This window comes from Podarcis filfolensis (genome assembly GCF_964270895.1).
Source record: "Podarcis filfolensis genome assembly, chromosome: 7".
In the NCBI taxonomy this organism is placed as follows: Eukaryota; Metazoa; Chordata; class Lepidosauria; order Squamata; family Lacertidae; genus Podarcis; species Podarcis filfolensis.
The window spans coordinates 85,701,059-85,773,147 of NC_139603.1; positions in this window are offsets into that span (position 1 = coordinate 85,701,059).

Sequence of the window (72,089 nt, forward strand, 5' to 3'; positions counted from 1 at the left end):
CGCCACCTGCAGAGTTACAGAAGGATCTGTATCCTGCAAAAGCAGTGCGGCGTGTGACTCAACAGGCCTGCCAACCAAGCGCAGTAAAGCAGGACCCAGGAATTTAGCCCTGGCTATGCTATGTAGGGGACAGTTGAACATTATATGTGAAAGAGATTCAACAGTTTCCCCGTCACACACGCATAGCGGAGACACCAAACCCTTGGAAAATCTGTGGTTCAGCAGGTTCGATGGAAAGACATTGAACCTTGCACGAATAAATGCAAGTCGGTGTGGTACTGATGAAAGAGATACATGTATGATGGAAGGCCAAGTGGTGGGGTTATTCCGTGATACCTGGGGGAGCAGACACCCCCACCCCTGGCGAGGTTGTGTTGATTTTCAATGTCCGCTAATCTTTGCTCAATAAGGCTTTTGGCTGAGCGTAAGTTCATCTTTAATATGGACATTTAATATGGACAATATGGAAAGAGGCAGTCCTGGAGGTATTGACCTGGCTCAACACCTTGAAGTCTTTGTCTCACATCTCCAAGTTACTAAGGGGGGGGTCAGTTTCTCGGATTGCACATCCCTTTTCATTTATAAGAAAAAGTGAGGGCACCCCACCCCCAGGGGTGGTTTTCCTGTGAATAAAGTGAGACTTACTTCTAAGTAAACATGCACAGAATCATCTCTAGATCTGGTTAACCAGTCTCAGTTTTGAAGCACAGCATGTTCAGTATTTATAATGAGGCTTTTCCATTCAATTTCCCCACCCCCACCCCACTCTCGGAGACTTCTGTAATGCTAGACGCCCTATAAAATTTAATATTGGGAATGTTTATCAGTTATACTGTAATAAAAAGGAAGCAATAGAATAGAGAGCGATATGGCCTTTCATAAGTACAGTTTTTTCCACTGTTCATTTATATGAACCGAGCCGAGTTTTCATTTAGATGCCATCATGACTACATCTCATGACTGCCTCAAGTTCAGGGTCGCGAAAAGTTACTCTTCCCAGAACTAATTGCGGCTTGAATAGCCGGTCACATTAATGATTGTCCCTCGCTACCTTTAATGGTTTGTATGCTTTAATCGTGTTGTACATTATCCTGATACTTTATGAGTGTGTGGTATATAAATACTTTTATACAGTGCTAGTTTTCTAGGGGAAAAAAGGGGTGCTGGAACTCACCATGTACACCTCCTTCGTTCTCTTACAATGGCAATGGTGCCCATCTGAGAGGTGCCAGAACTGAGTTCCTCTGAGTTTTCCCTGAAAAAAAGCCCTGCTTTTATAAATAAATAAATTAAAGAGTGCCAATAAAAGATGGGCTGGCAGCTGGCAGAAAGAAGGAATTAGACATATTCATAGAGGAGGAGATCTCTAGTAGATATTAGCTGCGATAGGTAAACAGAGTTAAAGCTATGGTTTTCCCAGTAGTGATGTATGGAAGTGAGAGCTGGACCATAAAGAAGGCTGATTGCCGAAGAATGGATGTTTTTTAATTCTGGTGCTGGAGGAGACTCTTGAGAGTCCCATGGACTGCAAGAAGATCAAAACTATCCATTCTGAAGGAAATCAGCCCTGAGTGCTCACTGGAAGGACAGATCCTGAAGCTGAGGCTCCAATACTTTGGCCACCTCATGAGAAGAGAAGATTCCCTGGAAAAGACCTTGATGTTGGGAAAGATTGAGGGCACAAGGAGAAGGGGACGGCAGAAGACGAGATGGTTGGACAGTGTCCTTGAAGCTACCAACATGAGTTTGACCAAACTGTGGGAGGCAGTGGAAGACAAGAGTGCCTGGCGTGCTCTGATCCATTTGGTCACAAAGAGTCGCACATGACTAAACGACTAAACAACAAGGTAAACAGAACCTACATGTTCAAGAGCACTGTCTCCTCCCCCGTCCCCTCTGAACCACATGTTTCTTATCCCCAATCACTTCTCTTTGACAGCTCCAGATTGTTCTTGATGGGCTGGTTCAGGACTGTCTTAACCAGGCTTCCTCAACCTCGGCCCTCCAGACGTTTTTGGCCTACAACTCCCATGATCCCTAGCTAGCAAGACCAGTGGTCAGGGATGCTGGGAATTGTAGTCTCAAAACATCTGGAGGGCCGAGGTTGAGGAAGCCTGGTCTTAACCCACCCTGCACCAATCCTAGATTGGCCCTGATCGACCAGACTCAGTTGCAGACCTGAAATTTGTCCAGATCTGTTGACCAGCCATGGGCTTTATGGCAAGTCTCAGAATGTATATGTTAGGACTATGGGGGCCTTTGTCAACCTCGTGCCCTATCATAAAATCACAGAATTGTAGACTTGACTCCGAATGACATCTAGTTCAAAACTCCCTGCAATGCAGACATCCATGGCAGGTGGCCATCCAAACCTTGCTTGAAAAACTTCAAGAGGGAGTCTGTTCCACTTACTGTCACAAAGTTCTTCCTGATATTTAGCTAGAATCCCCTTTCTTGTAACTTGAAGCCATTGGTTCAATTCCTACCCTCCAGAGCAAGAGAAAACAAGCTTGCTCCATCTTCCATATGACAGCCCTTGAGATAATTAAGGATGACTATTATATCTCCTCTCAGTCTTCTCTTTTCCAAGCTAAACATCCCAAGCTCCTCCAACCACTCCTCATAAGGCTTGGTTTCCTTTGTTTTTTTAATAAATGTTTATTAGGATTTTACAACACATAAAAATCAAACAAATACATATCAACACAAAAAACAAAAAATACACACTTAGTAAAAAAAGAAAAAGAAAAAAACATCCACTTTTAAATTTCAAGGTTCTATATCCCTCTTTCCTGACCTCCTCACATCTCCCTTTTTTGTGTTCCTCTTTATTCCGTCAAATTCAGCAAATTCTAACCCTCTTTCATATCTCATTTATAATTGTGTACTCCCACTTGTTATATCTCTAATTTCCCCTCTTTTTTAGATCCTTTTTTTCATACCTCTTTTAACCATATCCCAAATGCCGTGTTACCTTTACATCCCACATCATTTTAACATTCAAACAATTTACTATATTTCTGTAGATAATCCTTGAACTTTTTCCAGTCCTCGTCCATCAACTCTTCTCCCAAGTCTCGAATTCTGCCGGTCATTTCTGCCATCTCCATATAGTCTATCACTTGCATCTGGCATTCTTCCACGGTGGGCAAATCTTGTGTCTTCCAATATTTAGCGAGAAGTATTCTTGCTGCTGTTGTTGCGTACATAAAAAATGTTCTGTCTTTCTTTGGCACCAATTGGCCGACTATGCCCAAAAGGAAGGCCTCTGGTTTCTTAGGAAAGGTAAATTTAAATACCTTCTTCAGTTCATTATAGATCATTTCCCAGTAAGCCTTAACCTTTGGGCACGTCCACCAAAGATGAAAGAATGTTCCCTCAGCTTCTTTACATTTCCAACACTTGTTATCAGGCAGGTGATAAATTTTTGCAAGCTTAACTGGGGTCATGTACCACCTGTAAATCATTTTCATAATATTCTCCTTTAAGGCATTACATGCCGTAAACTTCATACCGGTGGTCCACAACTGTTCCCAGTCAGCAAACATAATATTATGACCTACGTCTTGCGCCCATTTGATCATAGCTGATTTGACCGTTTCATCCTGTGTATTCCATTTTAACAGCAAGTTATACATTCTTGACAAAATCTTAGTTTTCGGTTCTAGCAATTCTATTTCCAACTTTGATTTTTCCACCTGGAAACCAATTTTTCTATCCAAATTATAGGCCTCTCTTATTTGATAGTAATGAAGCCAATCTCGCACTTTATCTTTTAGTTTCTCAAAACTCTGCAACTTCAATTTGTCACATAAGGCTTGGTTTCCAGACCTTTGATCATCCTGGTTGCCCTCTTCTGCACACGTTCCAGCTTGTCAACATCCTTCTTAAATCGTGGTGCCCAGAACTGGACACAGTCCAACCCTCTGCAATGCAGGAGGCTCCACTAATGCATCCGTGGCAGATGGCCATCCAACCTATGCTTAAAAACCTCCAAGGAAGGAGAGTCCACAACTTCTTGAAGGAGTCCACTCCACTGTCCAACAACTCTCACAGTCAGAGCTGCAGATGTTTTTGATTACCACTGCCAATGACTGAGGCTGATGGGAGTTGTAGTCTAAAACATATGCAGGATACCTGGTTGGCAAAGGATGCTCTATAGTCTCCCTAGGTGTGCAATAGAACTGACACTCAATTCTGTGCTCAGTGTCTAAAGCCTCCAGGCAAACACTTTAAAAAAAATATATATCCTAAGTTTATTTTTTTTAAGTGAAACTGTTTTTGCCTGTTATTGTGATTCTGTGTGTTTCTTTGTATTTTTTGTTTTGTTCTTTGGCACGGTAATTTTTCTTTTTAATATTATGCTGTGTTTGTTTAAATGGAAGGTTGGTGTATATATAGCACATTTTTAAAAAATAAAAGGGCATTCGTCACTGGAGCATAATTAAAATACATGCCACGCTGCGTGTCTGGCTATAAATACAGGCGAGGCAGCCAGGAGCTTCAGAAGAAGGAAGTTAAAGGAGATGGGAGAGAAACCTCCAATTTTTCAAAATGGACAAGCCTCTTTTTTGCAGAGCAGGGGAGGGGAAAGTGGGCACATTTTGCAAGTTTGTACCAGGCTCAGAGAAATGGTATTTCTTCAGAAGCCTTGTAGGGAACATGAACTGGTGATTTAGATTTCACAGCCAATTTGGTTGCAGATGTTTATAGGAGTACAGTTGTACCTTGGTTCTCGAACAGAATCCGTTCCGGAAGTCCGTTTGACTTCCGAAAATGTTCAAAAACCAAGGCGTGGCTTCTGATAGGCTGCAGGAGCTTCTTGCACTCAATCGGAAGCTGCGGGAGCTGTGTCGGACGTTCGGCTTCCAAAAAACGTTTGCAAACAGGAACACTCATTTCTGGGTTTGTGGCATTCGGAAGCCAAATCGTTTGAGTCACAAAACATTCAAGAACCAAGGTACGACTGTAAATATATATATATTAGTTTTTTTAACATATCATTTTCAACAATTATTAAACATACTTTTATATCTCATACAATTTTTTTTACTTCCATCAATCACATCTGGAAATTTTCCAATCTTTTCACTTAATTTACATTTCTTAATTTCACTATTACATTTAAATATCATAACTAATGTCTCTCTTCTTTCTCTTCTTTGCAATATTTTATATATTCCTCCTTACAAAACTTCCTGTAATCCTACTAGCATAATTTGTTGATTATAGTTGCTCTTCAAATAGTTCGTATATTTCTTCCCATCTTCTGTGCATCTCTGGTCCCGCAGGTTTTGAATCCTTCCTGTCATTTTATCCAATTCTGCGTAGTCCATTAATTTTGTTTGCCATTCTTCTTGCTTCCATTTCTTCTTGCTTCCATTTCTGGGCCAACAATACTCTTGCCGCACTACCAGAAGTTTTTTACCTTCTTACATTCCCACCACATATGATAAAATGATCCTTCTTTTTCTTTACATTTCCAACATTTATTATTTGTCTTATACAGAGGTACCTTGGGTTACATACGCTTCAGGTTACAGACTCCGCTAACACAGAAATAGTGCTTCAGGTTAAGAACTTTGCTTCAGGATGAGAACAGAAATCGTGCTCTGGCGGCGCGGCAGCAGCAGCAGGAGGCCCCATTAGCTAAAGTGGTGCTTCAGGTTAAGAACAGTTTCAGGTTGAGAACGGACCTCCGGAACGAATTAAGTACTTAACCCGAGGTACCACTGTACATTTTAGCTAATTTCACAGGTGTGATAAAGGTATGACTGTACTTGAGCCATGTCCATTGCACCAATACATGGAACAGAGAGGCGAGTTGCTTGTCACTAAACTAACTCGGGACAGAACTTTCTGACTAAACATTAGGAAGAACTTTTGGGTGGTAAGAGCTGTTGTGACGGTGGAACGGACTCCCTTGAAAGGCGGTGGAGGTTTTGAAACATAGGTTGGAAGGCCACCTGTCATTAATTCTATAGCTGTGATTATTGCATTGCAGGGGGCTGGACTAGGTGCTAGTTTCTTTCACTCTGCTTGGGTGATTTGCACTTGGTGCCAATTGTAATAAACAAAATCTGCCCTTATTCCCTTATGGGGGACACAAGAGCCCTTAGAGAGTCCTTTGAAGGTTCTCCATTGGTAGAAGAAAATAACAGAGGCCAACCAGAGAATATTGAGAAGCAAAGCAGCTAGTAAGCCAGATCTTTATTGAACTGTGCTCCCCTCACACGCAGGAAAGGAGGAGAAGCCAGAACCCAGGTGTGCCTGCCCTTATATAGACAATTTAAATTCCCTGCCCTGGAGCTCCAGACCACCCCTCCATACATCATACATACATCTCAGAAGGGGTGTAACCCAAGACCACCCCCCACAAACATCATACCTACATCACAGAAAAGGTGGTCTACAACAGAAATTTGAATGTTGTTGTTTTCACTGTTTGCCAGGTTATCTGATAATGCCTTATCTGATTGCCTTTCCTGGTAGTCTGGCTATTTCTTTGAGATGGTGATTACCCAATTCCTGAGACAATGGGAAGGTTCCCTCACCCCTTCCCTCCTTGCAGAGAAAACATTTGGTCAGTTGGGGAGTCAAAATGGTTTCAGGGCGGTCTTCCTGTGCTGCTCCAGACATGTGGCCCACATATCTATGTACAGGCTTGGTTGGTACATTTTATGAACATTTATTATATATATAAGACTTTAATTTTTTTATTTCACAATCCACTACTGGGCTGAGTTTAAGGTGTTGGTACTAACACATAGGTTCCGAAACAACACAGGTTCCTCGAGAGACTGCTTTCTCCCTTACTTACCAAGCAGATTGCTATGGTCCACAGCAGAGCTTTTCCTGCAAGTTCTAAAAATCTCAGAAGCCTGCTCAGCATGTAAATTTTGTTAAGTATAATTGGTTTAATTGACACTGAAATGGGGATTGTCTCTGTACTGTTGAAAAGGTTTAACATGGGAAGATTCTACTGATGCTTTAGAAAAGCAAGAAGAGCACTCTGAGCCTTAGCTGAGTTGATAATTAACTAACAGTTGTTTTCTGCTACTCTAGCTAACATGTGAGTGCTGTAACCTCAGATCAGGTATTTGGTTGCAAATCTCCATTTTGAAGGGTGCTGCCTTTGAATCTTTTGTCTCACAAAACTCTGTGGAGTGAAGACATAAATGGAAACTACAGCAGCAAGACTGCTATTAGCTAAAAACTGGAAATCTCAAGAAATACCAACAGTAGAAGAATGGCAGATGAAGATGTTGGACTTTTTGGAGCTGGCATACCTGACTAGAAGAATCTGCGACCAGAAGGAAGAGGAGCATCAAGAAGACTGGAAGAAATTTAAAGAATATTTAGCCAAATATTGTGCTATAAGATGTTAGAAGTTACTTGAAAGTACCAAACAGGCCTAGGACTAGAATAAGAATGAATTGTAAAAGATCATGGACTAGATTATTAAGAAAAGAGAAGAGGATAGTAAATGGAAGGAGTTAATTTTATGAGAAATATGACTTTGGAGAGCTGTTACAAAGTGATTCAATGAAATTCAGTTAGCGGGGATTTGAGGAAGTCAGTTAACAACGAAAGTTAAATTGGGTTTTAGAAGTAATTTTTGTTTTATTTTTCTTTAGTATTGTAATGTATGGGGTTTTGTGTGTGTGTTATATATGTTATGTTTGTGATAAATCTTGAAAATTAATTTAAAAAAAATTGGGGGGGGGGAGAAGAAGATGTAAATGAAGCTCTCAAGGAAAAGAGCTCCAGGTGTTATGGATGCTGTTAAAGAGAGAGAGAGATACCTTTGCTTATAGGTCTGCTTGGATCATCTCATATTTTGTGAGATGCTGAGCCTGTGCCCAAGGTCCATACAAAATATTGTATGGATATTTTTGATGTACCTTTGATGTTTTAATTCAGTTATGAAGAAAAGAATAATATTTTTATGGGTCTGGATAATGTTTTATTTCCAAAAGGAGTCAGTTCTTATGCTTCCAGTCACTTCACACTGTGAAATATTAACATCTACCTCTGTTCTCTGGGATCACATTCCTGTTAAGGTATTTACATTTTCTAGGGGGGAAATTGAAGGTGTTTGTTGTTGTTCCAGCAGGTTTTCCCAGCTTGATGAATGGGTCTTCACCATGAGTGTGTAGAGTTTTGGTCTTGTTTTAAATGTCTTAGCTGTTTTGGTGGTTTTAATTGTTTTTAATTATGTTTAGTGTAAGGTAAAGGTAAAGGACCCCTGGACAGCTAAGTCCAGTCAAATTTGACTATGGGGTTGCAGCGTTTATTTTGCTTTCAGGCCGAGGGAGCTGGCGTTTGTCCACAGACAGGTTTCCGGGTCATGTGGCCAGCATGATTAAACCACTTCTGGTGCAGCGGTACACTGTGACGGAAACCAGAGTGCACGGAAATGCTGTTTACCTTCCCTCCACAGTGGTACCTATTTACCTACTCGCGCTGGTATGCTTTCAAAGTGATAGGTTGGCAGGAGCTAGGACAGAACAACGGGAGCTCACCCCGCCATGCGGATTCGAACTGCTGACTTTACGATTGGCATACCCAAGAGACTTGGTGTTTTAGACCACAGTGCCACCCACGTCCCATTCTGTTTAGTCTAAATCACCCTGAGATAGTTCCTTGGAAGACGATAAATAAATCAGTAATGATGATAATAGTATAAACATATAATATAATATGTGTACTTCCTTACACAACCTGCTTGTTATGTAAACAAACTGTGTATGCTGTCTATTTTTGTCCCAATCTCTCCCAAGATAAACAATGGAGAGTATAGTGAACCACCCACATCTCAAATACCTTGAAATCCACCAAGGAACGTGTCAAGAAACAGAGACCTCCTTACCTGTAAGGCAAACAAGATTTCGCCATCAGACTGTCAACCTTCTGAGATAAGCCTCCATCTTTTCTTTTCCTGATGTCATCTAGCAGACAAGTGTACAGCAATGAAAAGATTAGAGCTATTAGTTTAATTTAGCTTTGTCTTAATTGTCTAGAGGAGGTTTTTTTGAGCTGACAGATTAATGTACTGTCATTCAGGGCCAGTTATGATAATTCCCGTAAGCTCTCGTATTAAAACATGGCAGCTTTGAATAAGCTAATCAAATCTATTCGGAGCAGGGGAGGAAGGCACAACAATGCAAGGATGAAAACAATGAAAGGGAAATGAATACCTGTCCTCTACATTCTCTAAGGTTTCCTTCTTCCATGAAAGAGGCTCCAATTTCCCTGCATCATTCATAGAATCATAGAATCATCTTGGGCCACTTGGTAGGTGCAGGGCTTCTGGCTGACCTTATCACTGTGAGATGACTCTAGGTTGTGTGTTTCCTTCCCAGTAAACATTCCAAAAGGACCCAAACCAATGGATTGCCGTACTTTTCTGTCTATAAGACGCCCCCACGTATAAGATGCCCCCTATTTTGGGGGACTCAAAACTCAAATTGAAGAAAATGGGGGGAAATGGCACGGAGTTGTTGAGCTTTTTTTTGGGGGGGATTGTCCAGGATTGCAACCAGTAACATGCACAATAGCCGTTGACAGCCATGGCAGAAACCAATCGAACGTCCACCCTATGCACTACCCATGTATCAGACAACCCCCACTTTTTAGCATGATTTCTAAAGGGAAAAACATAGTCTTATACACAGAAAAGTACAGTAAATTTACAGGAAAGAAGATTCAGCCTACATATTTGGAAGAACATTCTGATGTTGGGTGGTGGAACAGCTGTTTGATGGTGGAACAGGCTACTTCAGAAGGCAGAATCGTAGAACTGTGAGTTGGCAGGTACTACCAAGGTTCCTCTAGTCCAGGCATAGGCAAACTCGGCCCTCCAGATGTTTTGGGACTTCAGACTGTAGAGTCACCCAGCCTAGTGTTCGAAATTAGCCAGGCGGGTTTTGCGACTGGCACGGATCCAATTGCAACCACGTGGAGATCTCTGGATGCCAGGTTCGCAGCTGACCTCTCCATCTGGCCGGCCCTTCCAGCTTTCTTAAGCAGGTCAGCAAAAGAGCTTATTTACTGCATATCCCACCTTTTCCCCCAAGGAGTCCATGATTCTACACCTGCCCCCCCAAGTTAATCCCTACAGTGACCCTGCGAGGTAGCTTAAGGAGTTGCAATTGGCCTAAGGTCACCTAGTGAGCCTCAGAATTGAGTGGGGATTTCAACCCTGATCTCCCAGGTCCTGGTCCGACACTCTAACCCAGGCATAGGCAACCTCAGCCCTCCAGATGTTTTGGGACTACAATTCCCATCATCCCTGACCACTGGTCCTTTTAGCTAGGGATGATGGGAGTTGTAGTCCCAAAACATAGGGAGGGCCGAGTTTGCCTAGGCCTGCTCTAGTCCATACCCTTGCAATGCAAGAGTCTCAACAAAAGCACCCATGACAGATGGCCACCCAACCTCAGCTTACAAACCTCCAAGGAAGGAAAGTCCACCATCTCCTGAGGGACACCATTCTATTGTCGGAACTGGTCCCACCATCAGAAAGTTATTCCTGATGTTTAGTCAAAATCTCTTTTATTGTACAGTGGTACCTCAGGTTAAGTACTTAATTTGTTTCGGAGGTCCGTTCTTAACCTGAAACTGTTCTTAACCTGAAGCACCACTTTAGCTAATGGGGCCTCCCGCTGCCGCCGCACCGCCGGAGCACGATTTCTGTTCTCATCCTGAAGCAAAGTTCTTAACCCGAGGTACTATTTCTGGGTTAACGGAGTCTGTAACCTGAAGCGTATGTAACCTGAAGCATATGTAACCCGAGGTACCACTGTAATTTGAATCATTGGTTTGGATCCTAGGCTATAGCAGGAGAAAACAAGCTTGCTCCATTACGCATATGACAGCTCTTTATATATTTGAAGATGGCTCTCATATCTTCCATCAGTCTCCTCTTTTCCAGGAGGAAAACATACCCAACTCCCTCAACCGTTCCTGAAATATAATTTTATTTACTTATTCATTAAGTTTCCAATACCGCCTTTCATGTGAAGATCGCAGGGTGGTTTACAATATAAAAGCACAAAAATAAATAGGCATTTGGTGTGTGGATGGGATTGTTGAAGGTCGACCATTGCTTCATGCATAAATAAGTGGAAACAATAAAAAATGGGGGATAAAACACCACTTACAAACAATAAAGATTCCACAGAAACAAACAATTGAAGGGAAAAGATGGCATTTTAATTAGGAAGAAAAATCAGTTGGTTATGAAGACCTTCTGAAACAGGATGGCTTCCAGTGCATATCAGAATGAACTGCAGCAGAGGCATCTTGGAAAATAGCCCTTGTAGAAGAAATTGTACAGGCAAGGTTGTTTTTATTTTTACACGCTGACACATCCAGAAGATGTGCTTGTGAACAAAGTCTTGTTCCTGTGCCTCCACCTGACGACGCTTCTCATGTAACGGAAAAGGCGCTGATTCACCAGCAGGCTGCCGTTCGGAGAAAAGGTGTCTTGGACGGAGTTGACAAAAGTCTTGCTAACACAAAGTTGTTTATTAATCCATCACCCTTTTGCACCCCCTTTCCAATTCCCTTTCATCTTTATCAGCTGAGGCCACAGCAGCCGCTGCCGTCTCTAAGCCTGGCTGCCTCCGAAGAGTTAAGCGCCTCCGAGGAAACAAGATGTTCAATTCAACACAGTGGGAGGCGATAACTGGTACCAGCTCCAGCTCATTAGGGATTGTAACAAAGCTGCTCAGCTGCCAATCAATTGGGAGTCGGGCCTGACTGAGGGTTGGAGGCAGCCAACCGTCCTCTTAGCCTGCCAGGGATGAAGGAATTGTTGCTGATGCTATAGCTGCATTCCTTGGCCCACTCCTGAGCTCCTTGGAATCACGGCTCCAGAACAGGATTTCCTGGAGGCAGATGCCTTTGGCGACTGAAGCGGGGATTTCTGTGGCAGTGGTGCTCAGCGGTGCTCAGAGAGTTGACTCCCCGCTCACCACAACCCCACCAGCAGAGTGGATCAGAGGTCTGACTTGTTCTGCTGCATACTGCTAGGATTGATCAAGCATTGACTCCACTGGGAGCTGCAAACAGAACTGTTTTCTACACGATACGATACAATACAATAATCTTTATTGCCATTGTCCCATACAGAACAACAAAATTGAAAAATCTACGTAAGACATTCAAATACCAACAAGCCTGCTATCCCAGCTATCCCAACCTGGTTAGCTCCCTAAAAACTCTGATACCCCATAATTAAATACAATATACAGGTACAGGTACCCCTGCCCGTACGGGCCAGTCGTGTCCGACTCTGGGGTTGCGCGCTCATCTCGCTTAAGAGGCCGTGAGCCGGCGCCGTCCGAAGACACTTCCGGGTCACGTGGCCAGCGTGACGAAGCTGCTCTGGCGAGCCAGCACCAGCGCCGCACACGGAAACGCCGTTTACCTTCCCGCTAGAAAGCGGTACCTATTTATCTACTTGCACTTAGTTAGGGGTGCTTTCGAACTGCTAGGTGGGCAGGAGCTGGGACCAAACGGCGGGAGCTCACCCTGCCATGGGGATTCGAACCGCCGACCTTACGATCAGCAAGTCCTAGGCCCTGAGGTTTTACCCACAGCGCCACCCGCGTCCAATGGCTCTAAATACAATATACTCCCATATAATATAATATACTCCCATAAGGACTCCTTACAATGCGTTTAAAACCAAAATCGCATTTGGGTAGAAACTGTTTCTCAGGCGGCGAGTCCTGGTCTTTATAACCCTGTACCTTCTTCCAGAAGGCAGAAGCTGAAAGAGATCATTTCTGGGGTGCGCACTATCCTGCGCTATCTCTGCAGCTTTCTTATGGCACCTGGAAGCATAGATTTGATCCCAGGTGAGAAGAGTGCACCTAATTATTCTCTCCACAGTCTTTACAACTCTGGACAGCATTGTTTTTTCCCTGACCGATCAGCTCCCAAACCACACGCAGACCATAAGTTAATACACTCTCCACAGTACAATGGTAAAATGCCATCAAGCCTGCAGGATTAGGCCAATGGCCCATCTAGTTCAGCAACCTGTTTTCACAGTGACCAATCAGATCACAGAACTGTAGAGTTGGAAGGAACCCCAAGCCTCATCTAGTCCAACCCCTTTCAATGCATCTATGAGAGGTGGCCGTCCAACCTCTGCTTAAAATCTCCATGGAAGGAGAGTCCACCACATCCCGAGGGAGACCGTTCCACCATCGAACAGCTCTTACTGTCAGAAAGTTCTTCCTGACGTTCTGCCGGAATCTCCACCAGTGTGGTGTAGTGGTTAAGAGCAGTGGACTCGTAATCTGGTGAACCGGGTTTGATTCCCCGCTCCTCCACATGCAGCTGCTGGGTGACCTGGGCTAGTCACACTTCTTTGAAGTCTCTCAGCCCCACTCACCTCACAGAGTGTTTGTTGTGGGAGAGGAAGGGAAAGGAGATTGTTGGCTGCTTTGAGACACCTTCGGGTAGTGATAAAGCAGGATATCAAATCCAAACTACTACTACTACTACTACTACTACTACTACTCCTCTCTTCTTCTTCTTCTTCTTCTTCTTCTTCTTCTTCTTCTTCTTCTTCCACCTTGAAGCCATTGGTTTGAGTCCATTGGAGAAAACAAGCTTTTGTAGGGAACAAGATGACAGACCTTGGGGTCTCAAATTTCAGGGGCACCCTGTGCAACAGCAAAATTTGGCAACCCTTCCTCTCAGGCTCCATTCCAAATCATAGTTGTGGTGCCCCTTGAAGTGCCCCTGAGGCTCGATGCCCAGTATGACTGAACCAGTCAACCAGCCCAGTGTGACGGAACCAGTCAAGCAGCCCAAGGCAGCTAACAACCAATAATAAAAATAAGTTGAATGAATACAACTTAAAAACAAGATTAAAATACAACATTAAAACATTAAAACAATTAAAATGCAGCCTCATCACAGGAGGAGAAAGGAAAAAGAAAGGGGGAGGGAATCAAACTGACTCCAGGCCAAAGGCCAGGTGGAACAACTCTGTCTTACAGACCCTGTGGAAAGAAATCAGATCCTGCAGGGCCCTGGTCTCATGAGACATCATGTTCCACCAGGCCAGAGCCAGTGTTGAAAAAGCCCTGGCTCTGGTTGAGGCTAATCTGACTTCCTTAGGGCCCGGGACCTCTAGGGTGTTGCTATTTATGGACCTTAAGGTCCTCCGTGGGGCATACCGGGAGAGGCGGTCCCGTAGGTACGAGGGTCCTAGGCCATGAAGGGCTTTAAAGGTCAAAAGCAGCACCTTAAATCTGACCCTGTACTCCACTGGGAGCCAGTGCAGCTGGAAAAGCTGGGTGAATATGCTCCCATGGCAGAGACCCCGTGAGGAGCCTCGCTGCAGCATTCTGCACCCCCTGGAGTTTCTGGGACAGCTTCAAGGGCAGCCCCGTGTAAAGCGAATTACAGTAGTCAAGCCTGGAGGTGACCGTCGCATGGATCACTGTGGCCAAGTAGGGGCGGGAAAGGTAAGGTAACTCTGAATAAGCTCTCATGGAAACCTACGATTACCCGGGGAAAGCTGTGACTGCTGAAGTGGTATAAGAGTGTTTCACATGCAGGTGTCACCCCAGTTTAGTGATCAAGTGTTGGGTTCAGTTTTCTCACACATTCACTGACAAAACAAGCCTAGCCCATCTGCATCCCACCAGCTGCTAATGCTAAACTGTAGTGTTTTTGAACACTGTCACATTTTATGCTGTGTTAGCAGGTGTTCCTTGGCTTGTGATCACAGCTGTTCTTTGAAGCTGGGCTCTTGCCTAGGTGTCCCCCGCCTTCTCTGGCAGCTATGATAAATGAGCCCAAGAATGGAGGGATGTCCAAGGAGCATCCAAAACAGCACAGAAGATGTTCCCCGAATTACGTCCACTGGCCTCGTGCCTCCAGGCTTGTGTTTGCATGCCTGGATGTCTCCCATGGAGAACACGGTGGCTTATCGAAACACCTGATGGGGAAGCACATTCATTCTGGTTTCCCACAGAGAAGGCTTGGAGTTGGTCTCTGTCCAGCCTCAGGCCTAATTGCCTCAGCAGGTGGAGACGTCAAGATGCCGACTGTTCCTCCAGCTGCAGGATTTGATGAAAGATGGAGGAGAGAAAGAAGACTAGGCTACAATCCCAATGCACCTGGTTGCTTGGAAGTAAGCGCATACCCAAGCTAATGGGCCTTAAAAATAAATAAATGTAAAGGATCCCTGACAGTTAAGTCCAGTCACAGACAACTCTGGGGTTGCAGCACTCATCTCGCTTTCAGGCCGAGGGAGCTGACGTTTGTCTGCAGACAATGTTTCCAGGTGATGTGGCCAGCATGACTAAGCCACTTCTGGCGCAATGCAACACTGAAACCAGAGCAGCACACGGAAATGCCGTTTACCTTCCTGCCGGAGCAGTACCTATTTATCCACTTGCTAGGTTGGCAGGAGCTGGGACCGAGCAACGGGAGCTCATCCCGTCGTGGAGGTTCGAACCGCCGACCTTCTGATTGGCAAACCCAAGAGGCTCAGTGGTTTAGACCACAGCACCACCATCGTCCCTAATGGGCCTTAAAGGTAAAGGTAAAGGACCCTGACCATTGGGTCCAGTCATGGTCGACTCTGGGGTTGCGGCACTCATCTCGCTTTATTGGCCGAGAGAGCCGGAGTGCAGCTTCTGGGTCATGTGGCCAGCATGACTAAGCCATTTCTTGCGAACCAGAGCAGTGCATGGAAACGCCGTTTACCTTCCCGCCGGAGTGGTACCTATTTATCTATTTGCACTTTGACGTGCTTCCGAACTGCTAGGTTGGCAGGAGCAGGGACCTTACACTGAGGTAAATGAGAATAGGATTGGGTTTCTTTTCTTTTCTTTGTAGACTGCAGCACCTATGTTTCCCATTAACTGGACCACATAGGAATCTTGCTGTGTGTGTTTGTCTTTGGCTACAAGGACCGTAAGCTTGTTGGAAGACACATGCTTGACATGCAGAAGGTTCCAGGCTCCGTCCCTGTCAGGTGGCAGGTGGAGGGAAATGCCACTCTCTGCTTGTGACTTTGGCACAGGCATAGCCAAGGTGTTGTATTCCAGGATGTAGCAACTAGGAACGAAACAGAAACGCCAGTAGCACTACAGAATACCCGTTAGCTAGAAAACTTCCTGCTGCATATAGATCATGGAGATATTTGGGGGAGTTTCTGGTAGTGGCACCACATTAAGGACATACGAAGAACAGGTCAAAAGACCATCTAGTTCAGCGTTCTGTTCTCACAGTGGCCAATGAGGTGCCCACAGGAAGCCTACAAGCCGAATCTGCAAGCAGCAGCGGTCTCCCTTCTTGCAAAGGCAAGGAACTGGTATTGTGCTGCCCCTGACAGCAGAAAGAGAATATAGCCATTCTAGCTAGTAGCCACTGATACTTTTTTAAAAAAATAAAAAATAAAAAATATTAGCAATAAAAATAAATTCAATATATGCAACAGATAGTGATGTATGGAAGTGAGAGCTGGACCATAAAGAAGACTGATAGCCAAAGAATTGATGCTTTTGAATTATGGTGCTGGAGGAGACTCTTGGGACCATGGACTGCAAGAAGATCAAACCTATCCATTCTGAAGGAAATCAGCCCTGAGTGCTCACTGGAAGGACAGATCCTGACACTGAGGCTCCAATACTTTGGCCACCTCATGAGAAGAGAAGACTCCCTGGAAAAGACCCTGATGTTGGGAAAGATGGAGGGCGCAAGGAGAAGGGGACGACAGAGGACGAGATGGTTGGACAGTGTTCTCGGAGCTACCAGCATGAGTTTGATCAAACTGCGGGAGGCAGTGGAAGACAGGAGTGCCTGGCGTGCTCTGGTCCAGGGGGTCACGAAGAGTCGGACACGACTAAACGACTAAACAACAACAACATATGCAACAGAAAGAATATAAGACCAATCCTGTTGGATCAGGCCAGAGGACCATCTAATCCATCATCTTGTTCTCACAGTGGCCAAACAGATGTCTGTGGGAAGCTTGCAAGCAGGATTTATGCTCAAGAGCCCTCTCCTGTCAGGCTTCAGGGAATCGGATCCTTCCCCCGGTGGCAGGAATAAGCAGATCAAACGAAAGGAGCGTTCTTACCATTTGTTTCTTTAATAATCACAGTGAAAGACAAAAACATGCGTATCTTTCTAGAAATGGCGTTGCTCCCAGTAAAGGTTATCCCCTTCTGTCCCCACTAATCTACACCACTCCTACGTCGGGTAATCTGAACAGGTTGCCACTGTGCTCTTTGCTCCATCACTCAAAGCCCATCTAGTCTCGGGACTGCTGTCCAAGGACACTGAATCTGCCAGCTGTCTCTCTCCTGGTCTTTCCTCTTCTAGCTGTTCCTCAGCCAGTATTTCCCAGCTTTTCCCCTCCGGACTATGCCCCTCTACAAACCACTATTCTAAATCAATACTATCCTCCTGCCCTTGGGAAGGTTCAGGAAAGGGGTGTGTGTGGCTCCCACTATTCCTCCTCAGTCCAGCCCCTGACATCTCCCCTCCTGGCGTTTCCAGAAACTGGTTTCCAGAAGCTGCCTCCAACTGTGGATGAGAAACACAGCCATCATATATAACCCCAACATGGGATTGGAATGAGGTCAAGAGCTACTGTGGGGTTGGACCCCCCAGAAGAAAATTATTGGGGGCCCAATGGACCCCAGAACCCTAGAGTTGCCACCAATGGTAGACAGCCCTTCCCCAAACATCCTGCGAAATATATTGATATGCATAGCTAAGATTTATGTTCGGAGACACCCCATTCTTACCCCAGAAAGCTCACGGCACCATGGGAGAAGGATATCCTTGTTCAAACCCTGTGAGGTAGGTTAGCTGGGGGTGGGAGGATAGCGATTTGCACAAGGTTGGCCAATGAGAATTGTGACTAACTGGGGATTTGAACCAGGCTCCTTACTCCAAGTTCAACCCCCTAGCCTTGTTCAGATAACATGGGGTGGGGAGCAAGGCATGGCAAGGGATGGGTGAGTTGGCCCTCTTCACTCTGGTCCCTTAAGCTACATGTTCACTCTCAACTCTGAGCAAATCTAAAGCATGTACAGTGGTACCTCGGGTTACATACCTGAAGGAGCATCTCCACCCCCATTGTTCAGCCTGGACACTGAGATCCAGCTCCGAGGGCCTTCTGGCGGTTCCCTCATTGCGAGAAGTAAGGTTACAGGGAACCAGACAGAGGGCCTTCTCGGTAGTGGCGCCCACCCTGTGGAACACCCTCCCTTCAGATGTGAAGGCAATAAGTAGCTATCCTATCTTAAAAGACATCTGAAGGCAGCCCTGTTCAGAGAAGTTTTTAATATTTAACGCTGTATTGTTTTTAATGCTTGATTGGGAGCCACCCAGAGTGGCTGGGGAAACTCAGCCAGATGGGCGGGGTATAAATAATAAATTATTATTACTATTATTACAGACGCTTCAGGTTACAGACGCTTCAGGTTACAGACTCCGCTAACCCAGAAATAGTACCTCAGGTTAAGAACTTTGCTTCAGGATGAGAACAGAAATTTTGCTCTGGCAGCGCAGCAGCAGCGGGAGGCCCCATTAGCTAAAGTGGTGCTTCAGGTTAAGAACAGTTTCAGGTTAAGAATGGACCTCCGGAACGAATAAAGTATTTAACCCGAGGTACCACTGTATTTCCCTTCCTGGCCTCACATTGGACCCAAGATCAGGAAACCCAACTGCCTCTGTGCCTTCAAATTATTCTGTTACTCTATGCTTTGTAATGAAGCATCTGCACTCAGTATGATAAGGCAAGGCCCATTAAGCCAAACGTACGGGGGAAACAGGTGCGGGGAAATATGCATTGATAAATAAGAGGGACGTCTTCAGCATTGCTCTTTCCATATTCCGAGCCTATCAAATCCCTCCACAATTATCAGCTCCCATATCCATTTCTTCCCGCGGTTTTGCTTGTCGAGGTAAGTGCCACGGAGCTCAGCGTTCAGCAGCAGCCCCCATCGAAAGGAGAGAGTGTAACCTTACCAGTTTCTGGGATGAACAGCAACCCCAGGAATCAGAGGATCGGGGATGTTTGGCTGCTTCTCCTTCCACCAGTCCCTTCAAATATCTGAAGGGCTGCCACATGGAAGATGGAGAAAGCTTGTTTTCTGCTGTTCTGGAGGGCAGGTCCTGAACCAATGAATTCAAGTTAAGAGAAAGGGGGTCACGAAGAGTCGGACACGACTAAACGACGAAACAACAACAGGTATTTGGGAGCTCGGAGCAGCAGCTTATGAACGTGCCGCCATCCTGGAACAAGGTTTTCAACCTATATAGCAGAGGTTTTCAACCTTTTTGAGTCCACAGCTCCCTTGGCCAACTACATTCTTTCTGTGGCACCCCTTTGGGGTTCAGGAGCCCAGTTATGTCACCCCTTTGCCTGCAGAGCTGGCAGCCTCTCACCCTGTTCAAACATGCCCCCTTGTGAAATGTTCCCTCAGCCTCCTTTCGCCTCTCCTCTCCTTGGGAGTCCTCTGGGCAGCCGCAGTCCCTCCCTGCCCCAAAGAGACATGCCTCCTCACACTGCCCCACGGTGGCTTGCGAAGCACCCCCTGGCCAGCCCCAGAGGCACAACTTTCCTGGGGTCCTTGTAGCCAGGGCTGCTGCAACAAACAGCTGTGCAAGCCTTTGGGAGGTGGAGATGCAAGAGGGCATCAGAAGAGGGAAGGAAGGAAAGAGGGACAGAGGGCAGTGCTGACTATCATTCAAGGTACCCCAGGGTGCCACGGCACACTGGATGAAAACCACTGCCATATATAATTGCTGAACTGTCAAGTTGGAAGGGTCCCCAAGTGAGAGCCATCCTTGGGTAGGCTCAAACCACCAATCTTCTGGTTAACAGCCAGCTTCAATGACCAATTGTGCCACTGAATTAAACAAGGAGTGGCCTGGCGGGTGAGGTCCTTGTTGTTGTTCCTCATTCCCCTTGGCCCAAAATCGACCAGCGGGTAGGACTGCCCACAGGTGAATCACCTGATGTCACTATGACAGGCAGGTTGCCCCATCAAAGCCCAGCACTTCCCAACAACATGACCGTGATGGTGCTGGTTCACATACAATTTAACACAGGAACTTCCCAAGCTCTTTTTACTTCTGTAGGAGAAAGAATTTCCTGGTCCTCACCTGGTCACCCTTACTAAATCACACACCCCTTCACTACAGAGGCCCCTTCAGCACCAGCACCTCTATAAACTCTACCTATTAACCATGCATCTTTTCTTACGCCAGTCTTCCTTTATCTGGTAAGATCAGGGGAGCGAGGAACGCACTGCTAAATCAAATACAACTGAAAAGGCGAATTGGTTCTTATTGTCAAGTAATCGCCTTCCTATGCCCTTTCTGTCCTCTTGGTGGCACTGTTAGCACAGCAAACATCTCCAACCCTGTTCTGGTTCCCTCTAACCAGAGGGCATCCATCATTTGCCTTCTCCAGCAAAGCTAAGGTTGGTGTGTGTGTGTTTGTTTTGTTTTTAAATTAGATACTAAATAGATACAAAGTTTATGGGCACCAAAGAAAGATGTTTAAAGCTTCTGTCACAACTCCAGAGGGGAGGTTTGCCACCATGGCAATTCGCAGGCTGACCTATTTGGGTTCTTGTTTCCTCCTGATGGTATAAGCTGTTTCTTCCTTCGATATTTCTCCCTGTCCAAGGTTTGAATTCCAAGTCGGGGTGGGGGGGGTGAGAATATGCGATCACAGGAAAAAGAAACTGGGCACTGTACTTATTTTTGCTTTCTCGGTTATACTTTCTTGGTGGGAAGGAAAACGGAGCGAGCCGTCTGCACCGAAAACGGTGCTGACATTGTCCATTTACAGTTTATGAGTAGCATAATGCACATTCCAATAATCATTCAAAGGTCTCCAAGCCGCGAGCAATTGTTCCCCTGGGGCTGGCCTGCCTCAAGCAAACTGAATATGTTAGCTCAGTCCTGCACAGCTCGCCAAGCCACACGCAAGCTGCTAGTCATGGATTGTGACCATCTCAACGATCCTTCTTTTTCCCGCAGACCCCAGCAGGTGCTGTAAAGAGGAGGTTTCTCAAGTGCCTAGCCATGTGTCCTACTTCACAGTCCTCTCTTCGAAGTCCAAGGCTGCTTTAAAGGGAAAGAGCAGTAACAATTCACTGTCGCAAACAGTATAGCTCTGAATACCAGCCAGTGCTGGATTTATGTATAAGATAAACAAGCTATAGCTTAAAGCCCCACTCTCTTCTCCCCCACCCAAAAAAATTTAAAGAAAAAACAAACTGGATGTACATTTCCAAAATATAAGATAAAAAGCAAATAAAATAAAACCTACATGCAGCAAGTGTTTTGTGTTGTGTAAGCTCCTATTTGTTCTGTGCAAATGGCTTTAGATACCTATTAGGTCCATAAATTGTTGTTGTTGTTTAGTCGTTTAGTTGTGTCCGACTCTTCGTGACCCCATGGACCAGAGCACGCCAGACACTCCTGTCTTCCAATGCCTCCTGAAGTTTGGTCAAACTCATGCTGGTAGCTTCGAGAACACTGTCCAACCATCTCGTCCTCTGTCGTCCTCTTCTCCTTGTGTCCTCCATCTTTCCCAACATCAGGGTTTTTTCCAGGGAGTCTTCTCTTCTCATGAGGTGGCCAAAGTACTGGAGCCTCAGCTTCATGATCTGTCCTTTCAGTGAGCACTCAGGGCTGATTTCCTTCAGAATGGAGAGGTTTGATCTTCTTGCAGTCCATGGGACTCTCAAGAGTCTCCTCCAGCACCATAATTCAAAAGCATCAATTCTTCGGCGCTCAGCTCATATAGCATATATTCAACACAAAAAACAGTGATAATTTGTTGTTGACAAAGGACAGCTGGACATATAAGGGGCCCCATTACCTTCAGTAGCTTAGGGCTTCATCCAACCTTAATCCAGCCCTGAAACCAGCTGCTGCGCTTCACAAATAAGGAAATCACTATTGAACTCATAACCTGCTGGACCACCGATGGAAGAGGATTCTGGATTAAGGTGGGTCTCTGGCCTGATCTAGCACCAAGGCTCATCTTAAAAGGATTTGATTTTTTTTTTAAGGAAGCCCCTCTTTTCTGTCTAAAGGCTTAAAGACTGCTTGTGAACCAAAATGCCTCTTTAAATTTTTTCCCAGCTCTACTTACAGAGCTCACACTTGGGAAGAGTTTGCCCTCTTCTTGCTTGTACTTCCAGAAAGAGAAAAACAAAAGGCGGAAGACGAGGCAGATCGCCAAGTGGAAACAGAAGAACCTTGCCACAGTTCACATCAGGCAAAATTCTTGGCTGGCACAGATTAAAAAATAAAATATAAAAATCCCCAAAGGATTTCCTTGGCAGATGGGTAAGTGAGTATCTGGAAGGAAGGGGGAAGAAGCAAAGGAATGAAAAGGATGGTATGTCTGTGAAGGGAGTCACATGTTCAGGGCCATCTCTCACCCATGGAGTGCATATTAGAACCGGGCTGCAGATTAGGGATATTTCATATCCATATATATTTAGTTCCTGCTTTTGTTGGATACTACCCATCCTTCAGGGACGCGGGTGGCGCTGTGGGTTAAACCACAGAGCCCAGGACTTGCCGATCCGAAGGTCAGCGGTTTGAATCCCCACAACGGGGTGAGCGCCCATTGCTCGGTCCCTGCTCCTGCCAACCTAGCAGTTCAAAAGCTCCTCAAAGTGCAAGTAGATAAATAGGTACCACTCCGGTGGGAAGGTAAACGGTGTTTCCGTGCGCTCCTCTGGTTCACCAGAAGCAGCTTAGTCATGCTGGCCACATAACCCGGAAGCTGTATGCTGGTTCCCTCCGCCAATAAAGCGAGATGAGCGCTGCAACCCCAGAGTCAGTCACGACTGGACCTAATGGTCAGGGGTCCCTTTACCTTTACCTTACCCATCCTTCAAGGATCTCAAGGTGGTCAACATGCCCCTCTCCCATTTTATGCTTGCAACAACATTGTGGGGTAGGATAGGTTCAGAGAAAGAGCTTGAGGAAATTCATTGCCGCTCTCTGGAGACTCCTGGTTTCTCTCCCTGCCCCCTTTGCTGTCACTGCAGGTGTTCACCTGCTGTCTTGGAGCACCTAAGCCAGTAGCTCTTTTCAACTTGAGGGCCACATTCCATCACAGGGAGCAGTTCAGGGGCCACATGGTGAGCTGGGCCAGGGACAAAAGCAATGGATGTTCCCCAGTCCCCATTCCAAGGGTTTCTTTTGATGCACGGATACATCTTTCCATCTAGGCAAGCAATGCATCACCACCATCACATTCCAAGGACATGTTCCAGCTAGGCAAACACACCTGAGGAGGATGAGGAGCACAAGGCACAAGGGTTGTATGCAAACCCAAGAGCTGCATAGAGAGACCTGGTGGCCACATTTGGCCCACGGGCGTGAAGTTCCTCACCCCTGATGTGAGTAATGCCAAGAGTGAGTCTCTTTCTCTTTGGCAATCCCTCATAGCCGAGGTAGATTGTCTTCCATAAACACGGTTTTAACAATGAGTCCGTAAGTGACTGTGGAGACCTATCCTGGATCCACAAGTCCTTCCACAGTGGGGACATTGGTTTTTGGGCTGGAGTTGATCACGGTGTGGATTTGCCCAGCATGCCTTCCTCCTAGCACATTTCTCCCTTGCGTCCCGAGTTCAAGTGTTTTCAAAGCCCATGACGCCTTTGGTAAAGGCTGTTCTCCAACTGGAGCGCTCGCAGGCCAGTGTTTCCCAATTGTTGGTGTTTATACTACATTTTTAAAGATTTGCCTTGAGACAGTCTTTAAACCTCTTTTGTTGACACCAGCATTACACTTTCCATTTTTAAGTTCGGAATAGAGTAGTTGCTTTGGAAGACGATCATCAGGCATCCGCAGAACATGACCAATCCAATGAAGTTGATGTTGAAGAATCATCACTCTTCAATGAGACCTCTTTGATTTAGCCAGTTTTGGCTATGCCTTGACACTTGCAGCTGTTTGGCCAAGCTGGGGGTGCAACTCAACTCTTCAAACAAAAGGAGGGATGGAAGAGTCTAACAAGTGAAAGGGCCATAGCCCAGAGGTACAACATCTGCCTCACATGCAGAAGGCCCAGGGTTCAATCCCAAGCATCTCTGAGTAGAGCTGGGAGAGAATCTGGTCTGAAACCCCCAGAGAGCTGCTACCAGCCAATATAGTTGAGACTGAGATGGATGGACCAGTGGTAGAAGTATAAGGCATGTTTCTAGGTCTTATGAAGGTCTGTAGTACAACATCTGCCTCACATGTAGAAGGCCTCAGGTTCAACCCCTGCCATCTCCAAGTAGGGCTGGGAAAAATCCTTGCCTGAAGTCTTGGCAAGCCTTTGACAGTTAATGCAAGGAAAGGTAAAAGTAAAGGACCCCTGGATGGTTAAGTCTGGTCAAAGGTGACTATGGGGGCTGTGGCGCATATCTCCCTTAGAGGCTGAGGTAGTCGGTGTTTGTCCACAGACAGCTTTCCGGGTCTTTTGGCCAGCAGGACTAGACCGCTTCTGGAGCAATGGGACACCGTGAAGGAAACCGGAGAGCACGGAAATGCCGTTTACATTCCTGCCGCAGTGGTACCTATTTATCTACTTGCAGGACATGGGTGGCGCTGTGGTCTAAACCACAGAGCCTAGGGCTTGCCAATCAGAAGGTTGGCAGTTCGAATCCCTACGTCGGGGTGAGCTCCCATTGCTCGGTCCCAGCTCCTGCCAACCTAGCAGTTCAAAAGGACATCAAAGCTCAGGCGGGAAGGTAAACGGCATTTCCATGCACTGCTCTGGTTTGCCAGAAGCAGCTTAGACATGCTGGCCACATGACCCAGAAGCTGTCTGCGGACAAACGCCAGCTCCCTTGGCCTATATAGCAAGATGAGTGTGCAACCCCAGAGTTGTTCCTGATGGGAACGGTCTGGGGGTATCTTTTCCCTTTACTGGCATGCTTTTGAACTGGCAGGAGCTGGGACAGAGGAAGAGGAGCTCACCCCGTCACTGGGATTCAAACCTCTGACCTTCTGATTTGCAAGCCCAAGAGACTTAGTGGTTTAGACCACAGCGCCACCCGCGTCCCATACAGTTAATGCAGACTATGCTGGAACTGATAGTATGGCTCAATATAAGGCACCTCCATATGGATAAAAATTCGAACCTGGGACTCCCTGACCTCCAACCAGCATATTACCTCCTTGTGGTTCAGCAATAAAACCGCTAGCAGATTTGCAAAGCTAAGCACGGTCCGGAATGTTTTCAATTTGGATGGGGACGGCATGTTGAGATTCCTGCATTGCAGGGGGTTGAACTAGACGGCCCTCATAGGCTTCTCCCAACTCGACAATTCTGTGATACTGATGACATCCGGCTGGCTTTGACAGCAAATGGGTATAAAGCTCAGTGCAGGCCATGCCTGAGAATGGCAGCGGCTCCCTCCTTTGCGGGGCCCTGCGGAACGACGGCCATTAGGCACTTGAAGTGATTCATGAAGGCAGAAATCACGCAAACTGCCCATTATGGGTGACAACGGCTAGAATAACCGAATCAAAATATTGCATCTCAGAAGTCTTCCCATCCCTCACCCAGGAGCTGCCTTGGTTCAGATGGATCCTCACGGCTGACGCAGCAGACAGATTTGCCTTTTTGTGGGTTGTTGCTGTTGCGCCACAGGAGATGCCGTAATGAGCCATGGAGACTTTTGCCGGGGCTACGAGTGAGCCGGCTTCGTTCCAGCCACGGCTCAGCAGCCACCAAGTGTTTGTCGCATTTGATGCCCGCTTCTTCACGGATTGTGGGGGGCAAGGAGAAGGAATCGGCTGCCTTCGGTCTCTTTTCCTAGCAAACATCTGTCCGGCTGTCATGCTTGCTGGGCAGTGGCAAAGATAAGGACTGCATGAGAATTGGCAGTGCTGGTCTCAAAGCCTTCGCGGCAAGGCTTGGCAGCCTTGGACTGGAAGGAAAGAAAGACGACAGGGTTGACTCATTTGTGGCTGGGAAGAGATTAGAATGGCAGGGGAAACTAGAAGCAATTCTCTCTCCTCTTCTACGAATGATCAAGGGGATGGAGAAAGGCTGAGAAAGGCTGCAGAATTTGGGACTTCCTCTCACCTGAAAAGGGACGCGGGTGGCGCTGTAGGTTAAACCACAGAGCCTAGGACTTGACGATCAGAATGTTGGGGGTTTGAATCCCCATGACAGGGTGAGCTCCCGTTGCTCGGTCCCTGTTCCTACCAACCTAGCAGTTCGAGCAGTGCAAGTAGATAAATAGGTACCGCTCTGGCGGGAAGGTAAACGGCGTTTTTGTGCGCTGCTCTGGTTCACCAGAAGCGGCTTAGTCATTCTGGCTACATGACCCGGAAGCTGTACGCCAGCTCCCTCGGCCAATAAAGCCAGATGAGCACCGCAGCCCCAGAGTCGGCCATGACTGGACCTAATGGTCAGGTGTCCCTTTACCTTTACTGCAGCTACAGTGAAAGTTCACAGAAGCTTCGTGCAGCTCTTCCAGAAATTTAACAAGCCCCTGGTTTAACACTCTTTTCACTTAACTTCCCCCCGCAGTTCTCATCATGAAAAGCCACAACACCATAGAAGTATCTGAGCAGAAGGAGGGAAGTCAGCAGAGACTCCGAAGTGTTCCCCCGAGAAGAGAAAAGTCCACTGACGAGGGACTTTATTTTTAAACTGTTCTCTCTGTCAACATGTTCTGTTCTTCCCCACGGAGGGCTGGCCTGGGAGAACCAGCAGAGCTTGATAAGCCCACCTTCAGAGAGTGGAAGAACATATGGCAACCCTTTGTACTGCCAAGCAGAAATGCCCTTCGGCCTCTTGTGGGTGGCTTCTAACCCATAGCTGCTTAGTTTAACTTACACATTCTTTCCCATTGTTCGTTTTCCAAAGTGGATCTTGGCACAATTAGATTTCCCTATCTCAATCCAAACTGTTCACAAATGGACTTCAAAGGCAATATCGATCAGCCCACGTTCACCAAGAGACATCCCTTTGAAGTCCCTTTGGAAGCACGTTCAATATGAGCCACTTGGATAAAAGAATTCCTAGTGATGGAAGTGTTGGATTATGCTGCTGACCTGATCTGATGAGTCAGTTCTTGTGTTCTTAGGGGGCAACTGACTTCAGTATGAAGCCATATGTAGAATGGTTGAAATTTGCAGCAATAATTCAATGGCCTTGGACCATCCTTAGGGAAACAGAAGAACTTGTTCGACTCAAAACATTGACCATCCACGCACTATAATCTGAGTTCACTGTCATGTGAATCCAGTTCACGAAGATGTGGCCAATTGTAGTTTTGAGGAGTACAATTCAAGCAAAGTGACATCATTTCAGCTGTAGCCAATGACCAGCAACTTCAAGGTAGGGTTTTGCTTAATTCAATGGAATGTGGCGATATTTGTTGGGGTGGGTGAGTTTCATATACGTAATTAATCTGGATCAATACAATTTAATATCGTAAGTGTGCATTGACTTTCATAAAGAGATGAAGGAAATCAAACTAATCGAGAGGGCTTTGTTTTGGGGAAATCATGGCACAGTCTTTGGACTTCTGACATATCACACCCCCTCTTCATAAGATCAGGGTTGGAACTGTGTGCTTGAAGCTTGTGGACCCAGACATCACCCTGGATAATAAATTTGCTTCGAATCTGCCTTTCAGTCCTAGAAGGAAACCAGATAATATCTCCCCTATTAGGAAGAATATGCCAGCAATATTCAGATGGGTTTCCCCCCCAGCCAAGCCCTGCCTCCTCCTCCTAATAGAACCAGATATTCCCTTTGGAATAACATTTGCATGCCTTTCCCATTGCTTCCTGCGCTATCAGAGGCAGTGAATGCTGAAAGATTTGCAGCAGCTGCAGGCCTGTAAGGCAAAAGCAGCGGGGCTTCCTCCAGATCATTGTTTGGCTGGCATTTCACAAGTAACAAGGTAGAATGTCACTCAGCTTCATCATGTTTTACCGGGGACATTGTAGAAGGACAGACACTCTTTCAGCAGAACACGTTTCGGACGCGTTGCTACTGCCTTTCACTCTCCTAGCTGATGGCCCCTGTCGTCCAGGACACACACAATATATGAGACGTCTCCTCAATCCCCGACACGTCCTGTGACATTTCAATCCTCATGTCGGTTAGAAAAAGCCACTTTGCCGTTCATTATCACTGCTGTCAAACTCATTTCAGGCAGGAAAGAAGGAAAGGTTCCTGTTTTCATGGTTGTTTCTTTGAATGTTTGCACAAGATCATCAAATCATAGAGTTGGACGGGACCCCAAGGATCACCTGGTCCAAATCCCTATTGTTATGTACTGAGTTGAATAGGATCCAAAATGCAGCAGTCTGATTGGTCCTAGAACAATAGGATTCAGAATGCAGCAGTCTGATTGGTCCTAGAACAATGCAGCAGTATGATTGGTCTGCAGGAGCCACCCAATCTGGCTCCAGATGGAAGTGAATCCACAACCTGATTGGCCTACAGGAGAATTCCGGAATTAGCCAATCACGTGCAGCACATTGTGTAAATAATGTATATAAAGCAGACATTCTGGGGGAACTTCCATTCCTCCTCACCACTATGAGCTGAATAAAGAGCATGAAATCCACTCTCGACTCTAAGTATATTGCACCTACAATGCAGGAATCTCAACTATACCAAGAAAAAAGCACACCAAGAACTCAGGCCAATGTAAGTTTCAATAGTGGGAGTGGTCCCTACTCACAAGTCAATAGTCAATAGTAACAACAACTAATCCATTCAAAAGTATGTATTCTGACAAGAATTACAAACTCAAGTAGAGATTACAAACTCTAACAGAGATTGCAAACTCAAACTCATAAAGATATGTATAACACAATAATTCGTTACAAAGATTTCCTCTTTTTCGCTCGACAGTAATGTTGATCCTTATAATTTATCAGCTTGCAGATGGAGACTCAGTTTCAAACACAGAGCAGAAGTCAGAAGTCAGTTATGGATTAGAAGCCAGGACAGGGCCCTGTTTCAATGTATTCACCTTCATCAGATAATTTTTAAAGGGTTGAAGACTTTCGGATAAATATATCCTGTTATCTTCTATGTTTCTCAGGGATAACAACTATGTGTGGGTAGATCAACGTGTATCTTGAGCTTTTCTCAACTATAGCATCCCTGACAGATGCCATAGGCCAAAGGCTAATCTAGTTCAGCATCCCGTTCACACAGTAGCCTACCATATTTCACAGAATCAAAGAATTGTGGATTTGGAAGGGACTCTGAGGGTCATCTAGTCCAACCCTCTGCAATGCAGGAATCCCAGCTAAAGCATCCATGACAAATGGCCATCCAACCTCTGCTTAAAAACCTCCAAGGAAGGAGAGTCTACAACCTCCCAAAGGAGACCATTCCACTGTCGAACAGCTCTTGCTGTCAGAAAGTTCTTCCTGATGTTTCACCGAATCTCCTTTCTTGTAACTTGAAGCCATTGGTTCGAGTTCTACCCTCCTATTCAGATGATGCTGAATAGCAGTTGTCAGGGGCTCGGGAGCAGGAGCACAGGGGAGAGAGGAAATGGAGAGCGAAGGGGAAGAATCCGAGGGCAGCGTAGGGGAGTATGACAGTGACCCGAGAGATTCCATGAGCTTCTCCAGCGAATCAGAAGATTCCCAGAAGGGGGCGCCGATGGTCAGGGCAAGGGGGGTCCCAGGGGGGACGCACCAGAAACAAGGAGCCAGCGGGGAACCCCAAAGCAGCAGCGGGGGATCAGGACCAGTTTCCCCACCAGAGCGTAGTGGGGGGGGGAGAGTCACATGTGTCAGGACCAGCGTCTCCTCCAGCCGGGAGAGAAGATGAGTCAGGGCTGACCACGCCTCCATCGGAGAGTGGGGGAACGGAGGGGAGGTCAGTTGCAGCTAGCCTCCCCGAAGGCGGAAGCAGTGACAGCAGCAGTGAAACGGTCAGGAGGAAAGTTGCTGGCTGGGTGTGCGCGCCAAGTTCAAATGTACAGGCGCGAGGGACAGCAGGAGACCCGGATTGGGAACCAGCTCCTAAAGCCCGCCGGAGGGAGGGGGAAGGCTCAGGGGATTCAGCGTCAGAAGAGTCTAGAAAGGGCGAGACCCCGACGGACAGGCGGAACCAGAGGCGGAAAGAGCAGAGGAAGAGGTGGAGCAAGGCTAGAGTCTTAAACTGGTGTCTGGGGGGAGGAGACTCAGACGGAGCTTCAGCGGTCTAAAGTTTGAGACGTAGAGCTGCACGCTGCGGCTCTGGAAGTGAAACTGAACTTCAATAAAGACTTTCGTACTTAACAACGAAGCGGCATTGGTCCTTTGTGAGCTGGGACCTCGGGCAGCTCTGACAGGAGTGTTCTTGTTCAAGGTGCCAGTCAGCCAGCTATAACCTCCCCCAAGTGAGAACATTCCATCTATCCACCCATTTTTTCGACACTCAACGTTCCATGACTAGTGAGCATGCTAAATCTTAAATGGGCTTTTTGTGTCTGTGCACCCCATTGTATATATTTTAAAGTTTATTGTACTTTTGTAACCCTTCAGTTTCCCCTGACAGTGCTGAATCTGCCCTCTTGTTTCTGGGTTCCTACCATCTGGGACCCATTTCTGTTGGCCCTCACCACCTGAGATCAATATTAGGAGTGGTTGCATTCACAGCATGGGGCATCAGTAGGGGTATGGACCTCTGTTTGTTTGGAATCCACCACCACCCCGCTCTATTCAGAGATGTTTTGGATGCACCTTTGCCCTAAATTTGGCACTCCCCCATCTCCAGAAGGATATAGAGAAAAATCCTCAAAATAATATATTAGACATCAGAGCACTTGTTATTTCAATAGTACCAGCTTGTTTCATCTACGTGAGGTCCCACACTCTCCTGCATGCATATTTAATTCTAGGTCCCACTGCATCATGGGTTTTGTAGTCTTACACCCGCACTTTTCTCGCCTGCAGATGGTTCCGAAGCTTCAACTGGTGCAGAATTCAGCAGCCAGGTAGCTCACTGGGACAAGACGGTTCAAGCATATTACACTGATCTTGGCCCGACTGCACTGGCTGACAATTAGATTCCAGGCCCAATTCAAAGTGCTGTTTTTGACCTATAAAGCCTTAAACGGTTCTGGACCACAATACCTGAAGGACTACCTGTCCCCATATAAACCATCCTGGACTTTGCATTCATCATCCGAGGCTCTTTTTCATGTGTCTCCTCCATGTCAGGTCCAGAGGGTGGCAACACGAGAATGGGCCTCCTCTGCAGTGGTTCCCCATTTGTGGAATGCTCTCCCCAGTGAAGTTCGGTGATCACCTTCATTATACACCTTTAGGCGCCAGGCGAAAACATTCTTCTTCCATCAGCCCTTTTAAATGTGTCTGTGGGAAGGAGGGTCATTGTTTCGCTTTACTTATTTACCTGTTTTTATCCTGTATTTTATCCTGTATTTATAACTGCCCTGAGATCTTGTGATAAAGGACAGTGTATAAATCTATTAAATCTAATAAATGAATGAATAATAAATGTTTTGCTCTAGGTTTCCCCCTTTAAGCATCTTTGATTATCTTCTATGCAAATTGTCTTGAGATGATTGTTTAGAAGGTAATTAATAAATCAATGAGGGATGCTGGTGGCGCTGTGGGTTAAACCACAGAGCCTAGGGCTTGCCGATCAGAAGGTCGGCGGTTCGAATCCCCGCAATGGGGTGAGCTCCCGTTGCTCGGTCCCTGCTCCTGCCAACTGAGCAGTTCGAAAGCACGTCAAAGTGCAAGTAGATAAATAGGTACCGCTCTGGCGGGAAGGTAAACGGCGTTTCCGTGTGCTGCTCTGGTTCACCAGAAGCAGCTTAGTCATGCTGGCCACATGACCCGGAAGCTGTATGTCGGCTCCCTCGGCCAATAAAGCGAGATGAGCTCAGCAACCCCAGAGTCGGCCATGACTGGACCTAATGGTCAGGGGTCCCTTTACCTTTACTTTAATAAATCAATGATGGTCGTCATCACCAACTTTCATTGCAGGTTTTGGCAAGATCAAATGCCACAATAAATTAGCATCTGTAGCAGGAAGAGTTAAACATCACAACAGCATAGTTGGGTTGATGTGGAAAGAGAAAAATGTCACATGGGAATACATTGTGCTCATTGCGGTAAGCATGACTGCAGTGACAACATCATGTTTCTGGATGAACCTGTAGTAGTTCCTCTGGGAACGTCAGAAGAATGCATATCCTCAACTCTTGTCCACGCTGCCAGTGTGCATTATTCAGGGACCAGATTGGATGCCAGAGGCAAAGGTCGATGGATCAATGGGCGTGGCTCCGATTTTTCTACAGTAGGTTGTGGGAATGTTGTGGGTAACAGGAGAGGATAAATTGATTAACATTATCCTTCCTAACTCGCGCTAGCAAGTTTCTTCATACAGCAGAGTGCATTTCCCCTTTAACACAGCAGGAAGCTGGTTGCAGAATCGTTAGAATCTCTTAAGACTATAAGCAATCCAATCTGGCTTGCCCAGACTGGGATATGTTCCTGGTAAGATCCCCTTTTGAATCCCTCCTAAAAGAATAAAGACACCACAGTCTTATTCATAAGTTACAAAAAGAAGTTTACAGTGGTACCTCGGGTTAAGTACTTAATTTGTTCCAGAGGTCCGTTCTTAACCTGAAACTGTTCTTAACCTGAAGCACCACTTTAGCTAATGGGGTCTCCTGCTGAGAGCCAGCAGAAAGCAAAATTACATTAAGAGAACAAAATGGCTGCAGGAGAGCAGCAAGCAAGAGATCAGAGCAAGAGAGAGAATGGTTGCATGACTCGGCTCTCTTATGGAGCCAGCCAGGGCCATGTCCATCTCCCTGGTCACATGCAGGTATACCCCCCTGCCTGTGACCACTCTAGGGGAATAAGGAATGTTGCATTTGACCGTACCAATGGATTACACCCCACAGGTTCATGCTCAAATCTTGCTTGTGGGTTTCCCACAAGCATCCTAGTTTTTATTTTGTATTTTTATGCTGTCAACTGCCCTGGGATCTTTGGATGAAGGGCACTATACAAATTTAATAAATAAATTAAAATAGATCTGGCAGGCCACTGTAAGAACAGGATGCTGCGCTAGTTTAACCCCAGGCTCTTCCTATGGTCTTAAACCCAGCCAATTCCAGTTGATGGGGGGTTGGTGGGGATGTGAACGAGAAGAAGCACCGATTCATCCATAATTCAAGGCAGAAACATGTTTGACAAAATTGTGCCAACTCCCTTTCCCTCCTCACTTTGCCAAGATTACTTGGCCTCATTGCAATCCCAGTTGCAAATGTGCATCTCTTTAGCCCACTTTGAACATCTTGAGAAGAAAGGACAAAATAGACTCCAATCCTTAAACGGTTACATGTTTTATTCTCCCTTCCACCAGTGAATGGTCTCAAGATGTTGAGGAAAAAAAGGAAGCTGGATTAATATTTCATTGTGATGCATTATGAAATGCTTTTATTAAAGAAGCCCGGGGAATGTAAGATGAATCTTCCCTTCTCTTTCTCTCTGAAAACTTCAGGGCAGACATCTTCTAGTTTCATTTATTCCAGATGGTTTTCCCCTACCCATTCTCATCTTGTGCTTCCTCTCTCTCTCACATGCTTTTCCAGACAGGGGGCCAGCAGCTGGAGACCCACAGACCAAGTCTGGCTCATGCAGAATCATCATCATCATCATCATTTGGCCCACCAGCATGGACATAGCCAGAGGGGATGGGGGTGGGGAGCTGCCCCCCTAGATCAAGTAAATAAATAAAAATACTTAACCCAAAGTAGAAGTAGAAACTTCTGAGCACTTAGGGTCAAAAGTGATTTGAAACAACTGTAGTTTTTAAAATAAAGGTAAAGGTAACGGGACCCCTGACCATTAGGTCCAGTCATGGCCGACTCTAGGGTTGCGGCGCTCATCTTGCTTTATTGGCCGAGGGAGCTGGCGTTTGTCCGCAGACAGTTTTTCCGGGTCATGTGGCCAGCATGACTAAGCCGCTTCTGGTGAACCAGAGCAGCGCACGGAAACGCCGTTTACCTTCCCGCCGGAGCGGTACCTATTTATCTATTTGCACTTGGACGTGCTTTCGAACTGCTAGGTTGGTAGGAGCAGGGACTGAGCAACGGGAGCTCACCCCGTCGCAGGGATTCGAACTGCCAACCTTCTGATTCGCAAGTCCTAGGCTCTGTGGTTTAACCCACAGCGCCACCCGCGTCCCTCTTTGATATGTGTAAGCCATCTTGGTTCCTGGTCTGGAGAAAAGGCAATATGTTGTTGTTGTTGTGAGAGTAGAATCATGGAGCTGGCTCAAAACAGAAGCAGTCCTGAGCAATTGTCACATGTGGTCAGAAACAAAGGGATAGACAACCTTATCCACCCCCCTGCCCCCAATTATAAAGGGTCCCATTACAAAAAGAAACTGGATTTCAATTTCAGCCAGAACAGAGCTGCCTAAACAAAGCATACACTGAAAGCTCTCTTCTCTCTTCCTTTCACAGCTGAGGGCTTCTCCGAAAATGGCAACGCTATATTTTTACGGCTTGTGAAGTCACATCTAAGCCTCTTCTTCTGTCAGGTCTGCGGGATCCAACACAGAAGTCCCTGCCTGTGAATCACTTCACCTCTCTCTTTGAGATGGAACACGCCACATGCCCTTAAAGATCTCCATATTGCAGGAATGCTGAGAGGATTAATTAGACAAGATTTGTAAACTGCTCCCGACGCTCTTGGCAAAGAAAAAAAAAAAAGTTCGCATCCTTGATGAAGCAGTCTGAGCTCGTGGCAAACCTCCCAACTGCTGCCTCAGGTTTCAGATGCACCAGACCAACTGGCCAGTTCAAAATACGCAAGAACGTATACAGAATCACTTCCCTCCTTGATACCCTGAGGGGGAAGAAACCGAGATTGCAAATCTTGGCAGTCAGTCTTCCTGATTTGCCTTCCATCTCCTGATCTGATCAGCTTCTGAAGCAGCAGGCAACCGAATCCTGGAGGAGCCACACACAGGGGGAAAGAGCTTGCAGCCACCTGTCAGGTTGGAAGTACAATTCTCATGGCATTGGCACTACAAGGGAAACCAGATGCCTCTAGAGCAGACAGTAGAACAGAAGCATATCATAATCAATATTTCATCATCCAGGAAGCCTTCAGTCCCCTTCTCATTGCAGAAGCGTCGCTTCGCCAAGAAAGCTACATCTTCTCTCAAATGACTACGAGCAACAAGAATCTCTGGAGCCATGGCACCATCTCAGTTAAGAAGATGTTGCATATGATAGGCATTTTCAGATATCTGAAGGGCTGCCACGTGGAAGATGGAGCAAGCTTGTTTTTTGCTGCTCTGGAGGGTAGGCTCAGAACCCATGGATTCAAATGACAAGGAAGGAGATTGCGACTCAACGTCAGGAAGAGCTTTCTGACATTAAGAGCTGTTCAGCAGTGGAATGGACTCCATCGGAAGGCGGCGGGTTCCCCTTTATTGGAGGTTTTTAAATAAAGGTTGGCTGACAACCTGTCAGGGGGTTGGACTCAATGACCTTTGGCTGTCCCTTTCGACACTAAAATTCTATGATTCTACAAAAGTGGAAGCCTTTTTTCAGGCAGTGCTTCCATCTTGGAGGAACTAGTTGTATGATGCAATGGAACTGAGTACAGCTGCAGAGAATGAAGAAGGGGGGGGGCTGTTCCTCTCGCAAATTGCCTTAAATTTATTTCTAGCTGGATGGGAAATAAATAAATAAGTAAAGTTGCCCATCTGCCAGAAGAAGATCTCTGCAAATCTGTCTGCTTCGCTTCCTGCTGTGCCAAAATATGTCCTTTGATTTCTCAAAAGTTCTCTTCCTCGATGACAGAGAACATAAGGAGAGGCTGCTGGATCAGGCCAAGTTTGTTTGGACCTTACGGTCTTCAAACAAAAACGTCTACCAGCTCCGTCTGATACGCAGGCTAAGACCCTATCTGCCTGCAGACTGTCTCGCCAGAGTGGTGCATGCTCTGGTTATTTCCCGCTTGGACTACTGCAATGCGTTCTACGTGGGCCTACCTTTGAAGGTGACCCCGGAAACTGCAATTAATCCAGAATGTGGCAGCTAGACTGGTGACTGGGAGCGGCCGCCAAGACCACATAACACCAGTCCTGAAAGACCTACACTGGCTCCCAGTACGTTTCCGAGCACAATTCAAAGTGTTAGTGCTGACCTTTAAAGCCCTAAACGGCCTTGGGCCTGTATACCTGAAGGAGCGTCTCCACCTCCATCGTTCTGCCCGGACACTGAGGTCCAGCGCCGAGGGCCTTCTGGCAGTTCCCTCGCTGCGAGAAGCCCAGTTACAGGGAACCAGGCAGAGGGCCTTCTTGGTAGTGGCACCCGCCCTGTGGAACGCCCTCCCACTAGATGTCAAAGAGAAAAATAACTACCAAACTTTTAGAAGACATCTGAAGGCAGCCCTGTTTAGGGAAGCTTCTAATGTTTAATAGGTTATTGTATTTTAGTGTTTTGTTGGAAGCCGCCCAGAGTGGCTGGGGGAACCCAGCCAGATGGGCGGGGTATAAATAATAAATTATTATTATTATTATTATTATTATTATTATTATTATTATTATTATTACTCTAGGATGTGCACACACATACCATTTTTGTTTTAAAAAAGGAATTCCTCTGGAGTAAAAAGAGGCACAGCTGGTTACCAAGGGCAGACAAGAGAAAAATGGCACACGAGCAACTCTGCCATGAGTCTCTTATGCCTGTCTTGTTGCTAGGACCCAGAGCACTCTTGGCGTAATCTGCCCATTGATCAAAGTCTCAGTGATTGCATATATGCATATTTCAGTGGAGGTCTTTTTCTGTCTCTGCAGCGCCAGTCCTGAGGGCGGGTGACCTTGAAAGCGCATTTGGCTTCCTCTGTAAGATGAATATGAGAATGTTTCCTTACTTTAGAAGAGTGTCGTGACACTGACAGTTTGGTTTACAAGCTGGTTTGAGATCCCAGAGCAAAGGCAATATAAATGCAAAGTATGATATTATTTATTACTGACCATCCCTGTCAGAGAGATCCTTTCTTTTCTTCACCCTAGAGAACAGGTTGAGAAATGGACCTGCCAGGCTCCCAAAGGAATGTCTAATCATGATCAATGGACTATCAAAGCAAAGCCAAATGCACAACGGGAAAGGAAGAGGAGCATGATGCAAGACTCACTTGGATCTTAATGAGTTATAATGTTAGCACGATAATACAATGCTGCTTTAGACCCCGAAGGGTGCTGAATGCTGGTTGACCGACTGTTGAGGCAAGGGGAGGAGAACAGGGGTGGGATAGTGTCATGTCTGATCCAGGCCCAAGCCAGGATGACCCCTCCTCAGGTGAAGACATTATGGGGCTTTCTGACACCAGCACTACTCCACTCACCTCCAGCATTTAAGGAAAAGTGGCGAAGGTCCAGCTGCATTGCATGACCTAGACGAACCCATGGACAAGTGGTAACTGCCTTGCCTGAAGAATCAGAGGAATCAGAAGGTTCAGGTGCAGGAAGACAGCCGTGCATGATCCAGAAGACACAGGCTTCTCAGAGCTAACTGACCTCCTTGGGATGATGGTGCCTTCTCAGAAGCAGAGAACCCTGAAGAGTGAATGTGAATTGGTTTCTGCCAACCTCTGTCTAAAAACTCCCAGTGAAGGAGAGCCCACCTCCAAGGTAGTCCGTTCTACTGTCGAACAGGTCATAATCAGAAACATCATCCCAGTTGCTAGTAGAAAGGTGCATAACCCTGTATGCCCAAGTGGTTGATGCTGCCCTGTGCTAATGATCCCTGCTAATACTGTGCTCTAGGAATCCTGTCCACCTCTTCACTGCTCTCCTGGGCTCAACCTTGTCTTTGCCTTACAATGCAGATATTGGACCACGACCAGTTTTGAACTGTCTCACCATGACTGACCTCAGCTTCTTAATGTCAACAAATGAAAAGTGATGCAATAATAATAATAATAATAATAATAATAATAATAATAATAATAATTTACACCCCGCCCTTCCCGGTTCAGAAAACCGGGCTCAGGGCGGCTAACAACAAATCTAAAACACTTAATTGATGCAACAAAAAAACAGCATAAAATACTGTATAAAACGTGAATAACAATAAATTCAGAATTCAAAAATCAATTTAGGGGGGAAATCCATCCAATAAACAGGAGATGATCACCAGGGCTAGCTGGCTAAATTAGTCCTATTTGGGCCAGCGAGGAGACCAGGGGAGAATTAGCTGTGGGATCCCAGAGCGGGTAATCTTCATAGAAGGGGAGGGGGAGGGAAGGAAGGGGAATAAAAGATCAGGCTGAATTCAAATTAAAGGGCAGGCAGAATAGCTCTGTCTTACAGGCCCTGTGGAAGGAGGTTAAATCCTGCAGGGTCCTGGTCTCATGGGACAAAGCATTCCACCAAGTCAGAGCCATCACTGAGAAGGCTCTGGCCCTGGTGGAGGATAACCCGGGACCTCTAAACTATGGTTATTCATGGACCTAAAGGTCCTCTGCAGGGCTATTTTTTATCCCCCCCCCCCGAGCATTCTATAATTTCAGTGGGTGCAAGATTTAGTTTACCTTAGCACTGAGAGGATGTGTGGTTTTTTTCTTCCCATTAAATATTGCTCTAGCACTCACAGACCCTCTGAGTGTCCCTATTTTCCAGGGGCAGTCCTGGATTTACAGAAGTCGTCCTGGTTTCTGATTTGACCCTGGAATTCCCTGTTTTTCCTTAGGGTGTCCCTGTTTTCACTGGACAAATGTTGGAGGGTATGGTTAGACGCCCCTATTTTCATCAGAGAAATGTTGAAGGGTATAGAGTTATCTGACCTCCAAGCCATCTGAATGCAGCCCTGTTTAGGGAAGTTTTTTTAAAAAAACATTTAATGCTTTATTATGGTTTTATTTATGTTGGAAGCCACCCAGAGTTGCTGGGGCAACCCAGTCAGATGGATGGTGTATAAATAGTAAAATATGATGATGATGATGACGATGATGATGATGGTGGTGATGATAATGATGGATTAGGACGTCCCTCTTTTCATCAGATAAATATTGGAGGCTATGCACTCAGCAGCATCTCTGCCTACTTACACTTTCTTATCTGGAAAAGCCCCTGGAAAAGATACCTCATGACACCTCCCTCTGGGCTTTAACTGAGGTGGCAGAAGTGAAGGAGCCTGACTACTGTTTTTAAAGCCATTCCCTCCCTCCTCCTCCTCCTCCTCCTCTTCTTCTGAAGCAGCATCTCCATCCCCATCGTCCAGCCTGGACACTGAGGTCCAGCACCAAGGGCCTTTTGGCGGTTCCCTCCCTGCAAGAAGCGAAGTTACAGGGAAGCATGCAGAGGGCCTTCTCGGTGGTGGCACCCGCCCTTTGGAACACCCTCCCATCAGATGTCAAGGAAATAAACAACTATCTGAAGACATCTGAAGGCAGCCCTGTTTAGGGAAGTTTTTAATGAATGATGTTTTAATGTATTTTTCATCTTTTGTTGGAAGCCGTCCAGATGGGGGGGGAGGGGCTTATAAATAATAAATTCTTCTTCTTCTTCTTCTTCTTCCTCTTCTTCTTCTTCTTCTTCTTCTTCTTCTTCCTCCTCCTCCTCCTCCTCCTCCTCCTCCTCTTCTTCTTGTCTTTCAGCACTTCTTTCTTCAAATGTAAAAACACTTCTCTTTAAAACATCTAGAGAATAGCGAACAGCTTTTAGGAGCAAAGGTTACTGTAGTCCATACTCAAAGGCCAGCTGAGGATTTCATGTTTTTTTAAGGAAGCCTGGACACCAGGTGGCGCATAGGGACGCGGGTGGCGCTGTGGGTAATAGCCTCAGCGCCTAGGACTTGCCGATCGAAAGGTCGGCGGTTCGAATCCCCGCGGCGGGGTGCGCTCCCGTTGCTCGGTCCCAGCGCCTGCCAACCTAGCAGTTCGAAAGCACCCCCGGGTGCAAGTAGATAAATAGGGACCGCTTACTGGTGGGAAGGTAAACGGCGTTTCCATGTGCTGCGCTGGCTCGCCAGATGCAGCTTTGTCAAGCTGGCCACGTGACCCAGAAGTGTCTCTGGACAGCGCTGGCCCCCGGCCTCTTAAGTGAGATGGGCGCACAACCCTAGAGTCTGTCAAGACTGGCCCCTACGGGCAGGGGTACCTTTACCTTTACTTTACCTGGACGCCAGAGAAAGCTGTAGGCCACCAGAGGGATGATTTCCAGAAGACAAGAGAGGAAGCTGACAAACACTTTTCAGCCTCCTCAAATTCAGGTAAGTGCAGCAAAATGACCCCATCTCACCCATGAGAATTTCACTGCATTTTTTCCTCCTCCTTTATAATGTTTAAGGCAATTTGTAATATTTGGTGGAGAAGGGTTGGGGTGTGGAAACCCAGAAGAAATTTTCGATGCAGCGCTAATCACACTCTGACTCTCAAGCCCTTGCTTGAGGCAGCACTAGAAATAGCTCCCACCCGGCCCTCCCCCTTTCCCTATCAGTAATTCATTAGGATTCTTCGTTATCTCTGACAAGAACAATACAAACGAGAGAGAAGTAACGATAAGCAAAACCAGAACTCAGGCTTAAAGTTGTGAACAACAAATTCCTTTCCCCCTTGGATAACACTAAGCATTGAGAAAGAAAAGGGAATTCTGACAATTAAATTGTGTTCCTATTGTTAAGGTCTTGGGCCTCTTCAGAAGTTACAGGGGAATACAGGCTTCTGTTTTCAGTTGCAAGCAAAGATGGAAGAGATAAAGCAGGAATGAGATATGGGAAGATGAGGAAGAGAAAAAGAGAAGCTTTTTTTTTTATCAGGTGGGACAAGGTAAAGTAAAGGTAAAGGTACCCCTGATCGTTAGGTCCAGTCGCAGACGACTCTGGGGTTGCGGCTCTCATCTCGCTTTACTGGATGAGGGAGCCGGTGTTTGTCTGCAGACAGCTTCTGTGTCATGTGGCCAGCATGGTTAAACAGCTTCTGGAGAACCAGAGCAGCACACGGAAACACTGTTTACCTTCCCGCTGAAGCAGTACCTATTTATCTGCTTGCACTTTGACATGCTTTCGAACTGCTAGGTGGGCAGGAGCTGGGAACGAACAACGGGAACTCACCCCGTCGCGGGGATTCGAACCGCCGACCTTCTGATCGGCAAGCCCCAGGCTCTGTGGTTTAGACCACAGCGCCACCCACGTCCTGCAAGTAGATAAATAGGTACCACTGCGGCAGGAAGGTAAATGGCATTTCCATGCGCTCTGCTTTCTGTCACGGTGTCCCATTGCTCCAGAAGTGATCTAGTCCTGCTGGCCACAAGACCAGGAAAGCTGTCTGTGGACAAACACCGGCTACCTCAGCCTGAAAGCAAAATGAATGCCGCAGCCCCCATAGTCACCTTTGACTGGACTTAACCATCCGGGGGTCCTTTACCTTTACCTTTCCTTGCATTAACTGTCAAAGGCTCTCCAGGGTTTCAGGCAAGGATTTTTCCCAGCCCTACTTGGAGATGGCAGGGATTGAACCTTAGGCCTTTTACATGTGAGGCAGATGTTCTTCTACAGACCTTCATAAGACTCAGAAACATAGGTAGCTGCCTTATACTCGGCAAGCCCTAGGCTCTGTGGTTTAGACCACAATAGTGGGCACAATAACTAGGACTGCATTAAGAACATAAGAGGAATCCTGCTGAATGAGGCCAATGGCCCATCTAGTCCCGCATCCTGATCTTTCAGTGGCCAAGCAAGATCTGAGCACAAGAGCATTCTTCCTTCCCTTGGTTTCCAGCAACTAGGAATCAGAAGCATTGTTGCCTCAAGCTGTGGAGCCAGAGCACAGCCATCATGACTAGCAGCCATCAATAGACTTCCATGAATTTATCCAGTCTTCTTTGAAAGTGATACGGAAGGGGGGGGCATGTCTTCTTCACCTTCTTCTTCGCTACAATATATCAATTTATTTCCAATTGTCAATGTCAAAAGGGACTAAAATCTATAAAATTCATAGAAAATAAACGTGCCAATTTGCTCAATTTCTCTAGGACTCCATCACACCTCCCCTGTCCTCCATAATCCCTCAAGCAAGGTGTCAAGACCCTAATCCTGTCAAATCACTCTGCCAAGCCTTTCCTCCAGGAAATGCCAGTACATGGACCATTGTCTTTTCATCAGGATGTGCTTATCTGCGCATATCTCCAGCTCTGCATATTCCCCCCTCCCTCCTCCATATGTTAATCCTGTGTAACCCAACCTCTTCTTAATGTATTCATGATGTAATCTGTGTAACCCAACCTCTCTTTAATGTATTCATGATGTAACTGGGATGTATTTTGCACTGTATTCTGGGACATGGAGGGAAGTTTCAAAAGTTCATGTCACCCCTTTCTCGCTGTTCAATCTCGCCTTGAACCTGTTGCGCAATAAACGTGGATCTTCTGCAGCTTGCTCCTGTCTCCGGCTGAGCTCATTTTCCTCCGCAGGGACCCGCGGACTTAGTCCGACGAGCTGGGTGGCAGAGCAGCCTCGCACCCAGATTTTTACCGTAACAGAAAGCCATCTAGGTCCTCACTGCCTCATGTGGGAACCAGCTGCATCGTTTAACTATGTGTGATGTAGAGAAATACTTTCATTTATCTGTCCTGAATTTTCCAATGCTCAACTTCATTGGATGTCCCCAATTTGTAGTGTTATGGGAAAAGGAGGAAAACTTTTCCTTATTCGCTTTTCTCAATGCCATGCATAATTTCATAAACTTCCACCATGTCTCCCCTTGCTTGCCTTTTCTCTAAATGAAAAACTCTCAAACGCTGCAGCCTTTCTTCACAGAGAGGTCGCACCAACCCATCAATAAGTTTGGTTTCCCTTCTCCAACCCTACAGTGTTTGCTTTCCCTTTCCTGAACCTTCTCCTTGTTGTTGTTTACTTGTGTCAGACTCTTTGTGACCCCATGGACCAGAGCATGTCAGGCACTCCTGTCTTCCACTGCCTCCCGCAGTTTGGTCAAACTCATGCTGGTAGCTTCGAGAACAATGTCCCACCACCTCATCCTCTGTCATCCCCTTCTCCTTGTGCCCTCCATCTTTCCCAACATCAAGGTCTTTTCCAGGGAGTCTTCTCTTCTCATGAGGTGGCCATGGTGAAATGCAAACAGGGGACACAGAAAGGGCTGAACTCCTCAATGCCTTCTTTGCCTCAGTCTTCTCTGATAAAGAAAACAATGCCCGACCTGAAGAATTTGGAGCAAATGATTCAGCAGAGGAAACGCAGCCCAGAATAACTAAGGAGATAGTACAAGAATACTTGGCTAGTTTAGATGTATTCAAGTCTCCAGGGCCAGATGAACTGCATCCAAGAGTATTAAAAGAACTGGCAGATGTGATCTCAGAACCCCTGGCAGTCATCTTTGAGAATTCCTGGAGAACAGGCGAAGTCCCGGCAGATTGGAGGAGGGCAAATGTTGTCCCTATTTTCAAAAAGGGGAAAAGAGAGGACCCAAATAATTACCGCCCAGTCAGTCTGACATCAATACCAGGGAAGATTCTGGAGCAGATCATTAAGCAAACAGTCTGTGAGCACCTAGAAAGGAATGCTGTGATCACCAATAGTCAGCATGGATTTCTGAAAAATAAGTCATGTCAGACTAACCTGATCTCATTTTTTGACAGAATTACAAGCCTGGTAGATGAAGGGAACGCAGTGGATGTAGCCTACCTTGATTTCAGCAAGGCATTTGACAAGGTGCCCCATGATATCCTTGTAAAGAAGCTGGTAAAATGCGGTCTTGACTATGCTACCACTCAGTGGATTTGTAACTGGCTGACTGACCGAACCCAAAGGGTGCTCATCAATGGTTCCTCTTCATCCTGGAGAAGAGTGACTAGTGGGGTGCCACAGGGTTCTGTCTTGGGCTCGGTCTTATTCAACATCTTTATCAACGACTTGGATGATGGACTCAAGGGCATCCTGATCAAATTTGCAGATGACACCAAACTGGGAGGGGTGGCTAACACCCCAGAGGACAGGATCACACTTCAAAATGACCTTGACACATTAGAGAACTGGGCCAAAACAAACAAGATGAATTTTAACAGGGAGAAATGTAAAGTATTGCACTTGGGCAAAAAAAATGAGAGGCACAAATACAAGATGGGTGACACCTGGCTTGAGAGCAGTACATGTGAAAAGCATCTAGGAGTCTTGGTTGACCACAAACTTGACATGAGCCAACAGTGTGACGCGGCAGCTAAAAAAGCCAATGCAATTCTGGGCTGCATCAATAGGAGTATAGCATCTAGATCAAGGGAAGTAATAGTGCCACTGTATTCTGCTCTGGTCAGACCTCACCTGGAGTACTGTGTCCAGTTCTGGGCACCACAGTTCAAGAAGGACACTGACAAACTGGAACGTGTCCAGAGGAGGGCAACCAAAATGGTCAAAGGCCTGGAAACGATGCCTTATGAGGAACGGCTAAGGGAGCTGGGCATGTTTAGCCTGGAGAAGAGGAGGTTAAGGGGTGATATGATAGCCATGTTCAAATATATAAAGATGTCACATAGAGGAGGGAGAAAGGTTGTTTTCTGCTGCTGCAGAGAAGCGGACACGGAGCAATGGTTCCAAACTACAAGAAAGAAGATTCCACCTAAACATTAGGAAGAACTTCCTGACAGTAAGAGCTGTTCGACAGTGGAATTTGCTGCCAAGGAGTGTGGTGGAGTCTCCTTCTTTGGAGGTCTTTAAGCAGAGGCTTGACAACCATATGTCAGGAGTGCTCTGATGGTGTTTCCTGCTTAGCAGGGGGTTGGACTCGATGGCCCTTGTGGTCTCTTCCAACTCTATGATTCTATGAAGTTTTGGATCCTCAGCTTCAGGATCTGTCCTTCCAGTGAGCACTCAGGGCTGATTTCCTTCAGAATGGATAGGTTTGATCTTCTTGCAGTCCATGGGACTCTCAAGAGTCTCCTCCAACACCATAATTCAAAAGCATCCATTCTTCGGCAATCAGCCTTCTTTATGGTCCTGCTCTCACTTCTATACATCACTACTGGGAAAACCATAACATCCTTTTTGGGCTGAACAAGCTTGGGTTCTCCTATATTGCAGAAGGTCGTGGGCCTTCCACAAAGGCCACTTCCCTTCTCATAGCAACTGCGAATATCTGGCACTCCTGGCCACGGCACACTCTGCAAATGTTTGAGTCCCTGCCTGAGGTTCAAAGACACGTCGGTGCAAATTAGCATGTCTGGAGCACTGTGGCGAATGAATAATTCAAGAGCCGAGGAAGCCCACACGGGTGGCTTAATAACATACTTCTGCTGTTAGGAATCCATTAAGCTTTGATTATACATCTGACAATGTGGTTCCTCCCCTTTTAAACAAGTGATCCCCTCTGATCAAAACACGGCGGCAGTCGTTTCATTAAAAGTGGTGATTACAAGGGCACGTCTTGCTGCTTCCTCAACAGTTCTTTTGTATCGCCTCGAGTCAGAAAGTCAGCACAAATACTTGCCACTTTGAAAAGCACCCTTCCTCCTCCACCGCCACCTCTGATGCTCACTCCCCTTTGAAATTGCACCGTATTTCCCCTTGCCTTGAAGAACTTTGTTGAACATTGACATCAAATATGGCCCAGAGATGCCTGGGGAAATGAGATTCCCTTGCAGCTGTTGCTGCCTGGAAGGAACAAATGGCTGGGAATGAATGCATTTGGCTTAGGTATTAGGCTGCAGAGAAGCATCTGTTCTGAAGCTGCTGTGGTGGAGTGCTTTAAATCATTGAATCGCCCTCTGCTCACAACCCTTGGGGCTCAGAGTTTATATCCTGTTATTCTGCAAGCCAGCAGGGACACTCCAGGTTTAGGGTCATGGCTCAGTGGCAGAACGCAAGCTTTGCATGACCCCAAAAGGACTTAAGAAGAGCTTTTCTGGACCAGCTCCAAGGTGCCAATTAGTCAAGCATCCTGTTCTCACAGTGCCCAGCCAGATACTTATGCAAAACCCAGAAGCAGGACATCTGCACAACAGCACTCTGCCCACTTGTGAATCCCAGACAATGGTATTCAAAGAAATATATGCTTCTGACCCTCCCAAGTGGTTTTTATCATTATTATTTATTGAATTGACATTGGTTTCTTCAGATCTTCTGTGCTATGTTGTTATTACCATAGTTTAATAAATATAACTTTTTCCCATTTTAGCCCTGGGCCTTAGAATCATGGAATAATGCAAATGTAGAGTTGGAATGGACCCCAAGGGTCATCTAGTCCAACCCCCTGCAATGCAGGAAACTCGGCTAAAACATCCATGACAGATGGCCAGCCAACCTCTGCTTGAAAACCTCCAAGGAAGGAGAGTCCACCACCTCTTGTGGGAGTCTGTTCCAGTGTCAAACACCTCTTGCTTTCAAAATGTTATTCCTGATGTTGAGTTGGAATCTCCTTTCTTGTAACTTGAAGCCATTGGTTTGAGACCTACCCTCCAGAACAGGAGAAAACAAGCTTGCTCCCTCTTCCATGGGACAGCCCTTGAGATATTGGAAGATGGCTATTTTATCTCCTCTCAGGCTCCTCTTTTCCAGGCTAAACATACCCAGCTCCTTCAAGCGCTCCTCATAAGGCTTAGTTTCCAGACCCTTGATCATCTTGGTTGCCCTCCTCTGCACACATTCCAGTCTTGTGACTTTCTTTAAGGGTGTTGTGCTGGTCCCGGGGGGGTTACTGTGCAGTGTGGTCTGAGTCCGGTCCTAGGTCGAGAGTATGGAGCCTGTCCGTCAAGGGCAAAGCGGGGTCCAAGGCAAGGAGCTGGGCATGGTCAGGAACTCAGGAGAGCAGGACAGGGTGCTGGCAGGAACAGGTTACCAGCGATGTTGCTCCCGCAACCTGGGACTGGGCTGACTGACATTTATCTCCTCTGAGGCATAGGCCGGTCCTGGCCCACAGGTGACTCGCCTTTTCTGGCCTTAAGGCGAGCACTCCTCCTGTGAGAACTTAGTTCCCTCTGCCTCTCTGCCCTGATCCTCTGCAGCTCAGGAGAGGCTGGAGGGTTACCAGACCCAGAGGCAACCTCACCTTCCCCTGACAGGGCTGGGAGAGGAGCACCTGCAGGCAATGGGTCCTCGATCACCTCCGGAGCCATAGCGGATTCAGGTGAGGGCCCTTCAGGTTCAAGCCCCTGCCCCAGCTCAGCCGGCCCTGGAGGCGGGGACTCCTGTGCAGGCTGGGATTCCTCAGGTTCAGCCTCTGAATCAGATTCCCAGGCCATCACAGGTGTGGTGGTAGTGTGCTGATTTAGATTGATCAGTCGATCAATCAATCAATCAATCAATCAATGATATAGATAGATTGATAGATTGATAGATGATAGATAGAAAGAACATAGGTAGGTAGATATAGTTATGGGTTTGTGGGTGTTAAAATCTAATCAAGCTATTCTGGTCCCTGGACCCAGCATGTGTTCAAATGTAAGCCAGGCTATCTCCTAGTGTTCAGGTAATTGCCTGGGCGATGGGCCATTAAGAGAGAACAAGGTGAAGGTGATGGACCATTAAGAGAGCAAACGAAAGAGGGCTCTGCGCCAGACCACTAATGGGTGGGGCTCCTTATCCAGCTTTTAGGACAAAGCCTGGGTGATAGGGCAGAGTTGGCTGTGATGGGACCTAGAGGAAAAAGTTGCAGGCTGGAAAGCCAGAGAAGCAGAACACAATGTCTGGTTTCTGTTTGAATCCAAGGCTGAAGCTATGGGAGAAAAAAGAGAGACCATTTTGGGGGGTTAATGCTGTGAACTCCTCCATCATAGCCTCAGGTTGTATATATGTGTAAATAAATTATATAACATAAAGACACAACAGTCTCCATTGTGCCTTATTCCAAAAAGGAAACATGGAACCTGCATAAGCAGCTGGAATCCCAGAATCTCACACCCCTCAGAGATTGGGGTGCCATGCAACTCATACTGTATTACGGTGTGGTACGCTGGTTTGACAGCCATGGACAGAAAGTCCCTACAGAGGGTGGTGAAGACAGCACACAATACCATGGGCTGTCCCCTGAGTCCGCTAGATGTTATCGCAGGAGACCGTTGCCTCAGAAGAGGAAGGAACATTCTCAGGGATGACTCACACCCTGGCCAGCACCTTTTTAAATCTCTTGCCCTCGGGTAGGAGATATAGAAGCACCATAAGCCGCACCAACAGGTGAAAGAACAGTTTCTAGCCATGGGCCGTGAGGCTGCTGAATGGAAGACAACAACATTGCAGCTGACATTCGGGGTTGGTGGTTGTACAACAGCACACAGAATGTAACAAGGACTGAGAGATTGGGGGGGATGGAGGCTCATTTAATCTCACTGTAAGCAAGTGGTACAGTGACAAAAAAGTGTGTGAATGTATGTGTGTGTGTATACACACACACACATATACAGTAGTACCTCGGGTTAAGAACTTACCGTATTTTCCGCCGCATAGGACGCACCGGCCCATAGGACGCACCTAGTTTTTTGGGGGGGAAATAAAGAAAAAAAATTTCTCCCCCCCCCCCGCCGCGGCTTCAGCGCGCCCCACGCTCCGGGCAACAGGCTGCTATCCGCAGCCTAGGGAGCCCTGCGGGAACTCCCGCGGGCTCCCCAGGCTTGCTGATAGCTTCCTGAAGCCTGGAGAGCGAGAGGGGTCGGGGCGCACCGACCCCTCTCGCTCTCCAAGCTTCAGCAAAAGCCTGCATTTGCCCCATAGGACACGCATAGATTTCCCCTTCATTTTTGGAGGGGAAAAAGTGCGTCCTATAGGGCGAAAAATACGGTAATTCGTTCCGGAGGTCCATTCTTAACCGGAAACTGTTCTTAACCTGAAGCACCACTTTAGCTAATAGGGCCTCCTGCTGCCGCTGCGCCGCTGCTGCTCGATTTCTGTTCTCAGCCTGAAGCAAAGTTCTTAACCCGAGGTACTATTTCTGGGTTAGCGGAGTCTGTAACCTGAAGTGTCTGTAACCTGAAATGTATGTAACCCGAGGTACCACTGTATATATAATCACACACACACACACACACACACACACACACACACACACACGTCTGCTTTTACCTGGGTCTTTGGTTTGACTATATTTAGCCAAAGTGCTGGCTCGCCATTCAGCAGTTGCCTGACAACTAAGAAAGAAATGCCATCATCTGGCTTTTTTTGCTACGAGACGCTGAACAAAGGAGAAATCTTCCCCTTGTCCATTTCCTCCTGAGAATTGCACAGAAAGGATGCCTGACCGGGGCTTCTATTCTCTCCCGCTTGCGGCAGGAGGCTGAATGAATGGTGTGGGATGGAGTTCGCCGTGTACTTTGGATCTCAAACGGTGTTTCTCAAATGGTGCGATAATGTTTTGAATTGGTTAACTGGAACAAAGTGATTGCAGCTTGAAAAGAGGCCCGTGTGGGCCGCTGTGTTCCCTTTTGTTCCTCTCAAGTGTTTTTCTGCTTGTCGGGGTTGTTCCTGGATCCGGCTGAATTGCTTGTTTGCCGAGGTGCTGCCCTGGAAAGAAAGAAGAGCAGGAGGGAAAGCACTGAGGAGTAATCCTATCATTTGAGCTCATAGGGCTTCCTTCCAGGCAGCTTGGATGGGAAACCTCAGGGCATGGAGCCAAATGTGGCCCCCCATAGCTCTCTATCTGGCCCTTGTAACTTTCCTAAGGCCTATTGATGGGTATAGGTAAGAGGATATAATAGCTATATTTAATCCTCTACAGACTCATGTGTGTGGGTTAGTAAATGGAAGAGAATTGGCTGGTGCCTGTTTTTAGAAACACGGGGTTTTCACATATAGTGCCCCAGTAGCAAAGTATAAACCCTGATTTAGTAAAGCACAGGGATAGGCTTTCAAATCTTCTTTTAATCTGTTTCAGCTACTGGAGGCAACTGGCCCCGCTACCTCTCCTGCAAGGAAACACCACACACTGAAGTAAGTTTAAAACATACTTTACTTACAGTCATGCATTGTCCACGCAACAATGATAAAATGCACGTAAAGGTTCTTAGTTGACAAATACAACAGACATGCATCTGACCCTCCCGTAAGAAAAAGGGATGTAACATCACTGAGCCTGCTCTAGCAATTTAGAACTCCGTGGTCCTTAACCCCTTCAAATACTAACTGGCATTGTTAGGTTTGACTGAAAATCTCCCACATCTCTCACCCTCCTTGAATGTTTCTGCCTGGCTGGAATATGTGTCCTCAAACTCTGATAATGCTTCTTATTTGTCTGGGTGGAAAACAGAGAGGAGCGGGTGAGCCTGTACTGGAAGAAGCTCACTGTGTAAAGGTAAAATACACATCCGTTGCGCTGCCTGGGTTGTACCTTGCCCACATGGGAATGCAGCAATCATGCTGAAAAATGTTCTCCAACCCTGGTGTATAGGACCACACTTTTTAGCCTTACTACTACTACTACTACTACTACTTATTATTACTTTCTTTTATTCTTATTCTTACTTATGGCCATCTTAGATAAGATGCCAGACACATAGTTAGCAAGGAATGCATCCACCTCCCCATTTTTTCTTTTCATTCTTTTCATATAAATACTTTTAATTTCTATCACAACAGAAAAGAACATCCCATATTATCTGCCCTCCCACCTCCATACCCCTCTGTGGTACAGTTAGATTGCAAGTCAGTTAAGAATTCTAGTGCTTGTTGGTTTTCCTTCATTGTGCAACCTGGAGTAATCAGGAGGCGTCCAGGTGCAGTTTTGTTCATCCATCGTACTGGAGATGAAGAAGACCATCAACTTGTCACAGCAATGCTATTCGATGTTCCTATAGTCATGTTATGACAGCCATATCTGTCACTGAATGGATGATAATCTGTATTTCCCGGGATTGAAATAAAAGGCCACCAAATCATAAAGGAAGTATCTGTTTTCTCTTTGCTTTGAGTGACATGGAGATTGCGTGTTACCTTTTCGGCTATAGACGGTCTCCAGGTGTTTTTATAACACAGGTCCATATGTAATCCATATGCATGATTTTTTAAAAAGTAAGTAGCAGCCTGGGGTGTGTGATCTTGACTGGAGACCCTGGTTTGGGAGCAGGGGACTTTAACTCTTTGCTTCCCACTGTGGTTCCAATCCAATCTCTCCACGCTTAAGGTCAAGGTAATTGTGGTTATACTCAAGGAACATCCAGAGAGCAAAAGGTTCTCCATCCCTGGACTTCAGCAACAGAGGAGAGATTTTACAGGTTAGATTCCTTCCTGGCAAAGACAGATACATCATATTTATGTAAGTTTCCAACAGCTTAATACATGCTTTGTTTCCCAATGCCATACATTAACACTTGCTTGGAAAGAATGAGATTATTTTAGCAGAGTTCATGGAATACATGATTCCCCCCGCTAATGAATTCTCTCTTTAGCATATATTTATGTCAGTTGCCAAACAATAGGAAGCAATTTCCTTGAATATTAAGCATTCAGCCATGAATTGCATCCTCATGGAAATCTACTTGCTACCCAAACAGAATCCTTTATCTCTTTCGGTTCCATAAAACAAGCAAATAGTTTCTTATCGCCCCCAACTTTGAAAAGCAAGCAAGTGTTCACTTGGAGCGTTCTGAAATGTCAGCTTTTCTCTGAGCATTTTAGTTTTCATGCTCTTAATTTCTCATTTTATTATCTCCTCTCCCTTATCCTCTTGGCATGCCACTGTCTTGGTTTGATGGTCTCCATGTGACGTTCTCTTGATGCAGGGGGAAAGGGATGCAAATGCAGCTTTAAAATGGGTCCTGGGCCTGATTAAAGGATTCCTCCTTTCTCAGCAATTTCTTTAAGCTGAGAATCAGCAAGGAGAGAGAGAGAGAGAGAGAGAGAGAGAGAGAGAGAGAGAGGAAAAACCTTATTAAGATGTAAAGCCAAATCTCATGGCCTCGGTTTCATGTTTCGTCTCTTCTTCTGCCTTCGTGCAGCTGGAGTTGCTCTTCTGTGGATTTCAAGTGGGATGTGATAGCCATTCCCATCTCGAGCCACAGGACTGGCCCACCCATAAGGCAAGGTATAGTAACTGCATCGGGTGGCAAAATCCACAGCTGCAGCAAATCTCCAAGGAATGCATTACCCGCCACTGCTGCTGACATTTCCTCCCTAGAAAGACTCTGGTGGCAGCTGCTTCAGCCTGTCTTGTGGGTGGTCCGGTCCTGATGACAGACCCTCCAAGTGTCCCTATTTTCCGGGAACAGTCCCGGATTTACATAAGCCATCACAGTTTCTTGTTTGATCCTGGAATGTCCCCTTTTCCTTAGGATGTCTCTATTTTCATCAGAGATATGTTTGAGGGTATGGTGGGACATCCCTATTTCTCTGGAGTAATGTTGGACGGTGTGGAGTAGGGCGTCCCTATTTTCACTGGAGAAATGTTGGAAGATGGAGTAGGACGTCCCTATTTACACTGGAGAAATGTTGGAAGGTATGGAGTAGGGTGTCCCTATTTTCACTGGAGAAATGTTGGAGGGTATGGAGTAGGATGTCTCTATTTTCAATGGAGAAATGTTGGAGGGTATGTGATGACTGGAGCCATATTCACAGATGTAGTACTCGTACCATCATGGTGCCTGATACTGTGATCATTGTGCCATATTAGCACCAAATAAAATTGGACCTCAGAGCAATGAAGGATGTTTTCCCAAGCCCTTTCTAGGCTGAAAAAAAATGAAATGATTGGGGCATCTCTTTGCCACACTCTGCAAAGCACTTAGAGACTGATGGATACAATGCATGAAAACAGGGGCTGTCCGTCCCCCAATAAAAATGTCTTGCTGTGAACAAACTAGACATCAAACAATACAAATGATATCAAAGTGAGGATTGTTTTCATTTTGACTTCTCACATTCAGGTTCTACTGATTGCTGTCAGCCAGCTTCTGCATCACAGATATCCGTCTAAGGCAATGCTACCCTGTCACCTTTTAATATGCTGCCTTGTGTGGGGGAAAGAATGTTTCTGTGGTTCGTCACGAGGGAGGTGACAGCATTTTTAATAGCTCTAGACACAGGCAGCCCGTGAATCAAATGAGTGAATAACTTGGGTACCTAATCCTTCAGCAGGAGTAGAAGCAAGATGTAGACAGCAAAGAGTGAGGAACATCACGGGATCAGCAAGCAATTGTTGAAAATTAACCTCCACTGATAGCAAAGAAATCTGATTTAGATGGCTTGCGAATCAAGACTTAAAGGAGACACTGGGCAACCAAACTGGTATTCTTGCTGCTGTTCTCAAGCACCATGTTTAGGGAAGCTTTTAATGACTGATGTTTTAATGCATTTTTAATCTTTTGTTGGAAACCTCCCAGAGTGGCTCAGTTTCCCCAGCCAGATGGGCGGGATATAAATAGATGATGATGATGATGAGCTTTTCCCAACCTTGGGTCCCCAGATGTTGTCAGACTACAACTCCCATCATCTCATTGGGTCCCCAGATGTTGTTAGACTACAACTCCCACTGTTGCCAGCAGTGGCAACAGTAAGGGATGATGGGAGTTGTAGTCCAACAACACCTGGGAACCGAAGGTTGGGAAAGGCAAGTCTAGAGGCTGTAGCAGCTAGTAGCCATGGATAGCCTTCTCCGTGAATTTGCCTTATCTTTTTTTAAAGCCATCCAAGTTGGTTGCCATACTTGCCTCCTGTGGAAATGAGTGTTGAAGCAGATGTGGTTTGGGGCTCTTCTTGATGTTCCCATACTGTCAGGGAACACAGATACGGCTTTTAGATCAACATTGCCTATTAGAGTTACACCCCTCCTCTGCCTTCAATGTATGTACAGTGGTACCTCAGGTTACATACGCTTCAGGTTACATACGCTTCAGGTTACAGACTCCGCTAACCGAGAAATAGTGCTTCAGGTTTAGAACTTTGCTTCAGGATGAGAACAGAAATGGTGCTCCAGTGGCGTGGCGGCGGCAGGAGGTCCCATTAGCTAAAGTGGTGCTTCAGGTTAAGAACAGTTTCAGGTTAAGTACGGACCTCCAGAATGAATTAAGTACTTAACCCGAGGTACCACTGTATTTGCAATTAGATGCATCACATCCCACCCACAAGTATTCTCCTCTCACAAGGAACCTGATCCTGCCAGAGCTGAAGCCAGAGAAGGGAACTTTAATAGAAACCACGGCAGTGTCTAAAAGTGGTGGGAAGGCCGCTGTGAGTGTGACGCTAGCAATTAGCTCCTCATCATCTTTCTTTGACTAACCTCGCTAAGTACGCTCGCAGGGTCAGGAGATCAAGCTGAACTGACAGCTCAGAGCTGTGAGATGGATATTCAGAGCTTTGCCATAACTAGGTCAGTTACTCCGGGTGTTTGGTAGTTACTGAGACTGAGGACTTTCACAGAGGACTGAAGCTTCTTGCTGGAAAAGAGGGACTTGGAGTGATCTGTGCACTTGAAGAAGAGCAAACATCAGTGCTGAAGCAATTCAAATCACTTGGATGAAATGGGAGAGGGGAACCTCTGTCTCAGAAGTCATGTGCGGCCCTCTAGACCCCTCTACCTGGCCCTCAGCACTCTCCCCAGGCCACACACCTCACTGGCGTTGCTTGCATGCCCAGGCGCCACAGTCCTTGACACCCTGACTTAGAGAACAAATCAGACACATTTGTTTTGAGTCAAATAAGACGACAACTTTATTGAGTACAGATGTACGAGGTTTGGCATAGGCAGTGGGTATGCCTGCTGGAATTATTACTGTAGGTGATGATCCAGAGGCAGGGAGTGTTAGGATATTTCCGTTCCACCTTAAAAGGGAGCAGGATGTTTGTGTCACAGCCTGCGTATTTCCTGTTCACAGGATGTTTCTGTTGTGTCTATGCTTTCGTTTCTCTCTCTGTGCCTGAGACATTGAAGCAGGTAGTCATGTTTTCTTTGTTCTGACCAACGCTGAATAAAGTTTTAAATAATGCTCTCCTGCGTGCATCTTTCGCTGTGCGAACTCTGCTGATAAGAGCGTGCACCAGCTCTGGAATGTGGCAAGCTATTTCTGGAAGCTCATGTCGCTAATTGACTGATGCTGTATCTACGGGAGATCGATGGATCGTCCGGCATCGGCGTGGGGCCTTGATGGCTGATGTCTCCCTGGCAGTATCCCAACAGGGAGGACCCAAGACTTACATCAAGCAGGACTGACCCTGTGGTGTCACTGTTGGCATCCGGGGGTCGAAAGGCCAGCTGGCTAGCCTCCAGCTGGATCGTCTCCTTCCAGCCGTGCCACTGCGAAGATCCATCAACCTCTGGCTCTGACATAAACGAGTGACCCAACCATCCCAGATTTGAGAGCACTATACTTAGCAGTGTAAACTGCACAACAGAAGAGGCTGAGGCTTGTGAATACATACTATGAACTACGGATTTATTAAACATAAATCAAGACAAAGAAACATGTCGTCTCTCCTTGCCATCTCCTCAGAGAGAGAGAGTCTAAACAAAAGCAATAGAGTGGAAGTTCCGCTTATGCCAGCAAACTGTGCTGGAACGTAAACAGACATGTGACACGTAAAAATCCCATGTCTGCAACTTAAGGTGGAATGGGAAATTCCAGCAGTCACCAATTTGAGGAGTGCTGTGGCTCTAGCCCCTGCCTGGGTATCTGAATAAAAACACCTCCTCTGAGATCACTTAAATTGGAAAACCTTTTCCCTAGGAGTGGTGGGTAGAGGCTTACAACATCCCCTCCAACAAGACAAAGGCCAACCCAATGCCCAAAATGCCAAAGTTGTGATGATTGCTATGAGACAGGCAAAAATCCCAGCCAGAGCCAACTGGTCTGAAGGAAAAGTCCTGCCCAGTCCTGAATACAGCGACCAACATTGTCCATAGCAAGGTTGAATACAGATTTTTTTTTTTAAAAAAAAACCACCCTCAAATATTTTCAAAATCTTGGTGAAAGGAATAGGGCAAGCACAAGAGCTTAAGAAGTGGAATGTCTGAAACCACAACCAAATTTTAAAGGTTGCTACTATGGCAGCACCTGCATCCACCCATCTGAAATTTGTCATGGTTCATTCCCCTCTTCGGCGACTACAATAAATTGTGTATTGTTTCTGGACTGAAAGCAGTGACAACAGAAAGAAAACTACTGCAGTCCTAGACTGCATCAACAAAAGTATAAGGTAAAGGTAAAGGGACCAGTCGTGACCGACTCTGGGGTTGCGGCGCTCATCTCGCTTTATTGGCCGAGGGAGCCGGCGTACAGCTTCCGGGTCATGTGGCCAGCATGACTAAGCCGCTTCTGGCAAACCAGAGCAGCGCATGGAAACGCTGTTTACCTTCCCGCTGGAGCGGTACCTATTTATCTACTTGCACTTTGTCGTGCTTTTGAACTGCTAGGTTGGCAGGAGCAGGGACCGAGCAACGGGAGCTCACCCCGTTGCGGGAATTCGAACCGCCGACCTTCTGATCGGCAAGTCCTAGGCTCTGTGGTTTAACCCACAGCATAGAGCCACCCTATTGTGCCTGAGTCAGACCACACCTGGAATACTTGAAAGACCTACATTGGCTCCCAGTACGTTTCCGAGCACAATTCAAAGTGTTGGTGTTGACCTTTAAAGCCCTAAATGGTCTTGGTCCAGTATATCTAAAGGAGCATCTCCACCCCCATCGCTCTGCCCGGACAATGAGGTTCAGTGCCGAGAGCCTTCTGGCGGCTCCCTCATTGTAAGAAGCAAACCTACAGGGAACCAGGCAGAGGGCCTTCTCGGTGGTGGCGTCCGCCCTGTGGAACGCCCTCCCACTAGATGTCAAAGAGATAAACAACTACCTGACATTTAGAAGACATCTGAAGGCAGTCCTGTTCAGGGAAGTTTTTAATGTGTGACATTTTAATGTATTTTTATTTTTTGTTGGAAGCCGCTCAGTGTGGCTGGAGAAACCCAGCCAGATGGGCAGGGTACAAATAATAAATTATATTATTATTATTATTATTATTATTATTATTATTATTACTGCTACTACTACTACTGTGTCCAGTTCTGGGCACCACAATTTAAGTTAGAATGTGTGCAGAGCAAAATGACCAAGGGTGTGGAAATGAAGCCTTATGAGGAACGGTTGAAGGAATTGGGTATGTTTAGGCTGGAGAAGAGAAGACAGAGAGACAGAGAGAAGAGAAGAGAAGACAGAGAGGTGACAGCCATCTTCAGATATCTGAAGGGCTGCTATATGGAAGATGGAGCAAGATTGCTTTCCACTGCTCCAGGACCCAAACCAACGTATTCAAATTCCGAGGAAGGAGATTCTGACCAAACATTAGGAATCACTTTTGGGAAGTAAGAGCTGTTTGACAGTGGAACAAACTAAATGGAAAGTGGTGGACTCCCGCAGACGCTTAGACTTGATTTCATCGGAACTGAGGGAAGATGGTGGCTGCCAGCAGCGAAAAGACCTTTGGATTGATTCGGCAGAAACACCAGCGTGTGAGGAGATGCTGTGAACTTATAGAAGGGAATCATAGACATAAAATCCACACAGAAACACATCATTGCTTGTTTTACCTCGCTTGTGGGAACAACTCAGAGGCTGTGAGGGAAGGAAGGTTAACAACAGAAAGAATTAGAGGAACCACTGGAAGTGACTATGAAAAGCAGTAGAAGTATGAGATGATCAGAACCCTCTGAACTTGAAGCATGAGAAGTCCTATTAAAAATTTATAATTTGGCAGAATATTCGGATTATTTGATATGTATATGTATAATTTGGAATATTTAATGTGATTTGATTGGATTGTTAAAGTGGAAAATTTAATAAAAATGAATTTTAAAAAGGAAGAAAGTGGTGAACTCTCCTTCCTTGGAGGTTTTTGAGAAGAGGTTAGGTGGCCATCTGTCATGGATGCTTTAGCTGAGATTCCTGCTTTTCCAGGGGTTGGACTAGATGGCTCCTTGGGTCTTTTCCATCTCTATAATTCTATGATTCTACACCAGCTCTCCTCTCCACAACTTACGGCTATTCAGTTACATTTTTTTGAACCGTATATTCATACCTGTCACTGCCATGCCAACCTGCAGAGGGAAGTTGCCCTCCCATCACCTGTTTCCAGATGTCCCTGTTTAACTCCAGCTGACAAAGGTTTGGGCCGTTTATGCTCTTGCACCCTTTCGTCTTTCCAACGGAGCTTTAATCACAGCTTCGGGCTATTTCATCTTCAAGAAAAGTGAGACCTTTCGGAATTTCTGACTGCTGTCAGAATCCTCTCGACTGAGACATGACTAATGCCCAGAGAGAAGATCATTTAAAGATATCAAAAGATATCCTTGAGTGCCAAAGGAACATCCCTCCCTCCCTTTTCAATGAGCAACAAGCCTGCAGGACAAAACTTCTATCTCAGCTCATTGCACTGAAGTGGCAACAGCTCTTAAGACAAAGGGGAGATGTGTTTCAGTGTAGCATAATATTTTGGTTGACGGTAAATGGAAAGACACATTAGGCACCCACTGTAAATCTTGATAAAAGGTGCACTTCTGAAGCTCTTACCCGATGCACATGTTTTGCTGCTAGCTTTTCCTAGCTAAGGATGGAAGACTCGATGCATATTTATTGCTTCAAGGGACTGTCTCTGAAGAGGGTCCTACATCCCAGGTGATGTAAAGGCCTCGAGGAGTTGTTGTTTAGTCATTTAGTCATGTCCGACTATTTGTGACCCCCTGGACCAGAGCACGCCAGGCACTCCTGTCTTCCACTGCCTCCCGCAGTTTGATCAAACTCATGCTGGTAGCTCCGAGAACACTGTCCAACCATCTCACCCTCTGTCGTCCCCTTCTCCTTGTGCCCTCAATCTCTCCCAACATCAGGGTCTTTTCCAGGGAGTCTTCTCTTCTCATGAGGTGGCCAAAGTATTGGAGCCTCAGCTTCAGGATCTGTCCTTCCAGTGAGCACTCGGGGCTGATTTCCTTAAGAATAGAGAGGTTTGATCTTCTTGCAGTCCATGGGACTCTCAAGAGTCTCATCCCGCACCATAATTCAAAAGCATCAATTCTTCAGCGACCAGCCTTCTTTATGGTCCAGCTCTCACTTCCATACATCACTACAACACACATCTGCAGTTAGCCTGATGGGTTGGTTGCAAGTTGTTGAGCTACCTGGCTTGCAACGTGGGTCACAGGAGATAGTCATGGACTCGGGGACCTCAAACAGAACCGTACAAGAAGAGAGTCAAGAGCACATTCACATGTGCCTTTGGGGGTGAGGTCAAACAGTTGGAAGGTTGCAGTACCTGCTGTTGCTTTAGAGGCCAATATGGGAGAGACATGTTTAGTTGCAGCTGGGGCAGATGAAGGCGTCCGGTTGTGCTGCTGCAGATGCACCAAGACGTTTCTTCTCTCTGAGATCCTCCCAGCACTCATTCCTCCTCTGGTGATTGCTATGGATGCACAACCTGACTGTCTCCAGGCACTGAAGTCGTATGCAAGGGATTCCTACAGGGTTGATGTTGCCAGTCTTCATGTCATGTTTGCAGACATCTTTGTAACGTGGAGTTGATCTGTCACTGGACTTGGTGTCTGAAGCAGCATGTCCTTGGGGAACCTGCCAGCTTCCATTCTGTGAACTTTACCAAGTCAGCATAGACGTTAAAAGATGTTGTAGCTGCAAATATTGCCATTTGGCTGCAACTGATAAGTGATATTTATCTATATATGTATAAAATTCATCTTCCTCATCTACCAGTTAACCCAAAATTCATATTCCTGCTTCCTTCCAGTTCTTTCTTCCATATTACCATTTCCCCCTAATTTTAAGGATTGGATTTGCCCACAAAGTCATAATACACACACACACACACACACACACAAAATATAGTGGTACCTTGGCTTACAGATGCTTCAGGTTACAGACTCCGCTAACCCAGAAGTAGTACTTCGGATTAAGAACTTTGCTTCAGGATGAGAACAGAAATCGTGCGGCGGCAGCGGGAGGCCCCATTAACTAAAGTGGTACCTCAGATTAAGAACAGTTTCAGGTTAAGAATGGACCTCCAGAACGAATTAAGTTCTTAACCTGAGGTACCACTCGTGTGTGTGTGTGTGTGTGTGTGTGTGTGTGTTTGCACTTTTACCCCCTCCTTCTTTTCTCTTTTTCCACTTTATTGTCTATAAATGAATTTTATTTTTTTTTAAAGCCAGCATAGACATACATCATATTTCATTGTATACACCTCTACCAGTCTCTACTCTTTCCTGGTGACAGTCAAATCTCCTCAGCCAAGCTGCCTGATCTGTTCTGAACTGTCCATATAGGACAACATTACTGAATATCATCAGCACTTGGTGACCATTATTAATAAATAACAATAACATCACAATTGTCATTGATTTCTTTTTGCTTTGCTCTAGTATTTTAGACTAAAAGCAGACAGGGGCTATATAAATGAGGAATTGGGATTTCATTTTTCTTTGAAGCCTGTAATTAGCTAAGAGAGGTTGACATTTTATTTTACAAGAGCAATTACTATAAAGCACAGGAATATCAGAATGCCAGGCTGCCCATCAATAACGCTGCAGTCTGAATTACATGACTCCTCGGCCACCCTGGGGGAATGTATACAGCCTCTCTCATCTTTCTTCACCATCACTTGATTAAATTAGTACATTATGAAGTACTGCTGTTCAGTAACGACTTTTGGGACGGATGCTGATATCGGTTACCAAGGATTGTCAGACAAAGATATATAAGATCCCCCTTCTCTGGACACTGTGGCCCAGGCAGCAAGAAGGTTTTGCTGCCCACCCTGTAGCAAAAGCACAGCTGTAATTCCATCTAGGAGATGGATAGTTAATTGGTCGACCCTGAAAGCCAGGAAAGAGGCAGCAGACAGCTTCCTTGCAGCTAAGGGTGTGTGAGCCTGACAGTTTCGGTTTCTCTCGGTTTCTCATTTTTCCAGTCTTAATTTCAGCCTTACACACTTCCTTGGGAATTTGCCATTCTGTTAAAAACAAAAGAAAATTCTCAGGAATCCTATTGTAGCTTGGGGAAAATGGCCTCAGGCGGTGGGCAAAGTACAACCTCTGCTAGACCTGCTTCAGTTTGTGGGTCAGAGGTTCCCCACTGTTTTTGTCCTGCATGGGTTTTATTGATGGTGAGTCAGGGTGTCTCAGATGCCTTGGCTGTTTGGGTTCCTAGTACCCTTAATGTGAAATAAGCAAATAACCGAGGACCATTGGAAAAACTACTTCCCTTTTGCTCCTCTTCCCTGCCCTGCTTGTTCTTCTTCCACTCTTCCGCCTTCTTCTTCTTCTTCTTCTTCTTCTTCTTCTTCTTCTTCTTCTTCTTCTCCTTCTCCTTCTCCTTCTCCTTCTCCTTCTCCTCCTCCTCCTCCTCCTCCTCCTCCTCTTCCTCTTCCTCTTCCTCTTCCTCCTCCTCCCTGATTTTGGGGCCAGCTTATGAAAACCGTAAGCCATGACAAAAGGCACTAGCAGAAATGCAGCAGAACATTCTTCACCAGCATGGTGTAGTGGTTAAGAGCGGTGGACTCGTAATCGGGTGAACGGGGTTCGATTCCCCGCTCCTCCACATGCAGCTGCTGGGTGACCTTGGGCTAGTCACACTTCTCTGAAGTCTCTCAGCCCAACTCACCTCACAGAGTGTTTGTTGTGGGGGAGGAAGGGAAAGGAGATTGTTAGCCGCTTTGAGACTCCTTCAGGTAGTGATAAAGTGGGATATCAAATCCAGACTCCTCCTCCTCCTCCTCCTCCTCCTCTTCTTCTCCTTCACTTGCCCTACTTTGCAATAACCAGCCCACATACAAAGTGGAGAGAAACCTGGGTTGCTTCACACTTTGAATGCACTAAGCAGGGACCTGCACCAAACCCTGGCTTTCTGAAGAACTCATGTCACATGGTACATATTACTTAATATGCATTCATCTATTTCATACCTTACATTTTAGCCACTTAAAAGTAATAATCTTAGGTGCAAATCTGAAGGCAGAACGTATGAAATGGCACCATATCACACTTGCTAGCAAGCGATCAGTTGAAATGGGAAGTGGGCATTTATAGGGAAAGCTTCATCAGAATCAAAAGCTCCCACTGTTTTTTGAGGGGATCACTGCAAAAGGGTCGAGAACATGTGATGGGCTTTTCTTCCTTCGTGGGGGTGGAGTGGTTTATTAAAGCTTTCTATGTCAAAGAAAACCACACAAAGAACAGATAACTCAGAGCATATACACCTATTCATTTAGTAAGAGCAAACCTAAGAACAATGACCCCTAGTTGGCTAGGGTGCCTTGTGTGGCCAGTTTCAAGAAGCATTGTCGTCATCCTAATAGGATTCATTTGCCTTGAGAAACACCAGCACAGAGCTAAAGTTGATTACCTACCAATTGCTGTATCATGTCTAGTTACAGATAGGTCGCCGTGTTGGTCTGCCATAGTCAAAACAAAAAATTTTTTTCCCTTCCAGTAGCACCTTAAAGACCAACTAAGTTAGTTCTTGGTATGAGCTTTCGTGTGCATGCACACTTCTTCAGATACACTGAAACAGAAGTTGCCAGATCCTTCTATATAGTGAGAAGGTGGGGAGGGGTATTACTCAGAAGGGTGGTGGGAATGGGTGATTGGCAGATAGCTGTGATGAGCCTGTTGACGACTCTTAACGACTGCAATAGGTCTTACAGGAAAAAGCAAGGGGTGAGAAGGTGAAAAATGGCTTTGTCATGTATAATGAGATAAGAATCCAATGTCTTTGTTCAGACCAGGTCTCTCCATGGTTTTAAGTTTGGTAATGAGTTGCTGCTGAATTGCAAAGCCATTTTTCACCTTCTCACCCCTTGCTTTTTCCTGTAAGACCTATTGCAGTCGTTAAGAGTCGTCAACAGGCTCATCACAGCTATCTGCCAATCACCCATTCCCACCACCCTTCTGAGTAATACCCCTCCCCACCTTCTCACTATATAGAAGGATCTGGCAACTTCTGTTTCAGTGTATCTGAAGAAGTGTGCATGCACACGAAAGCTCATACCAAGAACTAACTTAGTTGGTCTTTAAGGTGCTACTGGAAGGAAAATTTTTTTTTTGTTTTGTATCACGTCTAGTATGTGATCTCTGATTGACTGGGAGCCATTGTAGAGAATGGAAAACAGATAAGGTAGTGTGTTGTGTATGTGTATATGTATGTGTTTTATATGTTAATAAAATCTAAATAAATAAATAAATAAGGAAAACAGGGTGGGGGGAAATAGAAAAGGGGCATTTTAATGAAATGTTTCATCAGAATCAAAAGCTCCCACTTTCTGAAACTTCGGTGGGTTCATGAAAAAACGTTTAATTCCTGGAGTGATCCCTGAATGGCTAGACCATGGGTAGGCAAACTAAGGCCCGGGGGCCGGCCCAATTGCCTTCTAAATCCGGCCCACAGACAGTCTGGGAATCAGCGTGTTTTTATATGAGTAGAATGTGTACTTTCATTTAAAATGCATCTCTGGGTTATTTGTGGGGCCTGCCTGGTGTTTTTACATGAGCAGAATGTGCGCTTTTATTTAAAATGCATCTCTGGGCTATTTGTGGGGCATAGAAATTTGTTCATTCCCCCCAAAAAAAATATAGTCTGCCCCCCCCACAAGGTCTGAGGTACAGTGGACTGGCCCCCTGCTGAAAAAGTTTGCTGACCCCTGGGCTAGACCCTCCTAGGTGAACAGTCTAAAAAGCATCAAACTCATCCTAATTGGGTTCATTTGCCCGATGAGCTACCAACTGAATTTGGTTGGCTATGTAGTACTGCATTATATGCAGTATGTGACGTCTGATTGACAGGGAACCACTGAGGAGAATGAAAAAGGGAAAACAAAATATGGGCCACAGAAGGGGGGAAATGAAGCTACCACTAGCCATAAAAAGGGCATGATGAAGGACATTTTCTGGATGGTGGTTGCCAATCTTCCAGCGACAGCTACTGTGTGGATCCAGCTCTGTGGTGTTGGTTAGGTCAACTCTGTTCTGTGTCACCTTGACTCTGTGGATCTAGATAGCTTCCCCATCACACAACCCTGAAACTTCAAAAATTCAACAAGCAGAGTGTTCAAAGCAATGGGGGAGGGAGGAAGGGGAGGAAATTAAAAACCTCTGGCAAAAAACTGGTTATTTGCTTTGAATGCTGAGTAGATTGTCACCCCCTACCCAGGGGAAATGATGCCCAGAAGGAACAGCATTTACGGGCAACCGTTTATCATCTTTGGCTTTCACCAACCCAAGATGTTATGACGACAAAGCATAAAGCGCTTAAACGCTAGTTTTAACACCCATACAATTCATTTTAACGCAAATACACAGCCTTAAAAATTTAATAAAAAAGCCCTCATACCAATTATAAAAGCTATTTTCCAAGCTCAGTAAATCTCATAATTGTCACTTTTATGCAAGCACACCTGATTCACGACTATCAGTCACTTTTACGGTCTCTGTAGCTGCTAAAAACCTCAAAATGTACCCAAGAAGAAATGTCTGGGAACTCATAAATGACCCCCTTTTTATGTGAGATTTTTCCCCCTTCATATGTAAGAACATATGAAGAGCCCAGAAACAGGATCAGGGCAATGACCTGCCGAGCCCAGTATCCTGTTTTCACAGGGACCAAACAGATGGCCATGGAAAAGCCTGCAAAATAGGATCTGCGTACAACACCACTCTCCTCATGCCATTACCAGCAATAGACACATTGCCTCTGATGGTAGCAGAACATAGCCATTATGGCTACTTGCCATGAATGGCCTCTCCGCTCCCATGAGTTGTTTGCCTATTCCAAATGGAGGAGACTTAGCACAATCTTAGATACTCACACCTAGAGCATGGCTAGGCAGCTGCACCGACCCGGCCCCTTTATTTTAGGAACATAGGGACACGGGTGGCGCTGTGGTCTAAACCACTGAGCCTCTTGGGCTTGCCAATCAGAAGGTTGGCTGTTCGAATCCCTGCAACAGAGTGAGCTCCCATTGTTCTGTCCCAGTTCCTGTCAACCTAGCAGTTCAAAAGCATACCAGTGCAAGTAGATAAATAGGTACTGCTGTGGCGGGAAGGTAAACAGCTTTTCTGTGCACTCTGGTTTCTGTCACAGTGTTTCATTGCGCCAGAAGTGGCTTAGTCCTGCTGGCAGCATGACACAGAAAACTGTCTGGGGACAAACACCAGCTATCTCGGCCTGAAAGCAAGATGAGCACCGCAACCCCATAGTCGCCTTTCACTGGACTGAACTGTCCAGGGGTCCTTTACCTTTTTTATCTTTACCTTTTTCAGCAACATCATTCCCTATCACTGCTTTAGGATGGCACATAAAAATATGACATCCTCAAAATTCAGAGGGCAATCTCTGCATTTACAATGTCTATACCCCCCAAAGCAGTGCTTTCTCTCTCCACCATTGTGCGGGCCCCGGGGGTAACCTGAGATACGCGGTCCAGGTCCGGTCCAGAATCCAAAGGTTCCGCTAGGAGTCAGTCCGACGAGGCCAAGGCAGGACACGAGGTAGGAAACCAGGCAAGAACAGGTACAGGATCTCAGGCAGGATCTGGCATACAGCAATATTGCTCCCGCAACCTGGGGCAGGGTCCGACAGCCTTTTATCTTTGTCGGGGTAACGGCCGGTCCTGATCCCCAGCGACTCACCACCCTGTCTCGCCCGAAGGCGAGCACTCCTCCTGCAACTACTCAGGTCTCTCCTTCTCTCAGACCTGGGTCTCTGCAGCTAGGGAGACGGCGGTGGGTTACTAGACCCAGGGGCTGCCTCAGCCTCCCCTGACCAAACTGGTAGTGGAGCAGCTGAAAGTGATGGCCCAGCTGAAGGCAACGAGGTAATCCCCACATCTGGAGCCAAGGCAGGCTCAGGCCCCTGACTTGGCCCAGCTAGTGTTTGCTGCAGGGGAACCTGTGCAGACTGGAACTCTTCAGAATCAGGCCCCAGACTTGGTTCAGCTGCTGCCTGAGGCAAAGGATCTGGTGCAGACTGAGACCCCTCTGGTTCCGTGTCCGATCCCGAGTCCCAGGTCATCACAACCATGTTACAAGAAAGGAGATTCCGACCAACCACCAGGAAGAACTTTCTGACAAGCTGTTCCACAGTGGAGTTGTTTCCGTCGGAAGGTGGTGGACTCTCCATCCTTGGAGGTTCTCCAGCAGAGGTTGGATGACCATCTGTCATGGATGCTTTAGCTGAGATTTTGGCATTGCAGTGGGGTTGGACTAGAGGACCCTCAATGTCCCTCCCGATTCTAAAATTCTATGCTTCTAAAGCCAGGTGTGCCACTTGAGTTTATACACAGAGGAAGGATAGTCACTCTGTGTTTTCCTGCCTGTCTTTAGCCATCAACACTGGAAAAGGATGAAAAGCAGCAGCAGGTGTCCCCATCTGTGTACTTGGATCAGGATTTAATAGGGGTGCAACTTCTAAACAGCTATCACGGTGTGAAATATATGGCGGTGCACCTCCACCCCTCCCAGGAAGAAGGACAAGGAAGAAGGATGGCATTTGAGATTAAAAGGAAATATCATCAACTTGCACAATTATATCCCCTTGATTGACGTGAAAAGGGAGCCCATCACACATTTTGAACATCAAAAGCAATTTGCAAACTTGTTACACACACACACACAGAGAGAGAGAGAGAGAGAGAGAGAGAGAGAGAGATTGTGCACAGGATTTGTGTTGGCAAATGATTTAGAAGCAGAAGTAAATCCAAGAGCACCACAATCTGCTAGCAAGCAATTAAGCGGCAGGAGTAAGAGGCAAAGGTCAGGTGCTTTTCGCCAAGGTTTGAAAAGGAAGGGAGAGATGATCTGAAGAGATAAATGGAGATTGCTGCTGTAACCCACCAGAGATTATAATACCATTCCTCAACCAAACTGTCAGCTGAAGCTCCTTTATCCAGCTACCCCAGGGCACTAGCCTGTCCCGCAGTCACACGCCACTGGGGAACATTCCAAATTTGCTTTAAGGGTTAGGAGAGCAGAGCTGCGGCTGGTGGGACCCAAATGCCGTTCTGTTTGTGGCATCTGTGACACCGCAAGCACTGCTAACCTGTTCCCTTCCTCACTTCAGCACCAACCACCTCCACTGCATCTGGGAACACAGGGAGGAATTCAATGGAGTTCTAAGTTAAAGACAGTGCTAGTTAAATACTTGTTGTTGTTGTTGTTTAGTCATTTAGTCGTGTCCGACTCTTCGTGACCCCATGGACCAGAGCATGCCAGGTACTCCTGTCTTCCACTGCCTCCCACAGTTTGGTCAAACTCATGTTTGTATCTTTGAGAACACTGTCCAACCATCTCGTCCTCTGTCATCCCCTTCTCCTTGTGCCCTCAATCTTTCCCAACATCAGGGTCTTTTCCAGGGAGTCTTCTCTTCTCATGAGGTGGCCAAAGTATTGGAGCCTCAGCTTCACGATCTGTCCTTCCAGTGAGCACTCAGGGCTGATTTCCTTCAGAATGGATAGGTTTGATCTTCTTGCAGTCCATGGGACTCTCAAGAGTCTCCTCCAGCACCATAATTCAAAAGCATCCATTCTTTGGCAATCAGCCTTCTTTATGGTCCAGCTCTCACTTCCATACATCACTACTGGGAAAACCATAGCTTTAATTATACGGACCTTTGTTGGCAAGGTGATGTCTCTGCTTTTTAAGATGCTGTCTAGATTTCTCACTGCTTTTCTCCCAAGAAGCAGGTGTCTTTTAATTTCGTGACTGCTGTCACTATCTGCAGTGATCATGGAGCCCAAGAAAGTAAAATCTCTCACTGCCTCCATTTCTTCCCCTTCTATTTGCCAGGAGGTGATGGGAACAGTGGCCATGATCTTTGTTTTTTTGATGTTGAACTTCAGACCATATTGTGCGCTCTCCTCTTTCACCCTCATTAAAAGGTTCTTTAATTCCTCCTCACTTTCTGCTATCAAGGTTGTGTCATCTGCATATCTGAAGTTGTTGATATTTCTTCCGGCAATCCTAATTCTGGCTTGGGATACTAGCAGTGTGTTAGTTGGCCACAGGAATTAGCCTTATTCTGAGTCAATGCTATGGTCCATCTAGCTCAACATTGAGCTACTGCCAGTCGGTGTAGAGAATATTGACCTAGAATGGCCAGTGGTTCCAGGACAAAGAAGTTTCCCTTGTTCCTCTTTACAGAAGGTCAGCAAATAGGGTAAAGTTTATCCCTCACCACCTGGGAGCAGTATTTGCTTTCCATTCACCTTGATCTATTTCCCATCCCTTCTTCCCATACAGGAAACACAGTTCCTTTATTCCTTCATTTTTTATTGGCTTTGTCCTGCCTTCGATCTGATTTGGCTTCAGAGGAGCACCTTCAGAATGAGGGCAGAAGAAGGAAGTTTTGGGAAGAATTCAACATTGCACCAAGCCAGATGGAATGAACCCCCTCTGTTCCAGATGTGGAGTGCATGGGGAGGGGGGCAAGTCACATTGCACCCCCTCTGTTCCAGATGTGGGGTGCATGGGGAGGGGGGCAAGTCACATTGCATAAGTCAATGTGCACAGGTTTTCTGATGGGACTCCGTAGTTGAATCCTGCCCAGTGCTTTGTGGCTGGAGAGGAAGGATTGGAAGAGATTTTGGAGGAGGGAGAAAAATTGACCCAAAGTTAGCAAGCATGGTTGATTGACTAGGAGGCAGCAGTGAAAGAGTTGAGGGAGGTTGTTATAATAATAATAATAAATAAAATTTTATTTATATCCTGCCCTCCCCAGCTGAAGCGGGGCTCAGAGCAGCTAACAACAGTAAAATGATACATTCTAAAATCATTTCATTCTAAAATCAGTTCAAATCAGATTAATGGCAACCGTTGGACTGGAGTTCTGTGAGGATTGCCAAAGGAGGGGGTCAGAATGTGCCTTGGCCAAAGACCTGGTGGAACAGCGCTGTCTTGCAGGCCCTGTGGAAAGATGTCAAGTCCCGCATGGCCCTTGTCTCTTGTGACAGAGCGTTCCACCAGATTGGAGCCGCAGCCGAGAAGGCCCTGGCTCTAGTTGAGGCCAGCCTAACCTCTCTGTGGCCCAGGACCTCCAAGGTGTTTTTGTTTGAAGACTGTAAGGCCCTCTGTGGGACATACCAGGAGAGGCGGTCCTGTAGGTACGAGGGTCCTAGGCTGTATATGTTGGGAAATTTAAGTTTTCTCCAACTTCTGGATGACGCCTCTATGCTGCTGCTGCAGGAGATGAAAAAGCAAAAAGCAAAAAGAAGAAGAAGCAAACAAGCCATTCCTTTCTAATAATGCGATGCAGATCTTGCTTATTAAATTTCTGTCTGTCTCGCCCTTCCGCCGATATGTTAAAAGGGGTGCTGTGCTTGGTTTGGGAATATGCAGATGCACATTTAATAATTCATCAGTTAATGGATTAAAAGACAGATGATTAATCCATTAGAAAGTTCTTTAGCTGCTTGACAGGGCTAAAATTAACGGGTTTATAGGGGGCTAGAGGAAAGCACTGCCAATCCTCTTAGGAGAGGAAAGCCTCAGAGCAGCCCCCCCCCTTCTCCACCAACACCTTTAGACAAGCAGAAGAGGTAGTTAGAAATTAACAGTAAACATATCACAGCTTGTAAAATTCTGCCAAGAGTGAAATGTAATAAGTATGTCATCAAGCACAGTTAGTGGCGACTCGTCGGCTGAAACATCTGAGGAATTTGGAGGCAAACACAAGAAATATTGTGGAATTTCCCATGAAACATCTACGTCTGCATCACCCACTGTATTTCCCCCCCTTCAAGGAGAGGATGTCAGGGGAAGGAAGCATGGCCTGTTTCTTTACAATGGCTTCTGGTAGCACCAATCAGGCCACTCTTAATAGGGCAAGAAATTTCAAAGCTCAAAGCACTCTTTGAATTTCTGCCTCACATTCAGTTTCTCAGACAGGAGTTGCTGACCTCAGATGTTGCTCACCAATTGTCAGGGCTGATTGTGGTTCTCAACATCCTCGCTGGGTTGTGTTCAGCACAGCGAAGAAGCACTTTTTAAAATCTGTCCTAAATCTTCCAATGTTCAGCTTCAGTGGCTATCTATGAGCTCTAGTTTTGTGTGGGAGAGAGGAATAAACTTTCCTTACCCACTTTCAGTTTGCAATGCATAATTTTGTAAACTTCCGTTACGTTGCTTCTTATTTGCCTTTACTCTATACTAAAGGTAAAGGGACCCCTGACCATTAGGTCCAGTCGCGGACGACTCTGGGGTTGCGGCGCTCATCTTGCTTTATTGGCCGAGGGAGCCGTCGTACAGCTTCCGGGTCATGTGGCCAGCATGACTAAGCTGCTTCTGGTGAACCAGAGCAGCGCACGGAAACGCCGTTTACGTTCCTGCCGGAGTGGTACCTATTTATCTACTTGCAGTTGATGTGCTTTCGAACTGCTAGGTTGGCAGGAGCAGGGACCGAGCAACGGGAGCTCACCCCGTCATGGGCATTCGAACCACCGACCTTCTGATCGGCAAGTCCTAGGTTCTGTGGTTTAGACCACTGCGTCCCTTTCTTCATACTAAGAAGTCCTAATGCTGTGCTGTCTTTCTTCATTATGGTAGTCACTCCCGGCCTCTCATCCCCGCAATGCGCCCCACACCACTGCTGGAGGAAGAGGAGTGGTGGGTCGCAAACTGCCCCAGCAGTGCGATCCTGGTAGAGTGCCATTGCTGCTGCCCCCCTGCTCATGCTGGGTGCCCCGCCCCCGCAGGTGGCGTACCATGCCCCCAGGACACACACCAGCCCCGCCCCTGCCTGCTCTCCACCCACCAGTGCCAGAACATGAAGCTGCACCACTGCCTCACACCCTCCCTAAATCTTCCCATGGGTGAACAGAGGGAGAAGAGCAGGAGGAAGTTCTGATGCTACATTGGATGCAGCCCATAAATCAAAATACAATTGAATCCTACCAGTGGAATTCTTCACCCAAGTTCTGTACATCCCTAACAGCTGGATTGTCTTCAAATCAATCGGCCTTGGAAAGTCTACACAGGGAGAGCTAAAGCTCATAATTGATCATTTAGTTCTGGAGGTGGTTTTCTCTCTCTTCCCAAATGATGCATTTCATTGCACCCTGAATGAGCGTGAGATGCTTGTCCTGTTTTATTACTTTCTGATAGCACTCAGGAATTGATTTCAATTAAAATGTGGAGGGCAGAGATGGAACCCAATCAGCTTCTCAATGGCATTTCAATATAAGCCCAACTGTAGGTCTCCTCCGGTCTATCAAGGGGCGGGAAATTGATGAATGCAAATGGGTTCCTCTTCATTGCTTTGGTAAGCCCATCAGGCGCCAATCTATACCTCCTGCAATCTTTTCAATTAACCCACGTGGAAGAAGCAGGCCTGATCGGCTCTCAGACGGGATACCTGTGTCGGGCGGCTGCACAAGCAATCCACTTGCTGGCCTGCCAGACAAGGAGAATGTGCCCTTTGATATTTGGCACTGATAAACAGGCACACTTGACTTTCATGAAGTCCTTCAAGGATGCTCAAGAAGAAGCATGGCAGGCAGGTGTCAGTCGCTGGCTAAGCAGCAGAACTTGCAGGTCTTACTTGCAGAAGGTCCTAGCTTCAGTCTCTAACATCTTCTGGCTGGGTTGGGGAAGACTTGCTGTCTGAAATCCTAGACAGCTGCTGCCAGTCAGTGTAGACAGAACCAAGTTCCATGGAGGTGTGATAGGAATTTTATGGTCTTAGATATATGGTAATGTTCATAAGTGTACCAACCAAGCACGTACATAGATCAGCACAGGAAGACCAACCTGGAACCATTTTGATTCCTAAACTGAGCAAATGTTTTCTCTGCAAGGTCAAAGTGGGAAACCTCCCATTGTCTCTTTCCTCACAAATCCTGTCTTAAGGGCACATTTAAGATATGAATAGGGTGTGGGCCTGTGACCTGGCCCAGGAACTAAGTATTTATCATTACAAAAGACTGGCCAGGCTACCCAGGAAATCCAATCAAGTGACCTGCCAGACAGGAGATAAACAATGACAGGAGAAAAACAACATTCAAATTTCTGTTTAGACCGCCTTTTCTGTGATGTAGGTGTGATGTATCTGAGGGCTGGTCTTAGGTTACACCCCTTCTGTGATGTGTGTATGATGTTTCTGGGGGTGGTCTTGATCTACAGGGTGGC